This window comes from Halictus rubicundus, unplaced genomic scaffold (genome assembly GCF_050948215.1).
Source record: "Halictus rubicundus isolate RS-2024b unplaced genomic scaffold, iyHalRubi1_principal scaffold0055, whole genome shotgun sequence".
NCBI lineage: Eukaryota > Metazoa > Arthropoda > Insecta > Hymenoptera > Halictidae > Halictus > Halictus rubicundus.
In genome coordinates this window covers 1,048,148-1,120,072 of record NW_027488596.1, presented here as the reverse complement: position 1 = coordinate 1,120,072, position 71,925 = coordinate 1,048,148, and the positions used below count along the sequence as shown (strand labels likewise).

At 43.8% G+C, this 71,925-nt stretch overlaps 5 protein-coding genes and 2 long non-coding RNA genes across 9 annotated transcripts; 3 read left to right on the top strand and 4 right to left on the bottom strand.

The window, feature by feature from the left end:
* Window positions 1-2,623: 2,623 nt before the first annotated feature.
* LOC143363528 (uncharacterized) lies at window positions 2,624-4,033 on the bottom strand. Of its 3 annotated transcripts, XR_013083842.1 has the most exons (4): window positions 3,824-4,033; window positions 3,603-3,660; window positions 3,139-3,201; window positions 2,846-2,953 (listed from the first exon to the last, which is right to left on the bottom strand). It is a non-coding gene; the product is annotated as an uncharacterized LOC143363528 (long non-coding RNA). The 3 variants fall into 3 exon arrangements; XR_013083841.1 differs by lacking the exons at window positions 2,846-2,953; window positions 3,824-4,033 and adding an exon at window positions 2,624-2,658 and having other exon boundaries at window positions 3,603-3,760; XR_013083840.1 differs by lacking the exon at window positions 3,824-4,033 and having other exon boundaries at window positions 3,603-3,760.
* Window positions 4,034-6,280: 2,247 nt separating this feature from the next.
* Window positions 6,281-9,482, top strand: LOC143363537 (uncharacterized). The gene is made up of 5 exons (XM_076804104.1): window positions 6,281-6,305; window positions 6,382-7,657; window positions 7,736-8,870; window positions 8,917-9,215; window positions 9,320-9,482. Exons 1-5 carry the CDS (start codon window positions 6,281-6,283, stop codon window positions 9,480-9,482), a joined length of 2,898 nt encoding a protein of 965 aa, XP_076660219.1.
* A 1,427-nt stretch (window positions 9,483-10,909) lies between these two features.
* LOC143363536 (uncharacterized) lies at window positions 10,910-11,860 on the bottom strand. The gene has a single exon (XM_076804103.1). The coding sequence runs from the start codon at window positions 11,858-11,860 to the stop codon at window positions 10,910-10,912; it is 951 nt and encodes a 316-aa protein (XP_076660218.1).
* A 22-nt stretch (window positions 11,861-11,882) lies between these two features.
* Window positions 11,883-14,702, bottom strand: LOC143363535 (uncharacterized). Its single transcript, XM_076804102.1, has one exon. It carries the CDS (start codon window positions 14,700-14,702, stop codon window positions 11,883-11,885), a length of 2,820 nt encoding a protein of 939 aa, XP_076660217.1.
* A 15,967-nt stretch (window positions 14,703-30,669) lies between these two features.
* On the top strand, window positions 30,670-32,295 carry LOC143363534 (uncharacterized). The gene is made up of 5 exons (XM_076804100.1): window positions 30,670-31,186; window positions 31,263-31,584; window positions 31,693-31,837; window positions 31,971-32,041; window positions 32,213-32,295. Exons 1-5 carry the CDS (start codon window positions 30,896-30,898, stop codon window positions 32,293-32,295), a joined length of 912 nt encoding a protein of 303 aa, XP_076660215.1. The 5' UTR covers window positions 30,670-30,895.
* Window positions 32,296-32,603: 308 nt separating this feature from the next.
* LOC143363530 (uncharacterized) lies at window positions 32,604-33,761 on the top strand. Its single transcript, XR_013083843.1, has 4 exons — window positions 32,604-32,720; window positions 33,103-33,171; window positions 33,599-33,652; window positions 33,724-33,761. It is a non-coding gene; the product is annotated as an uncharacterized LOC143363530 (long non-coding RNA).
* A 12,629-nt stretch (window positions 33,762-46,390) lies between these two features.
* Window positions 46,391-47,262, bottom strand: LOC143363526 (uncharacterized). Its single transcript, XM_076804096.1, has 4 exons — window positions 47,135-47,262; window positions 46,868-47,012; window positions 46,584-46,794; window positions 46,391-46,474 (listed from the first exon to the last, which is right to left on the bottom strand). The coding sequence occupies exons 2-3, from the start codon at window positions 46,990-46,992 to the stop codon at window positions 46,590-46,592; spliced, it is 330 nt and encodes a 109-aa protein (XP_076660211.1). The 5' UTR covers window positions 46,993-47,012; window positions 47,135-47,262; the 3' UTR covers window positions 46,391-46,474; window positions 46,584-46,589.
* Between the last annotated feature and the right edge of the window lie 24,663 nt (window positions 47,263-71,925).

The following is a 71,925-nucleotide window of genomic DNA, read 5'->3' as shown; positions in this document are numbered from 1 at the left end:
ATCAAATTTATGTCCATCTCAATAAAATTTTGAATAAAAAAATGTTTGAAAACATACTTTCTACAAACATCGTCGAATATTTGCTTTAATGGAAACGACGTTTCTCGACAAAGCTGAAGCATTTCGTGCTTCATTTTCTCTTGATCAATTGTATGCATTCGTTCCAAATGATTGTGATCGTGTAACAATTTAATACAACCATCACCGACGTCCATTATTGCCCCGCGACACCCCGTAGTACGGCGTGTATTACAGCGAAAAATATTTTTTGTGCGATTGTCTTTATTATACGTATAATTATTATATACGTAAATAAAGCTACCGACGGATTTTCCGGGAAGTTTTTCCATTTTTAAAACAGCACGTAACAGTGAAAGTAGCACAATATAAATGATACAAACCACTATAAGAGAATTGAATAGCAAATGAACATGTATGAAGTTACGAACAGAAGTATCTGAAACAAACGAAAGTTAACGACAAAACAAATGACTGCAGAGACCGTGTGTAAAGCTAGGATTGGTTCATTTATTTATTTATTACTTACTTCACTCATATATATTTTTTTATTCCGAAGTCTTTCACATGCACGAAAATAGAACATTTTCATCTAAATAATATACACCTAATTCTGTTTTTACACGATAGATATGTTCCCGAAGAATACGTATAAAAAAATGTACACGAATTTTCTTCGGGAACGTATCTATCGTGTAAAAACAGAATTAGGTATATACAATTTTGCACTAATAAAGAGTAAATGATAGTAAAGATCTATTACACGACAATTGGGCATTTACGTTCTATATTCCAAACATAAGTGAGCATATAATAACAGAAAAACGAATAAGACTTGTACATTCTGTATGTATCTTTCATGTTTTCACAGATGCAGCATACTATCAGATTTGAATACAATTAAAATCCACAATATATAAATACATATAACAAATACACATATAAATACATATAAAAAGTTTTATAGAAAAATTAGTCAGTAATCAGATCAGAATAAAATATAAATTGAAAAAACTAGTGAAAAATTTTCTATCTAGTAGAAAATTGAGATCGCTATATATGAATATATGTATTTTTTTTTAAATACTGGAGTTGTTAAGTTCAATAAGTATTAGCTCAGAAGCTATGAATTTTGTTTGAAATGCCTATATACTCAAAATAGTGTGCCGTGTAGTGAAACTATAACATAAAGGTGTCACAAAAGCTAGGATAAGTTGCATTTAACAACACACTTTAAAATGACATGCAACATACAGTATTCTAGAACGAGGATATATTATAGATACATTGATGGAAAATATAATGATGAAAATTTTTTTCTCAATACACAGAGGCAGAGAATTTTATTTTCAGTATCTCAATAACAGGTTCTCAAATCCTTGGTAGTCCTCAGAGAATTTTATTTGACACAGATTGCACCTGTAAAATATAATTAAAGAAATCACAAAGTATCATGTTCATTGCATTTGAACTAACTATTTACAGATAGAATTTACTTATCTCAAATATTTTAGTCAGATTTTAGCATCCAATTGGTATATATTCGGACTCCACCATAAATGTACAGAGTATACCGCTTGAAATTAGATTGATATTCTTAAATGCCTCCAAAATTACGCATATATATATATTCATTACACCATGAAGCATTCTGTACGAATGTCGAATCTTTTCAAAAGCGGCTCTTAGACCAAATATTATTACCATTTTGTACTTAAACAATGCAAGTTAAAAGTTCAAGAAACCATAGCTTTAGAAAATAAAATTATGTAACGACGTGTGATACTATTACACTGTGACAGGAGATGTTATGCCATATTACTTATTAACTGATAGATCCGTATAGGTAAGTATAAATAATAAACTTACGAGAGCAAAAATGATAAGTATTGATAAAAATGTATTCACAAAATGCTTAACAGCAATACAGAGTACGCTAATAAATGAAATAGCGTTAGAGATAGATATGTCGTAGATTTAAGCGTTTATTAGGTTAAGCATTTGCCGTTAGAAGTTGCCGGAGTCGGTTGCCGAGTGCTCGCGCGTGTATTTACATTGTAGCGCGGCCGAGACGTATGATCGGCCGCGACAGTTGGGATCGGTTTCCATTACGCGCGGCCGAAACGTTTGAGCGGCCGCGACAAACAAAATCGGCTTCCTTGTAATGCCTACACGTGGACGGAGTCACTCTGCGGAGTGGGGAAAAATGGGAGGCAAAGCCCTCGATGGCCCGAGATGGGGCGGCATATTTTGTTTAGCTCTCGAGGAATCAAGAGTGTCTCCGCAGAGTGAACCTGTCAGAGTAGCTCGACAACTCGAACTCGACAAAATGAAGCGCGCGAACGCGAGGACGCGACACAATGCTCATGAAACGACAGATATATAAAATAGATATACGGATTGGCGAATCAGGAGGATGTGTAATCACTAATAAATTAAAAATTAATATCACCATGTTTTATTCTTGATTTTCGTCTCGTACTGTCTTGAAGAATCGCCCATTAAATTGTCTCCAACATGTTGCCGATATATATGTATGTCTTGGACTAGATCGGACCACCGCTTTTCTCGTAAACAGTAAGTATTCCACAAAAGTGGCAGAAGAAATACTGCAGCATATCTTAGTGGCAACATAATGACCTAAAACAATTTTTCAAGAATTAATACATGTAACTATTATTTTATGTACATAAGTAAAGTTCAATATAAAAATATAATTATTGTAACATATATAACAAATACACTGGACTAGCTCTGAAAAAAAGATAAGTAAAATGTAAAGAAATACCTGAAACATGAAAGCATCTTTTACTATTAATGTTGTAAATAACATTAAATGACTTAAGGATTTCTGAAATAAATTAGGTAATACACCTTGTACTTACAAGTTTATTAATATCAATGGTTCTATCGTGATAGGTAGCGTCAAGAATCACTGTGTTTAAATCAAGAACACATAAAATATATTACAATTTAAAAATTCAATATTTTTTTGCTTATGCTTTTTCAAAGAGTTGTCGTTACATTTTAAATAAAAGACATAATTAAGGATCATTTGTCATATAAAAAAATTATTATTATTTCACTAACGTATATACACATTTGGTCAAATTATTACACCTTGTTAGAATGCTTAATCCCTTGCGGTCCACACAGTTCCATCTCATATAGTTTTAGAACTTGCTATAATATCATACAATTTAGCTTTAATCCAGATAAAATAAGTATATTAGCAATATATTTAGAACAGTGAAAACTAGAATTGCTTTCATATAATATTTAATTATGGGATTTATGTAATATGTAATTACGGTATTTATATAATATGTAATTATGGTATTATTCATGAATGGAATATGAATATGTAAAATACGCGAGCAGTTGTGCAAAAATAACATTTCTAGACTAAGTCGACGTAAATAGGACCGCAACAGGTCAATATACGCATTTTTAAGAGCAACTTAATATTCGTGTACGTAATCTTGTTTGCCAATCACTATATCATCAGTAAAAAGAAAATAAAATAAGCCACATAGTATCTGGTTTATTCTATCCGTACCTTTTTGATAGATAGAAATACTTACCTTACTTAATCTGATCAAATTCTAGCTCCCAAATTATGTATTCTCAATCCTTTTGAATCTGCTGCAACATAAATATTTTTTCAACTATTTACAGCTTCTTCATGTTCTTCACTATTTACATGCGTATATTACGATCATTTAACAAATATAGTACTTAACATAACACTTGTGACACAGATTGTACACAAAATAAATTACTTAAAACCGTAGCATTTTCTCACATTTTTATCAACTATTCATAATTTAAGCACATCTTACACAGTCACCTATAAAATTAAAATCACTGACAAATTTTGATACTTTAGACACATTCTGCATAGAAGGTATATAATCATAGACTATGTAATCACACAGCACAACACAAGATGATAAACAACAGTTTGAATTCATTCTGTGCGCAATCTATCGTGAGTACAATTTTACATGTGCGTAACTCAGCGTGTGCGTCTTAACCATGTGGGCAATCCTTGCGTGTGCGAAAACCCACTGTGTCCAATGTTACTGTGTCCAAAAAAACCGTGTGTCCAATAATACCGTGTCCAAAAGAACCGTGTGCCATGCCGTCGTGCGCAATCGTCTGTGCGCAAAAGAGCCATCCCCGACGGGGTATCGGGCCGCAACCAATCCATTCTCGAATGTGTGTGCGTCAGGCCCGCCGCAAGCTCGGTTAGTTTTACCCGAAGGTACGGACCTGGTGCCGGCTTCGGGCCTAACCAGCTGTTAGCAGGCGGTGTCCTCGGACTGGCCAAGCTTCGAATTACCGGTCAGCGACGCTACTGCTTTGGGTACTCTCAGGACCCGTCTTGAAACACGGACCAAGGAGTCTAACATGTGCGCGAGTCATTGGGACATGTAAACCTAAAGGCGCAATGAAAGTGAAGGTCGTACCTTTGCGTCGACCAAGGGAGGTTGGGCCGCGTTACGATGCGGCCTCGCACTCCCGGGGTGTCTCGTTCTCATTGCGAGGAGAGGCGCACCCAGAGCGTACACGTTGGGACCCGAAAGATGGTGAACTATGCCTGGTCAGGACGAAGTCAGGGGAAACCCTGATGGAGGTCCGTAGCGATTCTGACGTGCAAATCGATCGTCGGAACTGGGTATAGGGGCGAAAGACTAATCGAACCATCTAGTAGCTGGTTCCCTCCGAAGTTTCCCTCAGGATAGCTGGCACTCGCTCGTTCTCTTTGGTGAACGTGTGCGAGTCTCATCTGGTAAAGCGAATGATTAGAGGCCTTGGGGCCGAAACGACCTCAACCTATTCTCAAACCTTAAATGGGTGAGATCTCTGGCTTGCTTGGATCAATGAAGCCACGAGATATTATTTGGATCAGAGTGCCAAGTGGGCCAATTTTGGTAAGCAGAACTGGCGCTGTGGGATGAACCAAACGCAGAGTTAAGGCGCCTAAGTCGACGCTTATGGGATACCATGAAAGGCGTTGGTTGCTTAAGACAGCAGGACGGTGGCCATGGAAGTCGGAATCCGCTAAGGAGTGTGTAACAACTCACCTGCCGAAGCAACTAGCCCTGAAAATGGATGGCGCTGAAGCGTCGCGCCTATACTCCGCCGTCAGCGGCAAGTGGGGTTGGACGTTTGCGCTGTTGCGTAAACGTCCTCCATGAAGCTCTGACGAGTAGGAGGGTCGCGGCGGTGTGCGCAGAAGGGTCTGGGCGTGAGCCTGCCTGGAGCCGCCGTCGGTGCAGATCTTGGTGGTAGTAGCAAATACTCCAGCGAGGCCCTGGAGGACTGACGTGGAGAAGGGTTTCGTGTGAACAGCCGTTGCACACGAGTCAGTCGATCCTAAGCCCTAAGAGAAATCCTATGTAGATGAGGTGTCCTAAGAGCAAATGTACAAACATAAAACACACACCCATCGGCCGAAAGGGAATCCGGTTTCTATTCCGGAACCCGGCAGCGGAACCGCATACCATTCGGGCCCTCGTAAGAGTGTTCGTCGGGGTAACCCAAAATGACCTGGAGACGCCGTCGGGAGATCCGGGGAGAGTTTTCTTTTCTGTATAAGCGTTCGAGTTCCCTGGAAACCTCTAGCAGGGAGATAGGGTTTGGAACGCGAAGAGCACCGCAGTTGCGGCGGTGTCCGGATCTTCCCCTCGGACCTTGAAAATCCAGGAGAGGGCCACGTGGAGGTGTCGCGCCGGTTCGTACCCATATCCGCAGCAGGTCTCCAAGGTAAAGAGCCTCTAGTCGATAGATTAATGTAGGTAAGGGAAGTCGGCAAATTCGATCCGTAACTTCGGAATAAGGATTGGCTCTGAGGAGCGGGGCGTGTCGGGCTTGGTCGGGAAGCGGGTCTGGCTGACGTGCCGGGCCTGGGCGAGGTGAACACATTGATGGGAATCCGAGCTCGGTCCCGTGCCTTGGCCTCCCGCGGATCTTCCTTGCTGCGAGGCTTCCGTCTTGAACGGTCGTCCTCTTCGGCCGCCATTCAACGCTCAGCTCAGAACTGGCACGGACTAGGGGAATCCGACTGTCTAATTAAAACAAAGCATTGCGATGGCCCCCACGGGTGTTGACGCAATGTGATTTCTGCCCAGTGCTCTGAATGTCAACGTGAAGAAATTCAAAAAAGCGCGGGTAAACGGCGGGAGTAACTATGACTCTCTTAACTATGACTCTCTATGGCTCTCGCTTTTGAGAGCCATAGTTGCATGGGACGGTGATGCGCAAAATAGACCTCCTAGTAGGTCCATTAGCCTCTCCCGTTCAAGCCTTCCCCACCTCCTCGTGGTGCCCGCTGGTATTTAAGCTAACGGGGTTCAGGCGATTCAGGCACCTGGGCTGACCACCCGGGTGCTGAGGTGATACCGGCCAGCAATGACAGTGGAGAAACCTCGGATGGGGGAACCGCATCTGGCTCCGCGCGTTCCCTCAGGCCAAGACGGCCTCGACAGGGAGCCACTGGTGACAACCTGACTACATCCCCGGTTATGATTTTGGTTTTGACCCCCTTCCAAGCACGTTCCTGCAAAGTGTGCGCCCAAGGTGGAAGGGGAAATATATACTTCCTACGGCTAGCCGATGAGCTCCGTCACTATGAAGAGGCGCACCAGCGGAGCTCTCTAACATTCCGCTGTCGAGATTGCAACGAGGAATTTGACAGGCGACACGCCGCGGATTGCCATCGGCCCAGATGCCCAGGTGTTCCGCCTGCTGAAGAGGGTCAGCAGTGCGCGCACTGCAAACTAAGATTCTCCACACGAATAGGAATGAGTCAACACTTAAGGCATCGCCATCCAGCCGCGAGTAACGAAGCGCGAAGGCTCGCAGCTGAAGTCCCGACAAGCTCGTATAATGCTCGGTCAAATAAAATCGGGACGGCCGAAGAAGAGCACATGCTGGCTGAACTGGAGGAAAAATTCAAGCACAAAAGATTCATAGCCAAGGCCATATCGGAAGTTTTAACATCTAAAACTACAAAACAAATCCGGGACAAAAGGACCGACATTCGCCGCAAGATGGAAAGACAGCGGATCCGTCTTGCGACCCAGCACACTAGTCCAATACCAGCCGAAGACGTAGATGCTCAAGATGGCAGCGAATCAGACAATGAAGAGTGGGCTGACCCTGCTGACCGTCCCCCTACTCCATCACCCGCTAATGAGGCCTTGGCGGGCGAGCGGGACGACTCCCCTGCTACAGCGGAAGAAAATGGCGATTTTGATAGATGGACACAAAGTGTCATTGACGAGGCCTTAGCGGGTGAAATTGACGAGGGCTGCTCACAGGAAGATAGTGAATTCCGGACCCAGATAGACGATCTCCTGCGTGCTGCAAGGACAACACTTGCGAATATAACACAAGTCGATATCGATAAAACTTACGACCTTATGATCTCGTCCCTACCGGCAGGTAACCGGAAACGAGGACGTGCGAAGCGGCGAGGAAAAGGGAAGAGGGCTTACCGGCGATACCTCTTCGCTAAAACCCAGGATCTATACCATAAGAATCCAGGCCTTCTCGCAAAATTTGTGCGTAATGGTACTGACCACTGGGTTCAAGGGGAACTCCCCCTACAAGTCGAAGACATCAAACAGATGTACGAGAACTTTTGGAATACGAAGCCGGTCGTAGAGATGCCTGACCTGGGCTAGGCGGAAAGAAATCTATCCCTTAGTGACCTCATTGCGCCGATCTCGAACCGGGACGTGAGAGGCCGGATCGCCAAGACCAAGAAGGGCACTGCCCCTGGACTAGACGGGATTAAGAAAGATCAGCTGCTTTCCAGAAGGACAGTTGTATCTCTCCGGAAGCTCTTTAACCTATTATTGATAACGGGATTACAGCCTTCTTCCTGGAAGAAGAACCGTACCATATTGATCCCTAAGGAGGGCAAAGATAGCAGCCTTTGCGAGAACTATCGTCCCCTTACCATTAGCTCGCTACTAAGTCGAATATATTGGGGGATAATTGACACTAGACTTAGGACACAAATACGATGCACCCCTCGTCAGAAGGGATTTACATCAGAGATGGGATGCTACAACAATGTGCACATCTTGTCCGAATTACTTGCGCACAGCAAGGTGCAGGGAGGCCTGGTGGCAGTGCAATTGGATGTTGCGAAAGCGTTTGATACAATACCCCATGACATCCTGGGACCTGCACTACATCGGAAAGGGGCCACCCGAGCATGTGGTACGGCTCGTTTGCCAAGCCTATCAGGATGTGCACACCAGCATACACTACGGTGGGTCGACTATCCCAATTTGTCTCCAGCGGGGGGTCAAACAGGGAGACCCTTGTCCCCTCTGCTCTTTAATCTAGCCCTCGAGCCACTCCTCCTCACGCTGGAGAAACAGGCCGGATATATGATTAACGAGGAACAAAATATATCCTGTCTGGCCTTTGCTGACGACCTAATTTTAGTTGCTAGTGACGTGCCACAGGCCAGGAACCTTTTATCCTTAACGGAATCCTACTTAGCTGCCTTGGGAATGAGAATTTCGGCACCCAAATGTACAGCATTTCAAATCGTGCCGATGAAGGGTTCGTTCTATTTAAAAGACCCGGAGTTGCGTTTTCAAGGAGGAGAATGCATCCCATTTGCAAATGCGGAAACGCGAATAAGATACTTGGGCATATCTTTCACTCCGTGGTCGGGAATAGTCCTCGATGATCTCCGCGACGAGGTAAAGAAAGCCGTCAATAGGGTTAAGAGATTGGCCCTGAAACCACACCAGAAAATTAACCTGCTCTCCACTTATCTGGTCCCCCATTATCTTTACCGATTAATAACTGGAGTGGCACCGGTAAAGACACTAAGACTACGGAGGAGACCTTCGGGGGGCTGTTAAGAACATCTTGCATTTGCCCACATGTACGACCAACGGTCTGATATATGCGAGGAAATGCAATGGGGTACTAGGCTTCCCAAAGCTGGAAATTACATGCGTTAGCTCCAGTTTAAAGGCCGGGTTGCTATTTCTGAACAACCCCGACCCAGCTATCCAATGTCTCGCAAGGGCAACCGGTCTAGAAAATAAACTAAAAAACCAGGCCAAAGCATCGCGAATTAACTGGCCGATTGCCTCGCCCCAACTGGTCGACAAATGGAAAGCAGAAGCGAAAGAGCGAGAATTAAACCATTGGGGGGAGTGAACCGCTCAAGGGAAGGCTCTGCACAATTTTAAAGACGATGGAATTGGGAATGCCTGGCTCAATAATCCAACCCTACTAAAACCATCACGATATCTAACAGCTCTGCAGCTCCGAACAGACACCGCAGGGAACAGGGTTGTGATGAATCGGGCCACCCCTCTTATGGATACGAGCTGTCGGAAATGCCGAGCTGTCCCCGAGACGCTCGCGCACATCCTGGGCCACTGCACCATAACAAAGGCAGACCGTATCCGCCGCCATGATGAGATAATCGACCTTGTCATGTCTGAAATTCCCAAAAGGACCAGGATGCAGTGGTGCTAAAGGAGCCAAAAATTAAGCTAAACGGGGTAAATCTTAAACCGGATCTGGTAGTAAAGAGCCAGAGAAGGGTTTTTGGAAAGTTGGGCTGTTCGTTTTTTCAAAGAAATTATGCGCGCGTTTGTGTCGAATAGAGTTTATTTTAAACTTAACAAATGCCCTGTCACCGGCCGAACTAACTTTGGGTGACTAGTTACTTTGGATACAATGAATTGTAGCAGTGGTACGGTATGGCGCGATTACTGACTCGAATGGTAGTGGTCTGAGTCTGAAGTTGACTTTTTCGGATGCCGACTTTGCTGATTCTGCCGCTCTGCTCCGAGGCCCGCTTACTCGTCACCTCGGTGGTGACGCGATTTTTTGGCCATGGGCCCGTTTTCGGGGGAAGAAGCATCCCCATTCGTTGATTTGACTTGAGGGCGGAGGTTCTTCTGAAACAGCCCTCACCGGTGGAGGAGGAAGTCCCCACCTCAAGTCAATAAGGGAGAGTTCCCAAAATGCGCGATTTATGGGACCCCGGAGCAGCGCGACGAAGGCCTAAGTGGCCCATGTACGCCGTGCTAGCCAAGTGGCTAGCAGCTAATTTATTGCCCCTTGGCCGAGGTCCGGTGACGAAGACCAAGGGCTGGAAAAAATGTGCGTTTACTGTCTCTGGTTTTCGTCCGTTTGACGAAACCCAGAGACACGGTTATTGGGGTTGTAGCGCAACCCGAGCGTGCCTCGCGTCGTGCGGAAGAGGATTTACGACCCCTTGTCCGCCGCGTGTAGTGGGCCATAAGGCCCGCTGTGTCCGAATCCGGAACCCTCAAGTACCTCGCGGACGGTACACGGTATGAGGGTCGCACGGATTGACTTATGGCCACTTTTCCAATGCCATCAGCTCGAATCCTCAAGCGCCTCGCGTGCGGCAACTCAAGGATTAGCATTCTTCGTGATTAGTCGAAGGACGGACAAAAATCGGAAAAGGGCTTTGGTCACGCATGTGTATTTTTTGGGCGAAAGAGCATGCTCCGTGCAGCTGTAACATCCTCGCTTGCGTTACGGCCGGAAATGCGAGGATTCACGGTACTTTTGTCTGCGAGGGATCGAACATGCTCCCCCCGTTGAATGGCACTGTCATTCAATAGCGAAAGTATGCGCGATTTGAAATTATAATGGCAGGAACGGAATTGCCCGGTAAAATAAGCGCGAAGTAATCGAAACATAATATACTAGGACTATATATAGATATATACATATAAAAGAAAGAACACACACAAAAAAATAAACATAATGAAGTCAACGCGAATATGACTATATCGATAGTAACAAAAAATATACCTTACGCAAATTAACTATATAAAGAATAGAACGCGATAAGGTGACAGAATTAGGTCTCGATGGGAAGAGGCGCGAGTTTCTTAACATTACGTTTGCACAAGCCGTTTACTGTCTTAACGGTAACTGCGCGAATGATGTCATCTTGGCCCGGATGAACTTCCACGATGCGTCCGAGACTCCAATGGGATGGTGGAAGGTGATCGTCCTTCAAGATGACGATGGTTCCCTTGTTCATCTCGTGGGATCCTTTGGTCCATTTTGCGCGTACATTCAGGTGGTTTATGTATTCTTTGGACCACCTGATCCAGAAGTCGTGTTTCACCTTCTGGATGTGTTGCCATTTGGACAACCGATTGCTGGAGGTCTCGTTGAAATTGACCTCGGGTAAGCTTGTCATTGCGGAACCAATCAAAAAATGGCCGGGAGTGAGAGCTTGTGGATCGTTGGGATCGGACGAGAGTGGAGTCAACGGGCGGGAATTAAGGATTGCCTCGATTTCCGTTACAAATGTTGCGAATTGCTCGTAGGTGAAAAGTTCATCGCCGACTACGCGTTTCAGATGATGTTTGAATGACTTGACCGCAGCCTCCCAGAGCCCGCCGAAATGTGGCGACAAAGCTGGCATGAAGTGCCACGAGATCTCTTTGTCCTCAAGAAATCGACGAACTCTTTTATCCTCGCGCAGGACTCTGGAGAGCTCGGTCAAGTCATTATTGGCACCGACGAAATTGGTACCATTGTCGGAATATATGTTTTTGCATATTCCGCGGCGCGCGATAAAACGTTTCAATGCAGCGACGAAGGCTTCGGTGGTCATATCGCTAACCACCTCGAGGTGTATGGCCTTAGTGGAGAAACATATAAAAACGGCCACATAGACCTTTATTTTAGCGCGATTACGGAATTTGCGTTCCTTAATAAAAAATGGGCCGCAGTAATCCACCCCGATGTTGGTGAATGGTCGAGTTTCGGTGACTCTGTCTGCTGGTAAATTACCCATTGTGTATCTTGTCGTAGGTGGATTAACGCGGAAACACTTCACGCAATTTCGCAATATTTTGCGTGTTGTTTTTTCCATCGATCGGCCAATATTGTTGTCTGACATTGTACAATGTGGATGTCAGACCCGAATGATGATGTTCGATGTGTGCGTTATGAATGATGAGATTAGTGACGCTATTGTTTTTCGGCAAGAGTATCGGATGTTTCGTTTGGTATGAGAATTTGGAATTTTGGAGACGACCTCCGACGCGTAATATGCCTTTCTCATCGAGAAAGGGACTCAAACAAAGCAATTTGCTTTTGGATGGTAATTCGCTTCCAGTTTTCAGTGCGTGTATTTCCTCCGAAAATGAATGTTGTTGAATTAACGTGAGAATTCTTTCATTTGCGAGGTGTATTTCCTCTACCGAAAGTGGTCCGATACAGCGATTTCTATTTGTAAACCGTAGACAATAGGCGATTACCCTACGCAGACGCTTGATACAGGAAAATCTCTGTAAGATTTCATTGGCGTTTATGACGGACGAAGCAAAACAAGTGACTTTGCGTAATTCGGGAATTTCCTTGGGAGATTCAAAGCGCGATTCTGGCCAAACTGATTCGTCGAGTCCGAGCCAATCCGGACCGAATTGCCAAAAACTATTGTCGATTAATTCCTTGGCCGTGATACCGCGTGACAATAAATCCGCGGGATTATCGGAAGTGCGAACATGTCGCCAATTCTTTATGCGCGTTTTGCCTTGTATTTCCGCGACGCGATTCGCCACGAAAGTTTTCAAGGTGCTAGGTGATTTGGCTAACCAATGCAGAACGATAGTCGAATCGGTCCAGAACGTTGTTTTGGATATGGTGTGCGTGAGTGATTCCCGCACTGAGCAATATAATGTCGCGAGTAGGTTCGCTCCGCAGAGCTCAAGACGAGCTAGACTGATGGTTTTTAACGGCGCGACTCTAGATTTTGCGCAAAGCAGCTGCGTTTTGATTTTTCCGGACTGGTTGATGGTGCGAATGTAAATACTAGCTCCGTAAGCGCGTTCACTAGCATCGCAAAATCCATGTAATTCGATGCTTTTTACGGAGCGTTGCGTTATATGTCTGTTGAATTTGACCTTTTCCAATAATTTGAGATTGTTGCGATAGTTTTGCCACTCGTTTTGTACATTCATGGGCAGCGATTCGTCCCAGTCAATCTTTAATTGCCACAGGCGTTGCATGATAATTTTTGCTGTGACGGTTACTGGACCGAGAAGACCCAAGGGGTCAAATATTTTTGCGATAGTCGACAGAATTGCTCGTTTCGTAGGTGAGTTTGGCGAATTTATGTTGACTGAGTAGTGAATAGTGTCGTTGCGCGGATCCCAGGCTACTCCCAAAGTTTTGACGGTCGCGTCCCCGAAGAATTTTGGGTGTATCTGGTCGTCTGTAAGACCGGATAACAATTGTGGATCATTCGAGACCCACTGACGGATGTTTAGTTCCCCTTTGTTTAACAAAGTGATGATTTGATCGCGTAATTTGATGGCGTCGCGGTATGTGGCGGCACCGGTCAAGAGATCATCCACATAGATGTCCCTTTTAATGACTTCGGATGCCGCTTTATAATTTTGCGATTCATCGTCTGCGAGTTGCTGCAGACATCGTGTGGCTAGATAAGGCGCGGAAGACAGACCAAATGTGACTGTGTTTAGTTGAAAGGTTGAAATTTCGTTTTGCGCGTTTCGCCAAAGAATTCTTTGGTACGGTCTGTCTTCTTCTCGGACGAGAAATTGCCGGTACATTTTCTCGATATCGCTGGTAAGCACAAACGGATGCATTCGGAAGCGTAATAACAGACCGAAGATATCGTCCTGTATTGTAGGACCGGTCAAAAGCGCGTCATTAAGTGACACTCCCGAACTTGATTTTGCCGATCCATCGAATACAACTCGAACCTTTGTGGTTGAGCTGGAGGGTTTGATGACGGCGTGATGCGGTAGGTAGAATCCCTCTGAATTTGCAGGTGATTCTGTTTGAGTTAGATGTCCTAACTCTAGGTATTCGTTTAATACCTTCGCGTATTCCGCCTGCAATTCCGGATTGGTAACGAATCGCCTTTCGAGGGAATGAAATCGTTTCAATGCGCGCGTATAAGTTTCGCCTAGAATTGCCTTTTTCTCGTTAAAAGGGAGAGCGACGACATATCTCCCTGTTGCGGTACGTGAAACAGTGCGTTTAAAATGGGATTCACAGGCTTCCTCCTCCGGTGTGAGGTGAGAATGCTGTGGCCCTTCCTCGACTTCCCAAAATTTCTTTAGATCGAACTCGGCGTTGTTAAACAAGGTTGTGCGCGAATTTTTTCGGGAAGTGGTTGGTGCACTCCCCCCGATGATCCAACCAAACTGTGATTTTTGTAAAACTAGGTCAGAATCATTCCGAGTAGATAAATTAATTTGACCGATGCTGAAGCACGAGAGTGTCGGTCCCGTACCGATCAGCATGTCGACTGGTGCCGGTTTGTGGAAGTGAAGATCTGCCAATTTTATATTGTGTGGTATTTGTACCCTTGTGCGATCGATTTGACAATCGGGCAATTGGCCCGCGATTCGTGGTATCACAAAGAATTCCAATGTGCGGTTGAAGTTATTTTGTCTCGAAGCTATCTTCGCCTTGACAAGCCGATTCGTTACCGTGTTTAACTCATTTAGCGCCTCGATCGTTACACTTTGTTCGCGCGTTGGTAATCTTAATTTTTTGACCAAACTTTCGGTGATAAAATTCGCGTTTGAACGGGTATCTAGCAAAGTTCTGCACTCGACAGGGTTTTTGTCTAGATCCATTGCGTTTACTATGGCTGTAGCCATTAAACCGTGAGTTGATCCGTCTGTAATTAGTGAGGTGATCTGATTATTTAATTGGTGTGTAACGTCGAAGCGCGTAGTAAGTCAGGATTCGTTGGTCTGTGTGGTTTCTGCGTTTGTTTCGGGATTTGACCGTTCGTGTTTACGCTCCCGATGCAGTCGCGTATTGTGCGGCGCGTTGCATTTTTTGCACCTGCCCCCGTAGCAGGTATCATGCGAATGACCCGGTTTCAGGCAATTTAGGCATAGCTTAGCCTTGCGTGCTAGTTCGATGCGTTTTTCAACCGATCCGTCTAAAAATGTTTTGCATTGGAAAGCCGCGTGATTTCCCGTCTTGCAGATATCACATGATGGTGATCGCTGCTCGGTTACGAAAACTTGCCGACGATTCGACATTGGCGACGACGGTGGAGACGGACGTTTATTGTGCCAGCGGTTATTGGCCTTGGCGCGATTATTATATTGCGGTTTAATGGGTGAGGAATATTGCGTCGGATTTATGTTCGATACTGATTCATAATCCTTACACTGATGCGATGACATGTGTAAAAATTTGAAAATGTCGTTAATTTTGGGCATTTGGGTATCGGCTAACGTGCGTTCCCACGTTTTCCTGGTATCCTTGCCCATGCGCGAAATGACGATGCTCGTAAGGAGATCGTTTGCAATATCCACCCAACTTCGACCTAAGGCTTGTAGCGATCTTATGTGTAATTGCATGTAATTCACTAGATCTCGGATCGCCTCGGATGACTCGTTTGGCATCGCTGGTGTATCGCGTAAAAGTGCCGCGTGTCGAAGAACCAAAGCGCGTTTGTTGTCATATATTTCATTAAGATGTTCCCAAGCGGCTGCGTAGTTATCGTCACTAATCGTGAAGGCGCCTATCGCGGTTTCGGCCCTTCCGGATAAAGAAAGCTTCAAGTAATTCAACTTCTGTATGTTGCTGAGACCTTCGTGCGCGTGAATCATGGTCTGGAACGCATCTTTAAAGGTGATCCAGTTTTCAATGCGACCATCGAATTTTGGTAAATTTATTTTGGGTAGGTTTACTGGAAGCGAATTCGGTTTACTGAACGAGGATTCTGTTGGAATTGTATTTTGCGCGATACTGAGTCTTTCGAGTAGTTCAAGCGCGGAGGCGATCACATCGTCGTAGTGATCCGTGATTTCTTCGCGTTGTAATTCCAAATTTTCATGCTCGTCGGAAAGCATCATGAGGTCGTGTTGTTGCTCGTTGAATTTATTGAATAAGCCTTTCAGACGCTCGATTCTTTCGCGAAGCTTAATTCGTTCTTTCGCGGAGTCTTTGTAAAATTCTAGATAGTTAGATAATGTCGTAATCTGGCCTTTGAAATATCTACTTCTATGTTTCAATGCGCGAATTTCGTCAACTTGCACTTGAGCCATTTCGTGAAATCGAGACAGGAAGGAAGACGGAAAAAAAGGGAGTTGATTGATGCGCGATGTGACAAGCCTACCTTGTTGATGGCTTCTTTCGGTCCCTTTGTTCTGGCTTCCTTTCCTGGAGAATCAGCAGGCAGGATACTCGGCTCCTCAGATCGGTCGTTGATCCTCGTGGTTGGTCGTCCTTTCCCAAAAGGTGGCTTCACTGCGTAGGTGACCCCAATTTGGTTGTACGACTGCGCTGTGGCTTCCACGAAGATGTTGAACACCGTCAAATGTGACAGATCTCGTTCAATTTAATTGTTTGTCTCACCGCACTCCACTAGATCACTGATCCGGCTCGAAGGACCATGGAAAGTTGGGCTGTTCGTTTTTTCAAAGAAATTATGCGCGCGTTTGTGTCGAATAGAGTTTATTTTAAACTTAACAAATGCCCCGTCACCGGCCGAACTAACTTTGGGTGACTAGTTACTTTGGATACAATGAATTGTAGCGGTGGTACGGTATGGCGCGATTACTGACTCGAATGGTCGTGGTCTGAGTCTGAAGTTGACTTTTTCGGATGCCGACTTTGCTGATTCTGCCGCTCTGCTCCGAGGCCCGCTTACTCGTCACCTCGGTGGTGACGCGATTTTTTGGCCATGGGCCCGTTTTCGGGGGAAGAAGCATCCCCATTCGTTGATTTGACTTGAGGGCGGAGGTTCTTCTGAAACAGCCCTCACCGGTGGAGGAGGAAGTCCCCACCTCAAGTCAATAAGGGAGAGTTCCCAAAATGCGCGATTTATGGGACCCCGGAGCAGCGCGACGAAGGCCTAAGTGGCCCATGTACGCCGTGCTAGCCAAGTGGCTAGCAGCTAATTTATTGCCCCTTGGCCGAGGTCCGGTGACGAAGACCAAGGGCTGGAAAAAATGTGCGTTTACTGTCTCTGGTTTTCGTCCGTTTGACGAAACCCAGAGACACGGTTATTGGGGTTGTAGCGCAACCCGAGCGTGCCTCGCGTCGTGCGGAAGAGGATTTACGACCCCTTGTCCGCCGCGTGTAGTGGGCCATAAGGCCCGCTGTGTCCGAATCCGGAACCCTCAAGTACCTCGCGGACGGTACACGGTATGAGGGTCGCACGGATTGACTTATGGCCACTTTTCCAATGCCATCAGCTCGAATCCTCAAGCGCCTCGCGTGCGGCAACTCAAGGATTAGCATTCTTCGTGATTAGTCGAAGGACGGACAAAAATCGGAAAAGGGCTTTGGTCACGCATGTGTATTTTTTGGGCGAAAGAGCATGCTCCGTGCAGCTGTAACATCCTCGCTTGCGTTACGGCCGGAAATGCGAGGATTCACGGTACTTTTGTCTGCGAGGGATCGAACAGTTTTCGTGGTCGATGTTACTGTCCGCCACGAGGACGGGGATTACCTTGAAAAGGGCAGACAAGAGAAAATTACGAAATATTCACCATTGCTGCCAACCCTGCAGGGTAGACTAGGTGCGCTGACCGGAGATGTACTCCCCATAGTCGTAGGTACAAGAGGTGCTATGCCGCCGAGAACAATCGTAGCGCTGCAGCAGTTGAATATAAGTAAGAGGAAAACCCTTCTAACAATGTCGCTGCTGGCCCTCCGGGCTTCGATTGAGATATACCACAAATTTATTGACTATGACGCACCTAGGCGGTCTCGCAGGATCCGCGAACCGCCATAGAAAGAACATAAATAGTGATTCAGGTGGCCGACACAGAAGCAATCATGCATAACTATAATTGCACATATATTTATCCTAAACGCTCTGCGGAATACTATCCTTATTTACTCACTATCTACCTATTTTACTATTATTATTACTATTACTGTTACTATTATTAATTGACTAATTGTATATATTTAACTATTTATTGACTTAATTGTACTAATTTATTCATCCGACTCAATTGCATTTATTTATTTGTCTGACTTAATTGTATATATTTATTTACCCGACTCAATTGTACATATATATTTATTTATCTATCGAATGGACGATGTATATTGACTCATTCGCTTTTAACAGAATTGTACATAGGTGAATTTAGTGACTCCATTGGTCGACCATGTTGCTATTTTATTTAGTGGCAATCTGACTCAACCATTTTTATACTTAAACTCGATTTTATACTTTATTTTATACTTTATTTTATATTTGAAACTCAAGTCGTAAATAGGATATATATTTCTTTAGATTATAAATATAATTTAATTTAACTGTCAGCGTTGATTGCTACCACCTGTGAACACGAATTACTCTATGGAAGAGCTGGACTTTTACATCCACTCTCCATATTTTAAACTGGGAACTCGAAATATTAGTACATACAAATTTGAAGCTATGTACATTAAGGTATAAGTGTAGCATTTAATTAATTAATTAGTTATTTGTTTAGAGGACGTGTGCAAAATACAGCCCAACGGTTAAGCTCAATAACATGAGTAGATGACGCTTTGCGACTCGCCCGTCCTCGGTTGTTAATGGTTGCCACCTTGCCATAAAGAGGTGTAAGTGTGCCATCGGCATTAAATAGCCAAATGCCTCGTCATCTAATTAGTGACGCGCATGAATGGATTAACGAGATTCCCTCTGTCCCTATCTACTGGGTCTTATAAGCGTCAGGGACTTATATCATGGTAAAACCCTGTCGCACCAACCCCTCCTCCACGTGGTAGGACCTGGACGCCATCCGGGTGACTAACGGGGCTCTGGTAAAGAGAGCTCATGCGTGAGTCTTCGCCCCGCGACAACCGCGGCTCTCGTAAAGAGAGTTCCTGCGGAGTTGTCGCACCGCGAAGACCGCAGCTCTCAGGGAGCTCTGCGTGAGTTGTCGCTCTGCGACAACCGCGGCTCTCTCATAAAGAGAGTTCTTGCGGAGTCATCGCTTTGCGATGACCGCGGCTCTCAGGGAGCCCATGCGTGTGTTATCGTTCGCGATAACCGCGGCTCTCACCCGGAAGACTCCCCTCTGCCGCGACGACCCACCGGATACATCCGGTGGTATGTTTCAGAACGGGAGAAACGGGGGGCTTACCTTAGCCGGTCGGCCCAACGGGGAGGCGAACCCCTTGAACAAACCCTTAACCTCTAAGCTGAGAACGCGGCGAGAGAGGTCCCGTGTTTTACACGGGCGGTCGGTGGGTCCATCGGCCATTAGCGCAAACCTCAGGACACCTGGCGAAATCTTGAGCGGAAAAAGCCTTCTCCCCGGAAAGGGCGTAACCCGGGGAGCGACCGTTCTTCGTCCCTACTCGTGGGAACAATCATGAAAAAACTACAAATAACTAAAAACAAAACGAAGAAGGAAGAAGGAAAGAAGGGAAGAAAAGGAGGAGGGAAGGAGATGGCAGAAAAGGAAAAGACCCAGTCACACAGGGATGATGCTAGTGCCTGGGAGGACATTACAGAATCAGGTGATTCTCACTCGGAACTAAGTTTCGATGAGATCGACCTGAAAACACTTCTGATGAAAATGAAGGGAAGGAAGAGGATTAAGGACCTGGCAACCTCGAGCGACTCGTGTGACGAGTTGCACAAGAAAAAGCAAGCAAAAGAAATCAAAGTAGAGGAAGAATTGGACAGTGACGATGAGATAGCACCTGTCCCGGCTCTGCCTCAGTTCGAGTTCGAAGGGGAAGAGATCGTAACCCCGTACGAAAAAATGAGAAGGTTCCTCAGATCCTTGGGATTAACCAAGGGTCAGTTGAGGAGCGGAGAAGAGATCCTCGACAGCATACTCGAGGCAGTGCAAAATGATGAAATGGAAGGAGTGAGATACCGTATAGAACTGGACAAGCAGAATAGAGAGCTCCAGGAAAAACTTAAGGCCCAAGAGGTACAGCTGACTTTGCAAAGCAAAGTCAACGAGATGTCAGCCAAGCTAGACACTCTCATGTCCGAGAGAAGTCGCGGCCAGGAGGTTCTATCCTCCAAACCGCTACTCTACTCGGACATAATCAAAACGAACAAAACGACAAGGCAAGTGGCAAAAAAGACCACCGTAAAGGAATCCAAGCCAGTGGCAGCCATCTACCCTGCAAAAGGTAGCAAGATTAAGAGCAGTGAAGAGACGAAGAAACTCCTGTCGGATTGCATGAATCCGACAGAGCAGAAGATAAGGATCCGGAATCTGAGGAAACTCGGAAACTCCGGAATCCTTATTGAGACAGACACGCCTGGGGACCTTGAGCTAGTCCTCAGAAACAAGGAACTACTTAATAAAGTAGACATTGGCCCTCTCCGCAAGAGGAAGCCAAAAATAATAATATTTGGAGTCCCCTCTGAGACATCAGAGGCGGATATCCAAAAAGCAATGAGAAACCAAAACCTCGAACTTAACCCAGAGGCAGAACTAGAAGAGGAGTTCAAACTCCTCTTCAAAACAGGGAGGAAAGACAGAGAAGCCACCAACTGGGTGGCCGAGGTCTCCCCAAGAACCCGGAAAATCCTGCTGAACAGGAACGGGGTGTTTATAGGGTTCCACGCCTACGGGCTCAAGGACTACATAACTGCAACACGTTGCTTCAAATGCCAGTCATTTGGGCACGTGGCTAAGCACTACGCCGCTGGTACTTTGAAAAATGCGTACGAACTTCAAAGCACTACGCCGCTGGTACTTTGAAGTATACTGTTCCTTTTATTTTTTTTTTCATTTTTTTTCAAAGCTCTACGCCGCTGGTACTTTGAAATATACTGAGTCTATTATTAATTTTTTTTTATTTTTTTTCAAAACACTACGCCGCTGGTACCCGTGAACCTGGTAGAACAGAATGTAGTACGGCCGGGTGTCACTCGGATCGCTAATAACTCGGTAAACACGCTTCCTAGTCGTTTGTCATCGCGATACATGCTATCGTAGAGAAAAAAAAGATAGGGACATTTAATGTAAATCCGGCCACCTCGAGGGTGACGTCGGATATGCGACCTCGCCGTAAAGGCATACGCAACAGTAAAGTTTATCTACTTCTTTCACTCCTCCACTGCCAAGAAGAAGGGGCGATGGAAAAATTAAGCTGTGCCACCGAGACGTATGCGGTGGACGACCCTTGAAATATGCAGCTGAAAGTGTAATTTTCTTATTAGTTGGGGGACCTATTGGGGTCCGACACGACAGTTACCAGCGAAGTGTTGTTGGGCTGTCGTGCCATGCCCGAGCGCTACGATACAGCTCGGGTGGACACTCCGAGAAGACTTAATCTTATTCTAAGGCACTCGCATGCCTTTCTGTCTGCTTTTTTAGCCTATATATCCCTTTAGCCAAAGGGCTTCGCGACAGTAGTCGGCGAGTACGGAGAATGCCTCTGGAGACGACACGAAGCGACGTGCCACCTCCGGCCATCTCCACTCGCCGGCAGGAATAATGTCCCGCAGAGCCTCTCTCTGCGGGTCGAACAGTGAGCACTCGAGAAGGAAATGGCTCACTGTGTCCTCCTCGTCTCCGCAGACGCAGTCGCTGCTGTCGGCGACTCTGTACGCGAAAAGACGTGCCCTAAAGTCGCCGTGACCAGTAAGCACCTGCGTCACGTGGTGATTCGGTCTCATCCACCTTGCAGCCATTCGCTCTTCGATGCTGCTAATGAAGGCGTATGTTTTGCGGCCCAGGCGGGAAGACTTCCACCTGGCTTGCCACACATTGATTGCCTCGCTATCTAGCTGTGTTCTCGCGTCGTCGTCTCCCGCGCGAGCGACTATGTTCCCGAACCTGGCGTCCTCTCCTCTTCGCACGTCGAAGAGGGCCCTACGCTGTCTCAGCAGGATGTCGATAGGGACTGCACCAGCTACTACACACACGCTATCCCACGATGCCCATCTATAGGCACCGGTCACTGCAACGAGTGCTCTGCGCTGTGTGTACCTGAGTCTCCTCAGGTCCTGCTCCGTACACCGGTCAGCCCATCCAGCGGCGGCGTAAGTCACCACCGGCAGGAAGACACCACGGTAGATCGCGAAGAGGGTGCCGAATCTCAATCCCCATCGCTTTCCCGCGAGTCTCCCGAACTTCTTGAAAAGCGACCCGACCTTGTCGCGTAAGTATTTGCAATGGGTTCGGACACCCATCTTCCTGTCGAAGTGGACGCCTAGGTACCGCACGACGGACTTGAATTTAATTCCCTGTTCGTTTTCTCCTATCCGGATGGTCGGTGGCCTACTTGCCAAGTTCGCCTTATGAGGTCGAATTTCTTTTCGCTTCCTGTCTGGGCTCGTGCCTCCTCGCCTTCCTACTCTTTGCAGCCCGACGTAGCTGCTCTTAAGCACTATGGCTTCTGTTTTGCGAGCCGAAAGTTCGAGTTTCGCCGCCCTACACCAGCCTAGGATCTGGTCAACGATACGCTGACCTTCGATCTCTAGGTCTCTCCTACTGTCGCCGGTTACGAGTACGACTAAGTCGTCTGCGTACGCGATAAACTAATTCTCAACTGAGGTTTCGAGCAACCTCAGGAGACCGTCGAACATGAGGTTCCAGCACGCTGGTCCGAGGACAGAGCCCTGCGGGCATCCTCTAGTGGCGCGCTTGGAGATCCTCTCTGTTCCTATCGTGAGGCTTACTCTGCGGTCGTCGAAGTAACTTGCTATTACTTCGAAAACGTTCCGCGGGCAGCCTCGCTCTTTAAGACTATCTAATACTAGGGGCCACCAGACGTTGTCAAAGGCGCCAGAGATATCGAAGAGCAGCGCTACTGCGTAGCGATGCTCTGTTGCCTCTACCATGCAACGCAGCTCCACGATTGCGAGCTCCGTCGACTTCCCCTTCATAAACCCGTATTGCCTGTCTGAAATCCGCCCTGGCGCCATTGCGGTCTGGTCTAGTCTCCTTTTTAGGAGTTTTTCGAGTAGTTTTCCTACGACTGAGAGGACGCAGATGGGTCGGTATGACTTCGGGTCCTTCTCGTCTTTTCCTTCTCTCTTCAGCAGGACTCTAAGCGAGCCCTCCTTCCAAGCTGAAGGGAAGACGCCCCACTGAAGGCACCCGTTGAAGAGCCGTACCAGCTAATCGGGAATTGTAGTCACTGTGGCTTTGAGGGCACAGACTTCAATTAGGTCCGGCCCTGGTGCTTTCTTATTCTGGAAAGTGGCTGCTGCTTTCCTAACTTCCTCCTCGATGAATGGGGAGGAGAGTGCTGTGTTAGGTGTCAGTCTTGCACTATTTCTAATCTCACGCTGCTCGGGCGTGTCTTCGTCTTCCCGATCTTCGGGGACGTGTGCTTCCAGCAGTAGGCTGGCAGTCTCTGCTGCGCTTGTTGTGCACTTATTGCCTTGCCGGAGTGTGCTAAGCACGCTCTCAACTCGGAGTTTCTTCGCCTGGAGCTTATAGACGATGCCCCAGGGCTCCGAGTTCCCGTGCGACGTTACGAACTTTTGCCAGCTCTCGATCTTTGCCTTTTTCACCTCCTTGCTGTACTTACGCAAAGAGGAGCGGTAAGCCAGCATTTTGTGGAGCCGAGCTGGCTCGTATCTTTCCCGCTGGAAGGCACGTCTCTGCCGGTATACGGCCTTCTTGAGCTTTGTGAGCTCTCTTGTCCACCACGGGTTGGACCTTCTAAACTTTCGCTTGCGAGGCATCGACGCGGTGCAGGCATCAATGATGGTGCCTGTGAGCGTCTCTGCCATTCTCTCTACGTCTTCAGCGGACTCCAGTCTAAGATTGTCCAGCCTCGATCGAGAGAGATCGGCCAGGCTTTCGGCGAACCGTTCCCAATCGGCCCGACGAACATCGAATCGGTTGTTCGCGGCACTCCGTTCCGCCGCTAAGGCTTTTGGCAGTCTCAGCCTGATGTCCACAGCATTGTGGTCACTAGTTGTCCAGTCGCACCTGACATTCCATCCCCGGATGAATCGGGACATGGAAGGCGACGCCAGAGTAACGTCGATGAATGACGAACCTCGTGGCGTCCAGAAAGTTGGTGGTTGGGCAACGTCGTTCACCACTTCCATGCCAAACGCTGCGACGAGGGATTCGAGTTGGGCTCCTCTATCGTCGGTACTCTGCGGGCCCCAGAGTGACGACCGCGCGTTGGCGTCTAACGATACTAACAGTCTCTGCCCTCTCAGGGAGCGGAACACCATCTCGAGGTGCCTGAGATGTTTCTCAATCTCTTCGCAGTGTTGAAAGTAACACGATGCTACATAGAATGAGGAACCGGGAGCCAGTATTTCCGCACATGCACAGTGGGAGTTACTAAGCTGTGAGACGAAGACTATGTCGAGGTGTGGATTGCATACGGCTACTGCAGCCCACGGCGTTTCCGTGTGTACTGCCGCTATCCTCACCCCGGTTCCTAAGCCACAGACGGTGCTGCTCGTCTCTTGCTTCTTTACGTATGCTTCCTGCAATAGCAGGACGTCAAGTCGCTTTTCGACAATGAGCTGACGCACCTCGCCAGTTACCGCAGCTGAACGACGCATATTCAGCTGCATTACTCTAAGCCCCGTGGTCGCTGTCGTGGGCGCGGGCTCCGAGAGCCTTTCTCCTTGTTGCGGTGTTCCTATGTGGGTAGGGACACTTCCGGGTGACAGAGGGAATCTCGTCAATCCAACGCTGCGGTACGCATAGACCTTCAGGGATACACTACCTAACAATACGGAGCATCATTTACAACCGCCGTTTACCTTAGAAAAATTAACCTTAGACTTAGAAAAATTTCCAGAGTTTTGTCGACGGAGTAGTACATCCGTCCATTATTTGCTAATAACTCGGTAAATAATAATTGTAGCGAGTTTGGTGTTATGATATATATTGTTAGAAACCGTCTATATTACAGTGATATCACGTCGAAAATCGTCTAGGACCGATACGGAAAAAGTTTCCTTGTCACGTGCTAAGCCTTCCCTGTAGGAGAGCTTGTAACGAGGCCTGAGTAAGGGCGGATTTGTTCGTAATTTCGTCTGAGGAGGAACCAAAACGGAGCAACGAAGGTGAGGTTGATACTGAGGCTTCTTGACAACAACTGGTATTAACAATGTTTATTTGCGTGTAAATAACAATAGCTGACTCTTAAAAACTAACTTAAGATTAAAATCCTTAAACTATTATATACATTTAATTAACTATTTTAGAAGGGGGAACGGGGAACAACTTTCGCGCATAGAATTTAACGCGGGGATCCAATTTGACGGCTTTGCTAAAGTCTGGAACGCTCGCTACTGGGAGAAAAATGGAGTGGCTCGATGGGTGGCGTTGATTGTTCTTCTTCTTCGGTGATGACGTCTTCTTCTGCTCCTTCTCCGGGAGTGGTTTGGAAGAATCAGCTTTTTAAGCTGATTTAACTGGTATCGGCGTCCTCCGCGCCTCGTCTTCTTCTTCTTTATTTCGCGAGAGATTATACGCCGGTCATTACAATATTATATTAACGTACTTTAGAATGGGGGCAGCGTCTCAGTCTGCGGATAGAGGATAGGATAGGATAGAGGATTGGATAGTATAGAGGATAGGATAGGATAGAGGATAGGATAGGATTGAGGATAGGATAGAGGATATGATGGGATAGCGGATAGGATAGAGGATAGGATAGAGGATTGGATAGGATAGAGGATATTATGGAGTATAGGATAGGAATGAGGATAGGATAGGGTTGAGGATAGGATAGTATAGAGGATAGGATAGGATAGAGGATAGGTTAGGATAGAGGATAGGATAGGATAGAGGATAGGATAGGATAGAGGATAGGATAGGATAGAGGATGGGTTAGGATAGAGGATAGGATAGGATAGAGGATAGGATAGGATAGAGTATAGAATAGGAAAGAGCATAGGATAGGATAGGATTGAGGATAGGATAGGATAGAGGATAGGATAGGATAGAGGATAGGATAGGGAGAGGCCTTCAGTTGCGCACAATACGATTGCGCACGTACACATTGTGCACATATCTTTTGGACACAGTATGATTGGACACAAGAAGAATTGGTCACGTTTCAATTGCGCACACGAAAAATCGGACACATCTCAATTGCGCACAAATAGAATTGGAAACATATTTATTGCGCACAGATAAAACTGGACACAAGCGAATCGCGAACAAATAGAAATGCGCACACTAATTTTAGACAGTGATGGAAATGCGGCCAAGTCGTGATTAATTTCGGGTTATGTGCGCTTGATGTTAAGTGTCAAATCCATGTTTAGGATTTCCTGTGATGAATCTGTAAAATTAACCGAAACTAATTAATATTTGAAGTGTTAAAATGAATGGTTTTTAGAGTCTGTAGTAAATGTTAGGATATAATGATTTTACTCGAAATATGATATCGATGAAGTCTATATTAAAATATAAAGTTTATGAAAGAAGAGTACAATAATTAAATGTGAATATAATATATCCCACGGAATGCATGAATTATTCAATTTTTGAAATTAATCTGATTGTGAATTAAAATAGTGACAACGAAGAGCGAAGAACTGCAAAATTATACAAATGTGTAGAATTGCTTTCAAGGCTCCTGAATAATTCTGTGTAAAAAAGATAATTTAGATAAGTATATTCTGCCTATAAAACATAATCATTTTTGTAAGGAATGAATACGATACTTTGTGATTTTTCAAATTTATCTTTTACATGTGGTGTACGAAGCAGAACTATTAGCGGAATTATTTTCATTTCAACTTGGACAGATCATGATTATTGCGGAAAAATGTTTTAACAGTGAGTAACATGTAACTTGTGATCTTGAAAAGTATTATATTCTCAAATAAAAAGCATTAATAACTTAATTATATGTTACGTACATGATCGTGCTTTTTACAATTTGTTTTAAAACTGTTAATCACCATGTAATGTCACGGCAGCTTTTAGAATGATAAATGTAAATGGAGATTGAATTTCCCCAATCAGATGTACGTGTTTTTTTATAGACAGATAATCACTTTTCTTATTCATTTTAACTATATAATATACAGTGAAAAGTGAACCTTGCGTTTGAGCTTTAATTCATGTATTTTAAATTGCCATGACTGCTACAGAATTTGTCCGCTTCAATGTATAAAGTAAGTAAAGAAAAGATTAAGTAAGCAGTGCTGCGTAGAATTCAAATATACTTGAAATATTATAATATGTAAATAGTTTAAGATTCTATAACAATAAAAAGTGGGAACTTAGTAAACTCGACTCTAAACAGTTCTGTATTTATTTCATTTTATGTTTTGTAAAGGCTTTTTTATTGATAAGTACTTGTTTAGAAAGTATACAATAATTTTCTAGTCACAGAGGCTACATTTTTAACCATTTATTAGATAAACTCAAAGTGTTTTATGAAATACACTAATTTTACTGTGCACTAGTTTCTATTATGTGACATACGTAGTATGTCACAATAAAAAAATGGTTCAGGTAAATGTTATTCAGTTTGATGAGAGTTATCACAATAATGTAAATTGATACCGCTTTCCATTTAAAAAACTTTAAGAGTCAAAATAATTTGTTGTGTATTAAGAGATTAGCCTCTGTGGACTAATTAATTTAATAGAAAGATGCAACGAATACCACCATTAGATTCTCAGTAAACAACTTGTAACTCTTTATGTGGCAAACTCTGCATATTTAATTAATATTGGGTTATTCGGAAAGTAATTTCGTTTTTTGGGTAAATATTTGAGAAAACCCTATTTCGCAAACAAATAGTTATTGAGATACAAGCTGAAAAAGTTTTTGCAGAATTTGACTTTGTGGTGTTATACGTATAGACAAAAATAATCAAGATAAAATGTTCCACATTCTTTTTCAGCGTATATCTCAATAACTACTTGTTTGCGACATATAATTCCTTTCAAACTTTTTCTCTTCTCGATGAGTAGGATATGTTGATGTAAACAAACTTTTAACAACAATGTTCTTTGTTATAACTAATTTTACGGCAAGTTTCTATATCATCGATAATATCATAAAGAAAAGAATAAACGAAACCAAACCAAAACCGAGTATCATTCATTCATGTTCATGTTCTTTCATTTTTATGTTCTTCACAAGCATTTGTTTAGTCAGCGACCATCATTTGTTATTTTACATGGACGCAATTTTACGCACGCAACGCGTAGCTAACAAATATCACAATATACTGTTTGAATCAATTATTCAAGGTAATTATCGTATTTCTATATTCAATTCTATAAAATGTGTAATCTTAACTTTACCATGTCGTTAATGTTTTACCACTTTTTTTTACATTTGTTTAATTGTGGCTGTTCAAAATTCATTGTATAGACGATAATATTTTGTTTTCTGAAACTACGTATATTGTTAATAGATGGAAAAAATCGCAGGGAAAGCGAAAGGGACTTTTATTTATGTACACAACGATTATTCTTACAATAAAGATAATCGCAGTGAAAACATTTATCGGTGCAACACTCGACGAACTACACGATGTTGTGGGGCTGCAATGACTCTTAGCGATGGTTGTGTTACTTTATTAAAACCCCACAACCATTCTAAATTGTTTCATACAATCCAGCGGGAGAAAATGAAGAGTGATATGCTTCAACTATGTCGGGAGACATTAATCCCATTAAAAAAGATATTCGATGACATCTGTAGAGAGTAATTATTGTCCCATATTTTTGAAAGAAACTTTGAACAATATGAAATAGATTAAAAATATATTAACAAACTAAAAAAATTTTTTTGTCTAGGTATTCTATTGCTGCAAGCACATTATCGTATAACAGTATAAAAGCTGTACTTTTCCGAGAAAGACAAAAAAGCTACCCACAAGTTGCACCTAATTTAATCGCGATAAGTGACTGCATTGAGATTCATTCTTTCATGGATAACATTACTAAAATAGTAATAAAGGATGAAGAGAGTAAAGCAGCAATTTTATTCACTACTGGCACACTTTTGAAGGTTCTTGATACCTCCCACTGTATCTATGCTGATGGTACTTTTTCCGTAAGTAGTATGCAAGTTACAAAGTAAAGTAAAATATATAGGGTGTAACAGAACATATGAGAATGAACTCAGGAACTGTGATTATACTATACCTAAAAACAGTGAAAAATATTCATATAAATGAATGTTCTTTCTGTCTTTAGTTGTGAGATAAAACGAATTTTCTGTTTTAATTTTGTGATGCAAAAAATGTCTCTTTGAGAATGATCCACATAAGGATCGAAACATCGAGAAACATGTTTAATTAATTACACATTTGCTGTTTTTCTATAAATGATCGAACCTTGTGCCGAAATCATAAAATTTATTATATACTTATGAGATATATCGGTTTACTGCAGTGTACGGACAGAGTTTGCTCTTTTTACAAAATTCGTTACATCTCTTAAACAAAGATAGATCAAGCATATGTTTATATGAATTTTTTCATTGTTTAAGATGTACAATCAGCTTCTGAAGTGGATTGCACATATTCTGTTACACCTTGTACAATTTATGTGTGTATAGACACATAAGACAATACACACAACATTATATCAGCGTGTAAAGTGTGTATACATATTATTATTAATATATAAGGTATTTCTATGATTTTGTCCACTTTAATATCGTTGTTGTTTTTGCAAATTCAAAAAGTTTATTAGACTGAAGTAGCTTGGAAAAAGATTTGCAAAATTTGCAAAATTTGCAAAAGTTTGAAAATTCATGATAATTTAAAGGAGGCTATCAAGAAATACTTCATATGACTTCTATCACTCTCAAGACGAAGAAAATATTTCTATAGAGGTTTACTTTATTAATTATGTTCTAAGTCAAGAATTTTTCGAGCGACTGCTGACTATAGATGTAGTGTCCTCACTTCCAGCACGGTATTTCATTACCGTGAACTGTTGCCACTTGGACAGGCAAGGACCGTTTCTTGTAAAATAACAAAGACATTGGTAAGACAAGAAAATATTAAATTTATTAGTTTCGTTCAAATTATTATGAATTGTTTGGTCATTTCAAGATCAACATACGTGTTTAAAATCCATTTTTATTAGCTACAATAGTAAAAATGTGTCGCTGTTATAAAAAAATTGTCGATGAACTTTGAAACATGAAAAAAATTTTCTTGACAGAAAAACATGAAAATGAAAACAACTATTTTTTTCTACATTTTTTAATCTGTAAAAGTAATGAAGACATTAAAATGGATAAGATAAACGAAATACCTGGTATTCATTGTAATATGTAGTACAGACATAATACTGAATGTATACATTATGTATGAACGGATTATATAATAAGTGGACTGTTTTTAATTTCTCAGAAGGAACATAAAATGTTAAAAAAAATGTTCTTCCGAAAGGTGTTTGATATGAAGGGGGACATAATGTGATACATGTGATGTGTGTGTGTATTCTTTTACGTACATATATTATATCTCTTATATATATTATATTTTATTTCTATTCAATTTTATACAATTTGTATTTTATTTCCATTCAAGATTTTACCTTCTAAACCACCAATTGCACAACTTTATATTATTCACATTGTATACATGGATACTGTAAGTATAATATGCATTATTAAAGTATGTTATTTTAGTTTTTATACTATAATTGTATAATGTGTATAGGCAATATTAGGAAAATTGTATTTTGACTATAAAGGGTAACGAAAGAATTTATTCCTGAATCACGAGTAACGATATTATTTGAAGAAAAATTATTTATTAGTAACGAATAAATCTGTATCGTAATAAATAAATTCTATCTTTTGTCATTCGAAATTTTTACGTTTGTTTTAAATATCCCATTGTAACATTATTTATTTTGTTATTTTACTACAAGCATAAAAGTGAATACAATTTTTATTCGTTCCCTTTAATACATGTTAACTGCCCTATGATCAGGGTAAAAATGCACATCGTATTGATAGTAATACCAAATTTTAGAGCTTGTATTATACTTATTAAAGTTTTGCTTTCGAAGGGAGTGGGTACAATATTTATATTGTGCGAAACATTAACAAAAGCTATGTATATAGCAATATGGAGGAAGATAAAAGAATTAGCTCCAATGCTTCATAAGAATTTGAAGTTTACGATGACTGACTATGAAACTGCAGCAATGATTGCATTGGAGCAGCAGTTTCCATCGAGCAGTGTAAAAGGCTGCTGGTTCCACTATAATCAGGTTTATATAATTTTATAGGGAATAAAGTTTCTGTCCATAAAAAGATATAATTTTAAACTAATTGTACGTTTTATAGGCTTTATTACGAAAATGGCGCCATTTAGGTCTCACAGATGCACCAACTAAAGTATTGTCAATGGCAATGACTTTAGCTTTAGCTCCTGCAGACCTCTTTGAAAAAGGTTTCACTGAAATTGAAAGAGAAGCAGCTTTTTTTACCGCTGAGCATGCTGCAATTAAAATTTTTATCGAATACATACGATCCACGTGGTTGCCAAAAGCAGAAAAAGTTTCAGTATATGATTGTCCTATGAGAACAAACAATACCACCGAGTCTTACAATAATGTTGTTTCATTGAAGCTAGGAAGAGGAAAAAAAAACATATGGATATTTTTGGGTAATTCTTTCATTAATTTTATTTCGTTTATGCATTTTTATTTGTGTATAAAACAAAATTTTATAAAACGATTTCTCATCCAAGCTAAATTAACTGTAAACTTTACAGAAACTCTAAAGCAACTAATAATAGATGAAGAAATTAAAATAAGAAGACTCAATGAAGGACAATGTGTACGTCGTAAAAGCAACAAGAAAAGTGTAATAAGAGATAATAAGATTGGAACACTACAAAAACATCTTGCTAGTGGAAGGTTTGATTTTGTCCTAAATGTTATGCTTAGGTTCCTTAAACTATGTCTAATTGTTTTCTTTATAATGCTTTATAAAATACATAGATTAAAAAATACAATTACACATAAAAGATATTTACTTATTGTTTTTTAGATTAACTTTGAAAGAGTTTTTATTATCGTTTCATAAGGGTCATAAGATATTAATGTATGGAGATTATGAAGGTAAAGTATGAAAATTGGTGTAGAAAAAAATAGGGATTGTTCTAATCGCGCATTGTTTTCATCGCACATTAGTTTTTCCCAAAACCGCAATGACCTCAGTCAAAATAAGCTTCCATCCACCTTTACTTTGAACTGTTAACACATTGGGTTCCATGGAAATCACCGACACAGATTTTTCCGACACGGTTTTCACCGACAACATTTCACCGACTCCAGATTTGGCCGACAACGTCTTTAACCGACAACGATTTTGACCGACATCGAATTTGACCGACAACAACTTGAGACGACCACAGTACACGACCCTAACCCTAACCCTAACCCTTTTTTTTAGTGGGTAGTCTCCGAGGGTTCCGCCCTCGGGGAGAATCCCACATAACCCCGGCTTCCCCCAGGGAGTCGGGGTATGTATAAAACATTTCCTCACGATAAAAAAAAAAGGGTTAGGGTTAGGGTTAGGGTCGTGTACTGTGGTCGTCTCAAGTTGTTGTCGGTCAAATACGTTGTCGGCCAAATTCGATGTCGGTCAAAATCATTGTCGGTTAAAGACGTTGTCGGCCAAAGCTATTGTCGGTCAAATCTGGAGTCGGTGAAATGTTGTCGGTGAAAACCATGTCGGAAAAATCTGTGTCGATGATTTCCATGGGACCCTAACACATTCACGACTGGCGGTTATCGAGTGAGACTTTTAGCTGTGTACCGCCTATAGCTGAATACCGTAAGGTCGGCTGAACGTAGGTCTACGACTACGCTATCGGTATTTAGCTACAGAATTTGAAATGTCGTAGGACTACGTTACCTGTCTCGAATGTGTTAATAATTTAAGCACGCGGGACTGGTTAAAACGATGTGTAATGAGGATTCTCATAAAAAAATCATTTAATCTCTTTAAGAGATGTTTAAATCTCTGATGTTGATGTTTTAATCTCTTTTATTGATTTACTGAGGTTGCAAAATTTCAACATTTTACTTATACCTAGACATCATCTAATTAATAATGCATTAATATTAAATTAATAATCACTTTAATAAAATATATAAAATATTTTCCTTATTTATAGCGGATCATGTTTGCACTACTCCAGAACCGATTTCTGTTATAGAAAATGAAATTACTGATCAAAATCAAAGTAAGTTAATACTTAAGGCGGTAGACTCGTTTCCAGAATTGCAAGGGTGCAGGATGCGCGTTCTCATTTCTCGATAATACAAAGATGGGATTTTTCAGCAGTGAAAAGTGCTAGATAAAAGATTAATCAAGGCCGCGATCGCCCTCGATAGTCCTATTTTTACGTTTATGAGGCGTAATTTGCATTATTCGGCAAGCATGTACCTATGAAAATAGCTATATGCGCAGTTGTATGCTTCTGAATAATGCAAATTGTCTACTGAAAACAAATTTTTTGTATTGCAATCCTGGAAAAACGACTTTACTTGATTAGAGACATATTTAAGACGTCTCAGTGCTGTCTGGGTACAGTAGAGAGACAACATTTAACCAAACTATAATAACAACCGGTAAATCTACAATCTTAATAATTATTTAAATAATTCCAGGCGCATATAAAAAATGTACGAAGAAAAGAATCAACGAAGAATTGGAGGACAAAAGTAAAATTTATATGGACTACATTTAGTATTGCTAGAGAAGAACTCATTTCTTACTAAATTGTTTTTTACAGATAATCTGAACGTACGTGGACATACACAATTGCTGGGCAAAAAATTGATTGGCCTTTTTGGGTGTACGGTACGGCTATCACTAGACAGCGGATGCGATAATTATTTACTAAGAGATCTTCAATATTTACAACGAGATTCTAATTGACTTTCACAGATGGGTCATACCACGCGAAAACGGACACATTTTGGAGTTTATAGATATTTGTACAGAAATTATATCTATAATACGGTTCCATTAACTGTTGTATATGTATCTCGTTACATTGTATCTCGCGGTGTCTTTAGGTATCGAATCAAAGACAGAGCCGCGCTTCTTTTTGGTCCGCCGACGTGTCCCATTCAGATGTTTTATTTTTCTCCAACGTATCCACGAGCTGCCGAAGTCGTTCAGTAAAAGCCTAGCCTTAGTAGAGGAAACATCGATCAAATATCGTTCATGATCATATCTGTGTTTTTTTTTTATTCTTTCTAAATAAGTAAATACCTTGCTTCCCAAAACCAACAGGTTATGGGCCCAGGCACATAGTTAAAGTAATTTTAAAGTTACTTTAAACTAATTTGAACTAATTTTAAAGTTATTTTAAGTTTTAAAGTGAACGGGAAAGAGACTTGTGATACTGTGAAAACAAGTGCAAAAGTATTGCATATAGAAACAAAAAGGGATAATGAGAGGATAAAGAGAGATAAAAAATTTAAGACAAGTTTTAAAAGAAATGAAAATAATCATCAACGTCGTTTTTTTAAAAATAAAGGATTTAACAAAAACTATTATAAAAAATGTGATTATTGTGGCAGAAGAAACCACGAAAAGAAAGACTGCTACTATTACAAAAGGAATTCTACGGCTGAAGAGCGGCCGCGAACAATTCAAACCGTTCAAGTGCAAGGAGAGCGTGAAAGCTTCGCGTTTATGACAGGAGTTCAAATAAAAAATAATAAAAGATCAAATGATTCTGCTGAAATAGATTTTATATTGGACTCAGGTGCTACAGATCACTTGGTTAATGAAATGGATTTTTTCGTGACTTTATCAACATTGAAGAAGCCCATTCATGTGTCAATTGCAAAGAAAGGAGAAGTTATCACGGCAACGAAGATTGGTTCGATTAAAATAACGACAAATCTAGGAGTTACCGGAGTTCTGGAGAATGTATTATACGTACCCGATGTCCCAAACAACCTACTTTCCGTTCGCCGAATCCAGGAAGCCGGAATGAGAGTCATTTTTAGCGAAACTGGCAAAGTTACAGTAACGAAAGGTGGTAAGACCATACTCACTGGTAAGTCAGCACAAAATTTAATATGTGTAACATTTACTATTGATAAAACTATGTGTGATAAAACATATGCAAATAATATCGTAGTACCAAACACATACAAATTGTGGCATGAACGTTTGGGTCATATTGAGAGTTCTAAATTCGTTAAAATGAAACAGAATGATTTAATCGTTGGTAAGAAATTAATAGACAGAATTAATCCTACACAGGATTTATGTGAAGCTTGTGTGTACGGAAAACAAGCGCGTCTGCCTTTCTCAAAAGGAAGGGACAGGAGTCACATAACTAGACCTCTGTTTACTGTCCACTCTGATGTATGTGGACCAATTAAACCAAAAACAATCGACGAAAAAAGTTATTTTGTTACATTCATTGACGAATTTACACATTACACGGTCGTTTATCTCATCGCGTTTAAATCTGAAGTGTTCAAAGTTTTTCAAGACTTTGTAGCCAAATCTGAATCACACTTCAGTTTACAAATCGCAAATTTGAATTGCGATAATGGGACAGAATACTTATCAAATGAATTCAAAGCTTTTTGTGTGCAAAAGGGTATTCAATATCAATTGACAGTTCCGTATACGCCTCAGCAAAATCCCATAGCAGAACGAATGAACAGAACTCTATTAGAAAAAGCTCGCGCCATGATTCATGGTGCTGTTTTATACAAAGAGCTATGGGGAGAGGCAATATTAACAGCAGCCCACTTAATTAATATTTCTCCAAGTAAAGCCATCGCGGAGAATAAAACTCCTTTTGAACTATGGCATAATAGGAAACCAAAATTAAATCGTTTAAGAATTTTTGGTAGCACCGTCTACGTGCACGACAAAAATAGAGAAAGTAAATTTGATAAGAAATCGTTTAAAGGGATATTTATAGGCTATGAGAAAAACGGGTATAAAATATTAAACGCGAATACAGGAAAATTCATGATAGCCCATGATGTCATTTTTGATGAGATTAATTTTAAAAATTCAAGACCTTTTGTACACACAAATAACTTTGAAGAAGAAAGTATCGTAGCAATAAAATCACAAGAAGCTGATGAAGAAAAAGAAATCAGCAAAAGTCAAAGGAGCGAAACAATAGTGTCTGATAAAAGGAATATCGAAAACACTAATGCTCAAATTGACTCTAATGAAAGTGGTTCGCGAAGAAGTGCAAGAATTAAAGTCAAACCTCATATAAATTATAATGAGGAGCATGATTATCATGCTTATGCACTCGCAACAAATTGTGAAGTTCCCAAAGCGTATAGTGAGATAAAAGACCGTGATGATAAGATTCAGTGGGAGAAAGCGATAAAAGATGAAATCGACTCCCTAATATATAACAATACGTGGAACCTAGTTCCCCGTCCAAATAATAAAAATATAGTTGATTGCAAATGGGTTTTTAGCATTAAAATGGATGAAAACGGAAATCCATGCAAATTTAAAGCGAGATTGGTTGCAAGAGGTTTTAGTCAACAATATTTATTAGACTATAATGAGACCTTTGCGCCTGTAGCTCGCATTGCAACTTTTCGAATGCTTTTGGCCTTTGCAAATCAGTATAATTTATTAATTCACCAAATGGACGTTAAGACAGCCTTTTTGAATGGTCTACTGAAAGAGGAGATTTATATGCGTGTACCAGAAGGTATTCAAGCGCAAGAAAATCAAGTATGCAGGTTGAATAAAGCATTATATGGCTTAAAACAATCGGCCAGATGCTGGTTTCAACTTTTTGAAGTCACTCTCAAAAACCATGGCTTTCAAAACTCTTCTGTAGATCGCTGTTTATATTTCCTCGATAGGAATCATATTTGTAAAAATATATATGTCATTTTGTACGTTGACGATCTCTTAATAGTTACATACGATAGAAGCACATTAAAAAACTTTAAAGATTATTTAAAAAGAAAGTTTTCAATGACAGATATGAACGAAATGAGATTATTCCTAGGAATAAACGTTGAAAGAAAAGACGATATAATCACTCTAGATCAAAGCGTCTATTTACAGAATGTTTTGCAAAAGTACAAAATGAGTGGGTGTAATAGTGAACCTTATTGGCTGCTTAATGTATGCTATGCTATGCACGCGACCTGATTTATGTTTCGCTGTGAACTTGCTCAGCAGATATCAAAATAAAAATAATAAGGAACTCTGGCAGAATCTAAAAAGGGTCTTAAGATATGTGAAAGGATCGTTAAGATACCGTTTAATTTATAAAAGAAATGATTTCAAAACTATATTGACTGGTTATGTAGACTCTGATTGGGCAGGTGAACAACTAGGGGATATTTTCACAAAACCAATACCAACAGTGAAGTTCAATTATATGCGCAAGCAGATCGGACTGGAGGAGCCCGAGTGATAAGAAATTGTTAAACGATAATAATGGTTTGATTGAGTTTTTTTTGGGTTTTCCTCAATCCATTGCAACGAATGTTGAACCATTTGTATATTGCCCAAGAATAATAATAATAAAAGGGAAATGAACGATGTTCTCTCTATAAGTATTTAAAGATTAATTTCTGAGTGGGAGTATAGATATTTGTACAGAAATTATATCTATAATACGGTTCCATTAACTGTTGTATATGTATCTCGTTACATTGTATCTCGCGGTGTCTTTAGGTATCGAATCAAAGACAGAGCCGCGCTTCTTTTTGGTCCGCCGACGTGTCCCATTCAGATGTTTTATTTTTCTCCAACGTATCGACGAGCTGCCGAAGTCGTTCAGTAAAAGCCTAGCCTTAGTAGAGGAAACATCGATCAAATATCGTTCATGATCATATCTGTGTTTTTTTTTTATTCTTTCTAAATAAGTAAATACCTTGCTTCCCAAAACCAACAGAGTTAAATTTCGGATTTTGTTCAAATTTAAATATGGTGACTTTTTGATATATTAAAAATTGTTGATTATAGAGACATATAAGAAAACGTGTTACCCTTTTCTCATTGAATCATAAGTCTAGAATTATCATAGCGATGAAAATGAGTCTAAACATGACATCATTTGGACTATCTTCAATAAGCTTATAATTTTTATCGTAACATTACGTATCAATAAAAATTGTTCGATTACACTCGAGTTTGAACTCATTTTCATCAGGAAAAGTACCTCAATTCACTCGTAATAATTTTATGAAGGTATATTGAAAAATCTAAAAGTTTAAACTTTCAATCGTGCGTGATTCTCCATCTGCTTACATTGTATGTATGCCGTTTTTTCAGTCGCTGGCTCTTCGACTTTCAGAGCTCGACGCTCGGTAACGCGTTTATTGGAGTTAGCAAAAGTTCTGTGGTTGTCAGGAAAAACGTAGCATGTCAAAATTTCTAAAAATTTGGGTTTATGCTGAGCTTTAGAGTATAGGATTTACGTATTTATCAGAAAAAGGGTCATGAAAACAAATTCGAAAGGAATTAGTGATCAAAATTTTAATCGGCAATATCTCGAAAGTGAAAGTATGTGTAACTATGTGAAAGTATATTACACTATTCTTTTAGTCTCTTATCACAGACGAGGTATCTCGACGGCACGGCGCACAGTGGTGCCAAATGGCCAAAAAGCGGCAAAAAATCTGTAAAAACGAAACTATCCAACGAATTTGTTTGAAAATTTGTGGAGAGATTGTCACAGGTACAACGCTTATTTGGCAAAAAAATTTTTGTAAAAAGTTGTTAACATTAAGTAATATGGGCTTATCGAAAATCTCTGTTTTCTGCCCATTTTTTATTTATGGAAACATACAACAAATCCTTTAATAGATTTTGGTCTGAAATTAATTGTTTTGGCAAAGTGCAATATTGATCTAATTTTGTGCAAAAAATCATGAGATCCTTCGAGACTCTTTCGCCACAATTTAAGTTTAAATATCAACTTTCAGAATTTCCAAGAGTGAATCGTGCGGAAGTTACGATTGTTTGATGTTCCAGGTGAAATTTTTTAGGAATATTTCTAATTAATAAAGAAAAATGTGAAGTGCATATGATTTGTTAATTTTTTATGTATAAAAAAATATTTAATGTAGGATCTCGGGAAAAACGAGGGCACCGCCGCCGGGAATCGAACCCGCGACCTCACTGGTGGTAGCCGATCGACTAACGCGCTCACCCACGGAACCCTCCCGTTCTTCCCGATCTCCTACATACTTTTTGGTCTGGGGGTCCTGATCCCACACTCGGCCATCCTGCAACGACATTCGCCCTCGAATGTCCGTCACAGCGTCGTCTCATCGTCTTTTTTGTGCTGTGGCCATACACAGAGCCACCAAACACAACTCGTCGTAACAACTTAGAAACTCACAGCGCCACCTCGTGCGGCGATCGGTGTTCCAATTATGTAGGAATAAAGCCGGCTGACTGGTTATGCAGATATTTATTGGCAATATATTTCACAATCACGACTTAAATTCTAAAACTTTACCGATTCGACTATTATTTTTTCGACACAAAAGAAACCCGACTATACGATTTTCACCATCTATTTTCAATCGTTAACTAACTCCGATACCCGTCTGTCCCGTTTTTATATAGCGTTCGTCTTATTTATTTTATTTGTTTACTTCCCGGGGCAACGGCCGCTTGTCCTAGCGTTTTTCGAGCGAACGTCAAAACATCGCATCCCTTGCGCTGTTTTTCCGTTCGCTCAGGTGATTCGCGCCGCGAAGGTTGCGGGGCAACGCCTGATACCTTTAAACATTTGGCGGCTCTCGCGTCCCCGCCGCTCACCCTTCATTCATCCACACACACACATCCATTCATTCATCTCACATTAATAACAATTTTTTTTATCTTACATAAATTATTTTTATAGCGTTCATTGTAGCACTACCAAAAAACTTTGTTTATTTAACATAAAAAATTGTTATTAAATATTTTTTTATATGTATGAATGCCACATTTTTATTATTATCTGATATGTATCCCTTAAAAATTTCACCCGAAACATCAAATAGTCGTCCGTGCGATTCATTCTTGGAAATTCCGAAAGTAGATATTTAAACTTAAATTGCGGCGAAAGTATCTCGAAGTATCTCGTGATTTTTTGCACAAAATTAGATCAATATTGCACTTTGCCAAAACAATTAATTTCAGACCGAAATCTACTAAAGAATTTGTTGTATGCTTTCATAAATAAAAAATGGCCAGAAAATAGAGATTTTCGATTACCCCATATTACTTAATGTTAACAACTTTTTACAAAAATTTTTTTGCCAAATAACCGTTGTATCTGTGGCAATCACTCCACAAATTTTCAAACAAATTCGTTGGATAGTTTCGATTTTTTGCCGCTTTTTGGCCATTTGGCACCACTGTGCAGCGCGGTGCTCTTGTGAACCATATTTTTCAAGCTTCGCGCTATTTCCTTTAGTACATTTGTCCCGCGACACTCAGTTTACTTATTTTTGAGCTTATTTTTCGAATTTTACTTTGTGCATTAATTATAATATTCTTTTAAGTTTGTTTAGGATAGTGAGGTGCAGAGCAGTGCAGCAGCAAGTGTAACAAAACGTACAAAATAAGTGGATAAAGATATTATCATTATGTATTAGTTATATGTATGTATTATGTATTAGTTATAATTATCTGTTACATGTATAATTATGTATTATTATGTTTTTAAATAAAATATTGTTAAAATAATGTACTGTTGCAAAACATATTATATCCTTTTAGTATAAGTGTAATTCTAAATTTAAAGTAATCGTACTGAACAGTAGGTATCTGTGTATGCGTATGTGAGTAGAATCGTATAGCTATATATATAGGTTTTAGTTGAGGGAACGAGGGAACCAATCTAGATGACACTGCTAAAGTGCACATGTAGGTTTACGGTCTGGGGGATTTCCCGACTGCGGCCTACTACCGCCGGGAAACCGGAAACTGGATGGAAGGCACTGTTGCGTGTTGTAGTACAGAGAACTTTATTATGTCTTATCTCGACGAAGGTTATTACAAGAGAGAGATTGTGTAATCTCGGCGGCGGCAAATCGACTCGCTCTTGCCGCTTGCACGCGGCTGATGCCGGCGATGCTAGCGCTGCGGCAAGGTACGGCGGCATACGTAGCCCCTACACACTCCCCCCCAAGGAAAAGCGGCAGCGAACAACAGATAAGAACTTTCGCTCTAAGGCTACATAGAATTACAAACGACTCTTATAAACTACGACTTACATGCTACGCGTATATTTACAAAACCTTAACCTAATGTACGGAGTCCGCAAAAGTGACTCTTTTACGCGAGTAGTTGCGCACAGGCACGCTCGGCAGCGACAGGGCACCGATCGATACTGGGACTGCAAGTCCCTCGTAAACGCTATGCGCGGGTTTCAACAGCTCTACGGAGACGTTGCGCGGTAAACCGTTGACCTCGATTGAATACACTTGTTCGGAAATACGCTGAAGCACCCGATGGGGTCCCGTGTAAGGCCGTTCCAACGGTCTACGCACGGATTTAACAAGCATAAATACATGCGAACATGATCCGAGATCTTTGTATACAAAGGTTTTAACGCTACGCTTGTGCGCTACGGGCACAGGCTTGACGGCACGCATATACTGTCGGAATTCCTCGAGGAATGGCTGCGGATCAGGGCTAAAATTATCTAATAGGAAAAATTCGCCCGGCAGACGCAACGAGGTTCCGTAAACGTAATCGGCAGGAGAAGCGTTAGTATCGAGACGGATATGGGTACGCAACCCTAACAGTACAATAGGTAAGACGCGCGACCATTGCTGATTGGCGTGACACATAATTGCTGCCTTCAAGACGCGGTGCCAGCGCTCAACCATGCCGTTAGACGCGGGGTGATACGCGGTGGTTCTCTTTCTCCGGCAGCCAACGAGCGCCAGGAGGGCTGAGAAAAGCTGTGACTCGAATTGCGGACCTTGATCACTCGTCAAAAATGCAGGAGCGCCGAAACGTGACACCCAATGCTCAAAAAAGGCGCGGCCGACCGTCTGAGCGGACGTCTCCTTCAGGGGAACGGCCTCAGCCCAGCGAGAGAATCTGTCGATCATGGTAAGGCAGTATTGAAAGCCTTCGCTGACCGGCAGCGGACCGACAAGGTCGATGTGTACGTGAGTAAAACGTCCGTCGGGCGCGACGAACTGGGACGGAGTCAGCTTGACGTGTCGAGAAATTTTGGATTGCTGGCAATCAACACACGCCTTACACTGGCGAGCTATGTCGCGGTGCATGTCGGGCCAGACATATCGCTGTCGTATGAGTCGGTCAGTGACTTTCGCGCTCGGATGTGCGGGAGAATGAAAGAGCTTGAACAACCGCTCGCGCATGGAGGCGGGGATATACGGACGGATGCACTCCTCGGATACGCTGCAATACACAGGAGAGTGATCTGTGCCCCACGTGAGCCTCTTAAGGGCGAGAGAGTGGTCTGGCGATGCAAGAATTTCCCTGAGCTCGGGGTCGTTTTCCTGCTCGCGAGAGAGCTCATTCAAATCGAATTGCGTCGGCAGACGGATTGCCTCGGTACGCGAGAGCGAATCGGCAACGACGTTTTCATTTCCGGGCAAGAAGAGAATCTTCGACGTAAATTGCGCTATATAGCACAACTGCCGAGTCTGCCGAGGAGACGCACGCTCAGAGTTCTGCGCAAAGGCGTAGATGAGCGGTTTGTGGTCGGTGTAGATAATGAATTCGCGACCTTCTAGGAAGTGGCGAAAGTGGCGCACAGCTTCGTAAGCTGCGGTAAGCTCACGGTCGTATGTGCTGTATTTGCACTGAGCCGGGGAAAACTTTCGCGAGAAAAAGGCGAGCGGTCTCCAACTATCGCCACACAGCTGCTCGAGAACTGCACCCATGGCCACGTCGGAAGCGTCTGAGACAAGGCGCACGGTGGCCGATTCGCAGGGGTGCGTTATAAGGGCAGCGTTCGCAAGATCATCCTTGCATTTAACGAAAGCCGCTTCGGCTTCGGGCGTCCATACGATGGGTCGCTTATCACGTTTACGCGCGTCCTGCATGTACGCGTTCAACGGAGCTTGAGTGGCGGCAGCGTGAGGAATACAGCGCCGGTAAAAATTTACCATTCCTAGAAAACGACGCAGGTCGTCGATCGTGCGCGGTTTGGGGAAACGACTAATAGCCTCGACCTTCTCTGGAGTGGGTTTAAACCCCTCAGAGTTAACTAGGTGTCCCAAAAAAACTAACTCGGATACGCCGAAACGGCATTTATCCAGGTTCACGCGCAGATGAAAGTCACGTAAACGCTCTAGGACGATCGCCAGATGGGTCTCATGCTCTTCCGGAGAGGAAGAGGCGATGAGGATGTCATTGAGAAACGTGAAAACGAAATCGAGATCGCCGAGAGCACGGTTTATATATCTCTGAAAAGTTTGCCCCGCGTTGCGGAGGCCAAAGGTCATTGCACAGTATTCAAAAAGGCCGAAAGGAGTGATGACGGCAGTTTTTTGAATATCTTCGGCAGCTACGGGTATCTGATGATACGCTTTGTACAGGTCTAGCGCCGTGAAAATGGTCTTGCCGTGAAGGTTAGCCGGGAAGTCGTGCAGGTGAGGCACGGGGTAACGATCGGGTATCGTCACGCTATTCAAACGGCGGTAATCTCCGCATACCCGCCATTCACCGGACTTCTTTTTGACTAAGTGGATCGGACTAGCCCAAGGGCTGCTAGAAGGCCTGCAAATTCCTGCCTCGATCAGGTGTTTAAACTCGGCCTTCGCGGCCTTGAGTTTTTCAGGCGATAGACGCCGAGCACGCTCCGCGACGGGGGGACCGGTGGTGGAAATGTGATGATACACACCGCGCGACTCGAGAGGAGTCGGTTGCTCGAGTCCGATGACTTGCGGGAAACGAGCTAATATACTAGAGTACTTGAACGACGGTCCAAGGACGTTCACGCATGAAGAGGGAGAGCTCGCGATACCGGCCAAAACAAACAAACCGGTAGCAGAATCTATCAGGCGACGCCTCTTCAAATCTACCGTGAGACCATGATGCGTAAGCAGGTCGGCTCCTATGATGGGATACGGGACTGCTGCTACGCAAAAATTCCACTCGATCGGGCGGCGCAATCCGAAATCGAGGGCAACGCGAATATCGCCATACGTATCGATACGGGTGTCGTTCGCGGCAAACAATTTAAACGCGCTGGGACGCGCACGCGACGCAGCTGAAACCGGCAGCAAAGACAAATCCGAACCTGTGTCTACGAGAAAGGTACGGCCTGACTTACGGTCGCGTATGTGGAGACGTTTCGAGGACGCATAACACTCTCCAACAGTCTCCGAGGAGGAGGGTGGCCTCAGTTTTCCGACGCTCTAGGAGGACTGGGCCACGCGCACGGCTTAATGCAACGAAACGCGCGTTCGCCAAATTTCGCATGCAGACGGCAGAGACCGGAAGGGTCACGACTCTGGGACCTATTCCGCGTTCTCGAAGCGGCATTTCTCCCGGGGCTACGCTGGCGTGTCCGCGAGACACGCTCGATCGCGGTATTCAATCTAGCTACCTCACGGAAGAGTTTGTCCAACTGCTCCTGCATGGAGCCCGGCCGTGATACGTCGGCAGCTGCTGCGAGGACAGAAGCGCTCGCTGGCTGTATCGTCTCGACGATCTTGTCGGCCAGAAGGGCCATCTCCTGCAGGTCGTCATGCTTGGACGCGACTAGGATTGCGCGGCACTGCTCGGGCAGCAGGTCGAAAAAAATCGATTTTAGCACATTATCTGCGCAAGCACCATTGTTTAAATTACGCATAAGTGACAAGATATGCGAATGTTTGCCATGTGACGCTACCTGCCCCTTGAGGAGCTGCCGGAGTTTCGTTTCGGCCGAAGTGGAGAGAGTGGAAATAATGCGCTCTTTGATTCGATTATACGGCGCGACGGGATCCGGCGACAATATGAGATCGGATATAACCGACGCGGTATCCGCATCCAGGCCGGCAATTACGGTGTCGGCCATTGTAGTCTGGCTCGTAATTCGTGCGTTTCGAAACGACGCCTCGACCTGTCCGAACCATAGCGCAGGGTCGTTCTTGAAAAATGCGGGGAGTTTCGGCGCACGATAACTATCTACGCGGTTCGCGAACGCGTCGGCATCCGATGCAGAACGGGCGTTTAAAAGTTCGCGCGCGGCCTCGAGCTCCGCCTCTAACCGTGCGATTCTATCTTCCGGCGTGGGTTGCGACATTTTTCACACGCGAGACTAGAATTAAAACGGAACCAAAACGACTTAAAAAAATACGCTCACTTCACCACGACGGCAGCTTTTCACGGCTTCGGCAGCGGCGTCAGCAACGGTACCCACGTGGCGGCAGCAACGGCAGCGATAATGGTACCCTCGTAGCGGCAGCAATGGCAGCGACGGTGGTACCCACGTGGCGGCAGCAACGGCAGCGATAATGGTACCCTCGTAGCGGCAGCAATGGCGGCGACGGTGGTACCCACGTGGCGTCGATGGCTTCACGCTCGGCGGCTGCAACGTGCAGCGAGCGGCCTGCTCGCCGCCTGGAAACAGGAACGGCGGATTGCTCGCCGCCAGGAAACCTCTTCTTCGTCGGATCTCCGAACAACGTGCACGGTTTCCGAGCACGTGCAGCCAGGCTTTTCGGTACGAAAAGCACGTCGGCGGATGTACAACGGCAGCAACAGGCAATGTCCGTTCCACGAGGCGTCCGATGCCTCGTCACAGTTTCGAAAATTTTCCGAAAACACGACTATCACGTCGGCAGCGATCACGTCGGGGTCACCAGATGTAGGTTTACGGTCTGGGGAATTTCCAGACTGCGGCCTACTACCGCCGGGAAACCGGAAACTGGATGGAAGGCACTGTTGCGTGTTGTAGTACAGAGAACTTTATTATGTCTTATCTCGACGAAGGTTATTACAAGAGAGAGATTGTGTAATCTCGGCGGCGGCAAATCCGCCTTGGGTCGTCGGACACGTAGAGTCGAGAGCGGCGACTCTCTCTTGCCGCTTGCACGCGGCTGATGCCGGCGATGCTATCGCTGCGGCAAGGTACGGCAGCATACGTAGCCCCTACACACACATTATACATGGGAGATTGCCCTCCCTGGTTTAGAGCCACTTTCGCTCCCACGCAGCCTTGTTAAGTATTTCAATAATATAATCATCTAAAAAAAAATATGTCCAATTAATTATCCGTACTGCTTGATTATATGAAAAATTTGATTTTATTGTATTAACCCATTAGCGCCCATTGTACTCGCTTGAGTACAGCATAACAAGATTATATTTGTTTGCTTCTAGCGCAATCTGAGATTGACTAGATGTTTTGTCCATCGTTTACTAAAATTTAAAAAAAAATTCTTGGGCGTTAATGGGTTAATAATTACGAATCAGAAAAATCGAGATTAAATATGTGGAATGAAGATAACCTGACACTGCCCCATGCTGTATTGTCGAGGAATTCAATGATGCCGGAGTCGCACCTGGTAACGTTTTTGCATCCATCCATCCTAGTGTACCTTTAACAACAAATATATATATATATATATATATATATATATATATATATATATATATATGTACACAATCGATAATACGTACTACATAATATAAAATTTATTTATTTACCGCTTTCTATAGGATTATCAGTTGTTTCGGCAAAACAGTTAGCATCAGCAATTTCCTCATTAATATCTTCATCTGTAGAAAAAATATTTTAATTCTATGCGGTAGCTTTAGAATTCTAAATACATATTTACCTGCCAATGCACTGATTGTATTGATTTTAAAAATTGTGTCTTTATGATGGAATATACTTAAAAGCTCTTTTAGAGATAATCTACAAAATCATATAAATTTAAAAACATATATACATTAAAAATAATTATAAATAGAAAGAGTGATACACTAACCTTCCAGTATCAAATTCAGCTTGAGCTTTAGCAATATTTTTCCTTCGACTAATATTTTCACGAGTACGTGGTTTTCGAGATGCTACACCATTTTGTAGACGATTCAAATCTAATTCTTGATCCATAAGCAAATCTCTTATTTTTTCTAAAATTTAATAACATTTAACTACACACTGCCGCATATTTAGAGTATCATGCCAAACGATGTAAATATATAGTTATTAAATTGTAAATAGATTTATTGAAAAAAATTAAATAATACTATACCCAGAAATGCCCAAACGTTTATGTTCTGTTTTCCTAATTTTAGACCAGCAACATTATGGAAAGACTCTGCAATATTGTTAGTGCGTACTGGGCAATTGTACACGCTTACTTGCGATGCCTTTTTAACCAATTAGTTCGCATGTAAGTCATAAATAAAAGAACATTGGGAAAATTACTTGCTATATTGTCTGCCTCTTCTTGTATAATTAATATGGCTTCTTGAAACTTTGTTTCAGGTACTAAAGCCAGAGACATTGCCATACGCACAACCGTATTAGGTACATTAGTCAAACCAAGCTTGCGCCACTTTCGAAGAATAGCCTGCAATATATGTATGACAAAAAATGTAGTTTTCTATAATAGACAAAATTGTAATATGTATGATAACATATAACTTCAAACAGTATCACAAACTTGACAATAATGAAACCAGCAACCATGTATATGTGCATTAGGGAACAACTCATGTAGAGTTATAACAGCGGCTGCTTCATAATCACTCATTATGAATCTTATATTATTTGCCAATTCAGGTATTAAATTAAATATCTTTTTCCATATAGCAGCATATAGTGTAGCCGTCCGTCTTTCACATAGAACAAGTATAGTTGCAATACCCTGAAAAAAAGCAATTCTTTATGTTCGTGAAGGAGCATTGCATACAATTTAAGAAGTAAATCTAATATAAATTATGTTTTACATTATCCATGCAGCGTATATGGATGGTGTAGAGCTGCCCCATGTGAGGTTCCTTGGGTAAAATCTAAAATTACAGACGACTACTATTATTTGCTATTATTATTATTATCTATTAAGTATATACACATTAAAAGTTTACTTTGAAAAGTTTGATATACTTGATATAAACATCTGAGTTAAATAGCTTCTGTAATCATTAAAGTAAATCATTAAAGAAAAACATTATAAAATTTCTAAGAGTTTTATGCTACTTACTGCAAATGTTCCATCAACGAATATTTCTTTTGATTTCTTCAATCCTTCCAGCAACCCATCAGTTGTAATTATTACAGCGGTTTCGTCTTTTAATGACTTCACAAGACATACATTTAGATTTTCCAATGGTTGATAAATTTTCATCTGGCCATACAAAATTTCTAAGGATTGTGGAATTGCGGGTTTGAAATTAGCTCTCTGTCTGTGCAACGTTGGCCTTAATTTTGTAAATGAACAATGAGCTGCAGCATCTGGATGTCTTTAAATAAACATTTGTATAATATTTCAATGAATTTATCGATATGTGACACTGGCAACAATTAATTTTTGTGATTTTTTAATGTGTTTTAAATACCCCCCCCCCACCAACGTTTTAAAAATCTAACACAAACTAACTCCTTATGGTTGTTCTTTCCTGTGTGCACCTGCTATCCCTAATCATTTCTGCAACATATTCAAAAATCTTTGAAATCGGTGAGAGTGTCACATATCGATAGGTAGATCAATATTTCTCCAAAAAAAGTTAATAAAAGAAACACATAAGAACAGTAAGCATAAACATACTTTCTACAAACATCATCAAATATTTGTTTAAATGGGATCAATGTCTCCCGACACAGCATCGTCATTTCTTGAATCATCAAATACCGTGTAGCAAGATATTCTTGACCAGGGTGATTATGGGGTTTTATTAACGAAACAGAACCATCGCTAAGAGTCATTGCAGCCCCACAACATCGTGTAGTTCGTCGAGTGTTGCACCGATAAATGTTTTCACTGCGACTATCTTTATTGTAAGCATAATCGTTGTGTACATAAATAAAAGTCCCTTTCGCTTTCCCTGCGATTTTTTCCATCTATTAACAATATACGTAGTTTCAGAAAACAAAATATTATCGTCTATACAATGAATTTTGAACAGCCACAATTAAACAAATGTAAAAAAAAGTGGTAAAACATTAACGACATGGTAAAGTTAAGATTACACATTTTATAGAAATGAATATAGAAATACGATAATTACCTTGAATAATTGATTCAAACAATATATTGTGATATTTGTTAGCTACGCGTTGCGTGCGTAAAATTGCGTCCATGTAAAATAACAAATGATGGTCGCTGACTAAACAAATGCTTGTGACGAACATAAAAATGAAGATATACTCGGTTTTGGTTTGGTTTCGTTTATTCTTTTCTTTATGATATTATCGATGATATAGAAACTTGCCGTAAAATTAGTTATAACAAAGAACATTGTTGTTAAAAGTTTGTTTACATCAACATATCCTACTCATCGAGAAGAGAAAAAGTTTGAAAGGAATTATATGTCGCAAACAAGTAGTTATTGAGATATACGCTGAAAAAAATGTGGAACATTTTATCTTGATTATTTTTGTCTATACGTATAACACCACAAAGTCAAATTCTGCAAAAACTTTTTCAGCTTGTATCTCAATAACTATTTGTTTGCGAAATAGGGTTTTCTCAAATATTTACCCAAAAAACGAAATTACTTTCCGAATAACCCAATATTAATTAAATATGCAGAGTTTGCCACATAAAGAGTTACAAGTTGTTTACTGAGAATCTAATGGTGGTATTCGTTGCATCTTTCTATTAAATTAATTAGTCCACAGAGGCTAATCTCTTAATACACAACAAATTATTTTGACTCTTAAAGTTTTTTAAATGGAAAGCGGTATCAATTTACATTATTGTGATAACTCTCATCAAACTGAATAACATTTACCTGAACCATTTTTTTATTGTGACATACTACGTATGTCACATAATAGAAACTAGTGCACAGTAAAATTAGTGTATTTCATAAAACACTTTGAGTTTATCTAATAAATGGTTAAAAATGTAGCCTCTGTGACTAGAAAATTATTGTATACTTTCTAAACAAGTACTTATCAATAAAAAAGCCTTTACAAAACATAAAATGAAATAAATACAGAACTGTTTAGAGTCGAGTTTACTAAGTTCCCACTTTTTATTGTTATAGAATCTTAAACTATTTACATATTATAATTTTTCAAGTATATTTGAATTCTACGCAGCACTGCTTACTTAATCTTTTCTTTACTTACTTCATACATTGAAGCGGACAAATTCCATAGCAGTCATGACAATTTAAAATACATGAATTAAAGTTCAAACGCAAGGTTCACTTTTCACTGTATATTATGTAGTTAAAATGAATAAGAAAAGTGATTATGTGTCTATAAAAAAGCACGTACATCTGATTGTGGAAATTCAATCTCCGTTTACATTTATCATTCTAAAAGCTGCCGTGACATTACATGGTGATTAACAGTTTTAAAACAAATTGTAAAAAGCACGATCATGTACGTAACATATAATTAAGTTATTAATGCTTTTTATTTGAGAATATAATACTTTTCAAGATCACAAGTTACATGTTACTCACTGTTAAAACATTTTCCCGCAATAATCATGATCTGTCCAAGTTGAAATGAAAATAATTCCGCTAATAGTTCTGCTTCGTACACCACATGTAAAAGATAAATTTGAAAAATCACAAAGTATCGTATTCATTCCTTACAAAAATGATTATGTTTTATAGGCAGAATATACTTATCTAAATTATCTTTTTTACACAGAATTATTCAGGAGCCTTGAAAGCAATTCTACACATTTGTATAATTTTGCAGTTCTTCGCTCTTCGTTGTCACTATTTTAATTCAGAATCAGATTAATTTCAAAAATTGAATAATTCATGCATTCCGTGGGATATATTATATTCACATTTAATTATTGTACTCTTCTTTCATAAACTTTATGTTTTAATATAGACTTCATCGATATCATATTTCGAGTAAAATCATTATATCCTAACATTTACTGTTGTTATGATTGTTGCGGAAATAAAGCGTCAAGGAATAATTGTATAAACAGTTTTAATAATAAAGAAGAGAGAAAGGTTTTACAAAACGTGCGTTGAGCATGAACAAAAAGAATAGACAATAGAAAGCACACCCAAGCCGGTGTTGTTCAGTAGGCATGCCAACCCAAAGGAAAGACCAGTAACATGAGGTTGGCACCTCTCAATGCCGGGTTTCGTATGCCCAGTGAACCCCGTGATAATACTTCAACATTTACTACAGACTCTAAAAACCATTCATTTTAACACTTCAAATATTAATTAGTTTCGGTTAATTTTACAGATTCATCACAGGAAATCCTAAACATGGATTTGACACTTAACATCAAGTGCACATAACCCGAAATTAATCACGACTTGGCCGCATTTCCATCACTGTCTAAAATTAGTGGGCGCATTTCTATATGTTCGCGATTCGCTTGTGTCCAGTTTTATATGTGCGCAATAAATATGTTTCCAATTCTATTTGTGCGCAATTGAGATGTGTCCGATTTTTCGTGTGCGCAATTGAAACGTTTCCGATTCTTCTTGTGTCCAATCATACTGTGTCCAAAAGATATGTGCGCAATGTGTACGTGCGCAATCGTATTGTGCGCAACTGAGCGCCTCCCGGATAGGATAGGATAGAGGACAGGATAGGATAGAGGATAGGATAGAGGATAGGATAGATGATTGGATAGGATAGAGGATAGGATAGGATTGAGGATAGGATAGGATAGAGGATAGGATAGGATAGAGGATAGGATAGGATAGAGGATAGGATAGGATAGAGGATAGGATAGGATAGAGGATAGGATAGGATAGAGGATAGGATAGGGGATTGGATAGGATAGAGGACAGGAGACGATAGAAGATAAGATAGGGGATTGGATGTGATAGAGGACAGGAGACGATAGAGATTGGATAGGATAGATGATATTATAGGAAAGAGGATAGGTTATGATAGAGGATACGATATTATAGAGGATAGGATAGGATTGAGGATAGGATATTCTAGAGGATAGGATCAGATAGAGGATATGATAGGATAGAGGATAGGATAGGATAGAGGATAGGATAGGATAGAGGATAGGATAGGATAGAGGATAGGATGGGATAGAGGATAGGATAGGATGGAGGATAGGATAGGATAGAGGACAGGATAGGATAGAGGATAGGATAGGATAGAGGATAGGATAGGATAGAGGATAGGATAGGATAGATGATATTATAGGAAAGAGGATAGGATATGATAGAGGATACGATATTATAGAGGATAGGATAGGATAGAGTATCGGATAGGATAGGACAGAGGATAGGATAGGGGATTGGATAGGATAGGGGACAGGAGACGATAGAGGATAGGATAGGGGATTTGATAGAATAGAGGGCAGGATAGGATAGAGTATAGGATAGGATAGATGATATTATAGGTTTGAGGATAGAATATGATAGAGGTTACGAAATTATAGAGGATACGATAGGATAGAGGATTGGATAGGGGATTGGATAGGATAGAGGATAGGAGACGATAGAGGATAGGATAGGATAGAGGATAGGATAGGATAGAGAATAGGATAGGATAGATGATATTATAGGCAAGAGGATAGGATATGATAGAGGATACGATATTATAGAGGATAGGATAGGATAGAGTATAGGATAGGATAGAGTATCGGATAGGATAGGACAGAGGATAGGATAGGGGATTGGATAGGATAGAGGACAGGAGACGATAGAGGATAGGATAGGGGATTTGATAGAATAGAGGGCAGGAGACGATAGAGAATAGTATAGGATAGAGGATAGGATAGGATAGAGTATAGGATAGGATAGATGATATTATAGGTTTGAGGATAGAATATGATAGAGGTTACGATATTATAGAGGATACGATAGGATAGAGGATTGGATAGGGGATTGGATAGGATAGAGGATAGGAGAGGATAGAGGATAGGAGATGATAGAGGATAGGATAGGATAGAGGATAGGATAGGATAGAGAATAGGATAGGATAGATGATATTATAGGCAAGAGGATAGGATATGATAGAGGATACGATATTATAGAGGATAGGATAGGATAGAGTATAGGATAGGATAGAGTATCGGATAGGATAGGACAGAGGATAGGATAGGGGATTGGATAGGATAGAGGACAGGAGACGATAGAGGATAAGATAGGGGATTTGATAGAATAGAGGGCAGGAGACGATAGAGAATAGGATAGGATAGAGGATAGGATAGGATAGAGTATAGGATAGGATAGATGATATTATAGGTTTGAGGATAGAATATGATAGAGGTTACGATATTATAGAGGATACGATAGGATAGAGGATAGGATAGGGGATTGGATAGGATAGAGGACAGGACACGATAGAGGATAAGATAGGGGATGTGATAGAATAGAGGACAGGAGACGATAGAGAATAGGATAGGATAGAGGATAGGATAGGATAGAGGATAGGATAGGATAGATGATATTATAGGATAGAGGATAGAATATGATAGAGGATACGATATTATAGAGGATACGATAGGATAGAGGATTGGATAGGGGATTGGATAGGATAGAGGATAGGAGACGATAGAGGATAGGATAGGATAGAGGATAGGATAGGATAGAGAATAGGATAGGATACAGGATAGGATAGGATAGAGGATAGGATAGGATAGAGGATAGGATAGGATAGATGATATTATAGGAAAGAGGATAGGATATGATAGAGGATACGATATTATAGAGGATAGGATAGGATAGAGTATCGGATAGGATAGGACAGAGGATAGGATAGGGGATTGGATAGGATAGAGGACATGAGACGATAGAGGATAGGATAGGGGATTTGATAGAATAGAGGGCAGGAGACGATAGAGAATAGGATAGGATAGAGGATAGGATAGGATAGAGTATAGGATAGGATAGATGATATTATAGGTTTGAGGATAGAATATGATAGAGGTTACGATATTATAGAGGATACGATAGGATAGAGGATTGGATAGGGGATTGGATAGGATAGAGGATAGGATAGGCTAGAGGATAGGATAGGCTAGAGGATAGGATAGGATAGAGGATGGGGACCGAGGGGATATGGGCTTAGTAGTGGTGACTCGGATCCACTACTAGGTATGCCACAGTGGTGGCGGTCATATCCCTAAAATCCTCTACGCTCCACCTCGTCGTGGTGGTCCCTGGGAACACACATAGTTGTGTGTTGCTAACGGAGCGAGGGGTATTCCGCGGGAAGTAGTCCTAATGATGTGTGAGGCGATGCCGGCGGGATCTTCGGATCCTGGCAGGGCCTCCCTTGCCGGTAAGGCTCACACGGAGGGATGAAAAACCGCGGAATGGGTCCTGCGATAACGACCGGGGAGGTCGCCGCAGGGCCCTTGCCGTAAACCGGTGGTCATGTTTTACCGGAACGGTGGTCTTGCCTTAACCGGCTGGGCCGCGAGGATGATAACCTCTATAAAAAATCCCCAACCCTAAGCTTGGTGCGCGGTGAGAGGGTACGCCCTTGTTACAGGGCGTGGCTGGTGGGGTACATCAGCCACTAGCGCACCAACGTCTGGATACCTGGCGAACTCCAGCGGAAATTAGCCTTACCCGGGCAAGGAGGCTCTGCCCGGGCGGACGTGTTTTTTCCTGCCAATCTCGTGGGACCAGAAATGGAAACAAATAACGAAAAAAATCTCGATGTTGTGTGGGAGGCTGCCGATACGGCAGCAGCGACGGTGGGGGAAGAGACGGCAGCGGTCACTGCCGGGGAGGGGATGGCAGCGGTTACTGCCGGGGAGGACGCGGTCGTGGTCATCGCGGACGAGGACTCGGATGGGGATGAAACAATCATCTCCATCTCGAGCTCCGTCGGCTCGATCGTGACGCGCGGGGGCGCGGAGAAGCGGGGCGCGACATCTGGGGTCTCTGACCCCAAGCGTGCCCGGTTAGAGGGGGGGGGGGGCAGCACACCCGCGGCGGGTCGGTGTCGCGGACGGACCCCGAGGAGGGCTCGTCGGGGACGCCCATCATGGATCTGGCCCTCGGCGGCCGCGCCGAGAGGAGTCAGAAGAGGAGGGTCGGTGACCTCATCGAGCTGGGTGGGAGGATGCCGACAGCGCAGCTAGTAGGGGAGGTGGAGGAGGCGATGTTGAGGGTGGAGAGAGTCTCCACCGTCTCAAAGGGCCTCAAGGGGGACCTGGCTAAAGACTTGCGGGATTGTTCTGCAGTCGCCAGGGCCCACTGCACCACCTTGATGCAGCGGTGCTTTACCGGGATGGCGTGGCAGGGGAGCCAGGAGGTGGCCCGTCTCCGCGAGCAGAACGCGGCCCTCGCGAAGGAGGCGGGTGACCTCCGGTCGAGGCTCCGGTCAATGGAGGCCGGGCGGCGGGCGAACACCGACAGCGGTCGCCGGGCGGGACATGCGCCAATAGGGGAAGCGCCCCCCGCCTCCTCGACAGCGGGGGTCCGTACGCGGGGGACGGAGGCGATGGGGTCGTCGGGGGAGGGAGTGGGAGTTTTGGACTCCGAAGCCCTGCTTCTCCGGGTCGGCGCGCTGATAACGGCCAGGAACCGGGAGCTAGAGGCCCGGATGGAGAAGCGGTTCCGGACGATTCTGGCCGGGTTGGCCCCGGCCCTCCGGGCGGAGGGTAAATCGGCGCGCGAGGCGACGCCGGTGGCTTCTCTGCCGGCGACGTCTGTCACCAAGGGGACTGGACCGGTGGTCGTGTCCAACGTGAGGGTGGTGCCCCCCGTTGTCATTCCGCCACCGGTCGTCCCGGCCTCGTGGATGGAGGTGACGAGCAAGGCGGCGAAGAGGGCCAAGAAGAAGATGGCCGCGGAGGAGGCTGCGGCGAGAGCAGTCGCGGCCGAGGCAGCTGCCGCCGCTTCACGGCTGCAGGCTGCGAGGGAGCCGAGGGCGGCGGGCGGCGCACGAGTGCAGGGCGGCGCGAGCGCGGCGAAGCCCGCCGCCGGGAGGGACGGTGGCCTGGGACGCACCCCCAGAACCGGAGCAGTGGCCATCACCATCCCCGAGAGCTGCAAGCTCACTTATTCGGAGGTGATGGCCAGGGCAAAAGAGAGGGTGGACCTCAAGGCTATCGGGATCGAGTCGGGGGTGCTTCCCAGGCGGTCGAAAACCGGCGGGATCCTCCTGGAGGTCAGGGGCACGGGGTGCCAGGAGAAGGCACGGGCCCTCTCCGGGAGGATCGCCGAGGCGCTTGGGGGGACCGGGGTTAAGGTCTCCCAGGCGGTCAAGCGCGGCGAGGTGCGCGTGGCGGGCCTGGACGACTCGGTGTCGTCCGGGGACGTAGCGGTGGCGCTGGCGGCGGCGGGGGGGTGTTCCGCGGCGGAGTTCCGGGTCGGCGAGATCCGCAGACCCGCCTCGGAGCAGGCGCTGGGCTCCTGTTGGGCCCAGGGCCCCCTCGCGGCCGTCAAGAAAGTGGTGGCGGGAGGCCGGCTGCTGGTCGGCTGGTCCTCGGCCCGCGTCGAGGCGCTGAGGGAGCGGCCCCTCCAATGCTTCCGTTGCTTGGAGACGGGGCACACGCGGGCGACATGCAAGAGCGCGGTCGACAGAGGCGCGTTGTGCTACCGCTGCGGGGCGGCGGAGCACCGGGCTTCGGCCTGCAAGGCCGCCCCCAGGTGTCCGCTCTGCGCGGACCTGGGGAGACCATCGGGCCATAGATTCGGGGCCAAAGCGTGTGCCCCGGCTCCCAAGAGGGGCCGCGCGGCGACGAAAGAGAAGGGCGCGTCTGGGGCTGCATCCGCGCAGCGGCCGCAGACGGCGCCGGGGGCCCGGCCCTCCCAGGGAGTGGACTCTGCAGAGCCCATGTTAGAGTAGGTACTTTTAATCCTACTCCGGTTCTGCAGGCGAACCTCAACCACTCGCGCGCGGCACAGGACCTGTTTGGCCAAGCCGTGCGCGAGTGGGGGGCTGGGCTGGCAGTTGCGGCGGAGCCGTACGCCGTCCCCGAACACCCCTTCTGGGTGGGGGACGAGATCGGCTCCGTAGTAATAGTGGCGGGAAGCCGCCCCGGGTCCCCGTCGGTCTCCCTTCTGGAGCGGGGCGAGGGATTCGTGGCGGTGCAATGGGGGGACATCGCGGTTGTCGGGATCTACATCTCGCCGAGCTGTGGCCTCGATCAATTTCGGGGGTTCCTGGGTGGGCTGAACAGCTGCATCGCGCGGTGCAGCGCCCGCCCGGTTCTCGTTTTGGGAGACTTCAATGCCCACGCGGTATCGTGGGGGAGTCCCAGGACGACCACTAGGGGTAGCGAGGTGTTAACCTGGGCGGCCGGCCTGGATCTCCGGTTGATTAACCGGGGATCCACGCCGACGTGCGTGCGTCCGCAGGGGGTCTCGATTGTCGACCTGACATGGGGGACTCCCTCGGCCGTGCGCCGGGTGTCGGGATGGAGGGTGGCCGAGGAGATAGAGATTGCGTCAGACCATACGCCCATCGTCATGGACGTGTGGCCCACCCTCCACGCGCGGGATTCCCGGCCGGGCCGGGGGGACCGACGGCCGCGATGGGCCTTGAAGCGGCTGGACGCGGACGCGTTCGGGGCCGCGGTAGCCGCGGCGACATGGACGGGGCCGGCCCTGTCCGAGCTGGCGCCTGCGCAAGGGGCGAGGCGGCTGCGGGAGGTAATGACGGCGGTGTGCGACACCGCCATGCCCCGCAGCCGGTTCGCCCCCAGGAGGGCGGCGTACTGGTGGTCCGCCGGCATTGCGGAGCTCCGGCGTGCCTGCAATGCCGCGCAGCGTCGGTACGGCCGAGCGCGTAGGAGGCGCGACGACGAGGAGGCGACGGCGAGGCTCGGCGGGGAGTACCGAGCCGCGCTCGGGGTTCTCCGCACTGCTATCGCGCGGGCCAAGGCCGACGCGTGGTCGGAGCTCGTCGGCATGGTGGACTCCGATCCATGGGGGCGCCCGTACAAGCTTGTCATGAACAAGCTGTGCGCGTGGGCGCCTCCGGTGACGGAGTCGATGGACCCCCACCTGCTCGAGGGAGTGGTGGCGTCCCTCTTCCCGCGAGAGGGGGGACAACTGCACCGCTCCCATTGGGAACAGGAGCCTCTCTCCTGGTCCGCAGAGTGGGAGGTGTCGGCCGGCGAACTGGGCGGGGCGATGGCCAGGGCGCGGCGGGTGGGCCGCAAGGCCCCGGGCCCGGACGGGGTGCCGGGCCGCGCGTTGGTCTTGGCCCTGGAGGGGGGACTCGCCGCCGAACTCCGGCAGCTGTACAACGGCTGTCTGAGGGAGGGGGTGTTCCCCACGGAGTGGAAGCTGGGCAGGTTGGTCCTCCTTCCGAAGGGGGGCAAGTCCCGGGACTCGCCCTCAGGGTACCGGCCAATTTGTCTGCTGTACGAGGCGGGGAAGTTGTTCGAGCGCGTACTCGTTGGACGCCTCGTCCGGCACCTGTCGGCGGGTGGGGTCCCCGATCTGAGCGGGGTTCAATTCGGCTTCCGGGAGGGTCTCTCCACCGTCGACGCTATTCGGCGGGTGAGGGCTCTCTCGGAGGCCTGTACGAGGGGGGGCGGTGATGCGTTGGCGATATCCTTGGATATCGCTAACGCGTTCAACACCGTCCCCTGGGATCGGATAATGGAGGCCCTGGTCTTCCACCGGGTGCCTCTGTATCTCAGAAGGGTGATCGGGAGCTATCTCTCCGACAGGGATATAGAGTATCCCGGCCGGTACGGGATGGTGCGCAGGGGCGTCGTGCGCGGGGTTCCGCAGGGCTCGGTGTTGGGCCCGTTGCTGTGGAATCTTGCGTACGATCGCGTCCTGCGGGAGGAGATGCCTCCCGGGGTCAGCCTGACGTGTTACGCCGACGACACGCTGGTATTGGCCACCGGGAGGTATGCGAAGGAGGCCATCTGCCTGGCGGAGCGCGGCGCGTGGCGCGCGGTGCGCGCGATCCGGTCGCTGGGCCTAGAGGTGTCCGTCGAGAAAACCAGGGCCATGTGGTTTCTCCGCTCGGCCCGGTTGGCGGCGCCTCCCCAGTGCTGGATCTGCGTGGGGGAGGGGATGGTCAAGGTCGGGTCCCAGATGCGGTACCTGGGACTCGAGCTTGACGGCCGGTGGCGTTTTGACCGCCACCTTGAGTCGCTGGCGCCCCGGGCGGAGAGGGCGACCGCTGCGCTCGGTCGCCTTCTCCCGAATCTCGGGGGACCCTGTGGACGGGTGCGTCGTCTGTTCGCGGTGGTGGTGCGAGTTTTGGTCCTGTACGGAGCCCCTGTGTGGGCGCGCGATGTCTTGGCTAGGGGGCGCAGTGGCGGCACACGGTCGCTGCTGCGTCGCATCGAGCGCAGGCTGGCCATAGGCATCGTGCGGGGGTACCGCACCATTTCATACGCGACGGCGATGGTGATGTCGGGGCTGATCCCCCTCGAGCTGGAGGCCCGCGTGTTGGCGGATGTGCATACGCACTCCAGGGAACTCCGGCTCCGGGGGGTGGCCCCGGATCAGGCGCGGCTCATGGTGGATGAGCTCAGGCGACATGCTCGGCGGCACGCAGCCCGGGAGTGGCGCGATAGCCTTCCCGGGACGAGGGAGGGCGAGAGGCGGGCCGTTCGGGCCATCCTCCCGGTGTTCGATCAATGGAACAGGGGATGGATGGGGCATAGGGTCTCCTACCGTGTGACGCAGGTGATGAGCGGGCACGGGTGCTTCGGCGACTACCTGTGTCGCATCGGGAGGGAGACCGAGGAGGCGTGTCACCACTGCGGCGAGCCGCGGGACACGGCGCAACACACTCTGGAGGAGTGTCCGGCATGGGGGGGAGAGCGCCGTGCCCTGCGGCGCGCGGTGGGCCACGACCTCTCGCTCCCGGCTGTCGTCGCTGCGGCAGCCGGTGGCGAGGAGGCGTGGAGGGGGTTCGCTTCCTTCTGCGAGCGGGTTATGCTGCGGAAGGAGGCTGCGGAACGGGATCGGGAGCGTAATCACGATCCCGGCCGAAGGGGGGTGAGGCGGCGCAGGGTACGCCCCGGGGGCGTACCCCCGTTGCGACGCCTCTGACGCGAGCGGGGACGCCCTTGATGATCTCGAGGCGGGGGATCGGATATCCCCTTACACTCGGTCACCAACGGCGTCCCCGGAGGCCGCCGGGCATCTCGAGCGGGGGCTCGGATGCTCATCGGGCGGCCTAACAGGGGGGAAGGCGCCACGTCGTCCGTTGCGTGGTGCCTTCGGATAGAGTAGGTACGGGAGGGGGCCGCGTCCCCCCCTGGGTGGTATGCTAAGGCGGAGGCACACCGGATTGACATGCGCGCGCAGAGCACGGGTGCCCCCAGGAGTCTAGGGACGGACGGGGAGGAGTTAGTGGGTATACTCGGCGTTGCACCAACCAGCCGAGGAGTCCCACATAACCCGGACCACCCCCCCCCGGGGGGGTTCGGGTATCCGTAACGAGATTACCTCCTCGGAAAAAAAAAAAAAAAAAAAAAAAAATAGGATAGAGGATAGGATAGGATGGAGGATAGGATAGGATAGAGGATAGGTTAGGATAGAGGATAGGATAGGATAGAGGATAGGATAGGGGATTGGATAGGATAGAGGATAGGAGACGATGGAGGATAGGATAGGATGTAGGATTGGATAGGATAGAATATAGGATAGGATAGAGGATAGGGTAGGGGATTGGATAGGATAGAGGATAGGAGACGATGGAGGATAGGATAGGATAGAGGATAGGATAGGATAGAGGATAGGATAGAGGATTGGTTAGTATAAAGGATAGGAGAGGATAGAGGATAGGATAGGATTGAGGATAGGATAGGATAGAGGATAGGATAGGATAGAGGATAGGATAGGATAGAGGATAGGATAGGATAGAGGATAGGATAGGATAGAGGATAGGATAGGATAGAGGATGGGATAGGATAGAGTATAGAATAGGATAGAGCATAGGATAGGATAGGATTGAGGGTAGGATAGGATAGAGGATAGGATAGGATAGAGGATAGGATAGAGGATAGGATAGGCTAGAGGATAGTGTCAGATAGAGGATAGGATAGGATAGAGGATAGGATAGGATAGATGATAGGATAGGATAGAGGATAGGATAGGATAGAGGATAGGATAGGATAGAGGAAAGGATAGGATAGAGGATAGGATAGGATAGAGGATAGGATAGGGGATTGGATAGGATAGAGGATAGGAGACGATGGGGGATAGGATAGGATGTAGGATTGGATAGGATAGAGGATATGATAGGATAGAGGATAGGATAGGATAGAGAATAGGATAGGATAGATGATATTATAGGCAAGAGGATAGGATATGATAGAGGATACGATATTATAGAGGATAGGATAGGATAGAGGATAGGATAGGCTAGAGGATAGGATCAGATAGAGGATAGGATAGGATAGAGGATAGGATAGGATAGAGGATAGGATGGGATAGAGGATAGGATAGGATAGAGGATAGGATAGGATAGAGGATAGGATAGGATAGAGGATAGGATAGGATAGAGGATAGGATAGGATAGAGGATAGGGTAGGGGATTGGATAGGATAGAGGATAGGTGACGATGGAGGATAGGATAGGAGAGAGGATAGGATAGGATAGAGGATAGGATAGCAAAGCGGATAGGATAGGATGTAGGATTGGATAGGATAGAGGATAGGATAGGATAGAGGATAGGATAGAGGATAGGATAGGATAGAGGATAGGAGACGATGGGGGATAGGATAGGATGTAGGATTGGATAGGATAGAGGATATGATAGGATAGAGGATAGGGTAGGGGATTGGATAGGATAGAGGATAGGTGACGATGGAGGATAGGATAGGATAGAGGATAGGATAGCAAAGCGGATAGGATAGGATGTAGGATTGGATAGGATAGAGGATAGGATAGGATAGAGGATAGGATAGGATAGATGATATTATAGGATAGAGGATAGAATATGATAGAGGATACGATATTATACAGGATACGATAGGATAGAGGATTGGATAGGGGATTGGATAGGATAGAGGATAGGAGACGATAGAGGATAGGATAGGATAGAGGATAGGATAGGATAGAGAATAGGATAGGATAGATGATATTATAGGCAAGAGGATAGGATATGATAGAGGATACGATATTATAGAGGATAGGATAGGATAGAGGATAGGATAGGCTAGAGGATAGGATCAGATAGAGGATAGGATAGGATAGAGGATAAGATAGGATAGATGATATTATAGGATAGAGGATAGAATATGATAGAGGATACGATATTATACAGGATACGATAGGATAGAGGATTGGATAGGGGATTGGATAGGATAGAGGATAGGAGACGATAGAGGATTGGATAGGATAGAGGATAGGATAGGATAGAGAATAGGATAGGTTAGAGTATCGGATAGGATAGGACAGAGGATAGGATAGGGGATTGGATAGGATAGAGGACAGGAGACGATAGAGGATAGTATAGGATAGAGGATAGGATAGGATAGAGAATAGGATAGGATAGATGATATTACAGGCAAGAGGATAGAATATGATATAGGATACGATATTATAGAGGATAGGATAGGATAGAGGATAGGATAGGATAGAGGATAGGATAGGATAGAGGATAGGATAGGATAGAGGATAGGATAGGATAGAGGATAGGATAGGATAGAGGATAGGATAGGATAGAGGATAGGATAGGATAGAGGATAGGATAGGATAGAGGATAGGATAGGATAGAGGATAGGATAGGATAGAGGATAGGATAGGATAGAGGATAGTATTGGGGATTGGATAGGATAGAGGATCGGAGACGATGGAGGATACGATAGGATAGAGGATAGGATAGGATAGAGGATAGGATAGGATAGAGGATAGGATAGGATAGAGGATAGGATAGAGGATTGGTTAGTATAAAGGATAGGATAGGATAGAGGATAGGATAGGATAGAGGATAGGATAGAGGATAGAGGATAGGATAGAGGATAGGATAGGATAGAGGATAGGATAGAGGATTGGATAGGATAGAGGATATTATAGGATAGAGGATATGATAGGATAGCGGATAGGATATAATGGAGTATAGGATAGGAATGAGGATAGGATAGCGTTGAGGATAGGATAGGATACAGGATAGGATAGGATAGAGGATAGGTTAGGATAGAGGATAGGATAGGATAGAGGATAGGATAGGATAGAGGATAGGATAGGATAGAGGATAGGTTAGGATAGAGGATAGGATAGGATAGAGGATAGGATAGGGGATTGGATGGGATAGAGGATAGGAGACGATGGAGGATAGGATAGGATGTAGGATTGGATAGGATAGAATATAGGATAGGATAGAGGATAGGGTAGGGGATTGGATAGGATAGAGGATAGGAGACGATGGAGGATAGGATAGGATAGAGGATAGGATAGGATAGAGGATAGGATAGAGGATTGGTTAGTATAAAGGATAGGAGAGGATAGAGGATAGGATAGGATTGAGGATAGGATAGGATAGAGGATAGGATAGGATAGAGGATAGGATAGGATAGAGGATAGGATAGGATAGAGGATAGGATAGGATAGAGGATAGGATAGGATAGAGGATAGGATAGGATAGAGGATGGGATAGGATAGAGTATAGAATAGGATAGAGCATAGGATAGGATAGGATTGAGGGTAGGATAGGATAGAGGATAGGATAGGATAGAGGATAGGATAGAGGATAGGATAGGATAGAGGATAGGATAGCAAAGTGGATAGGATAGGATAGGATAGCAAAGCGGATAGGATAGGATGTAGGATTGGATAGGATAGAGGATAGGATAGGATAGATGATATTATAGGATAGAGGATAGAATATGATAGAGGATACGATATTATACAGGATACGATAGGATAGAGGATTGGATAGGGGATTGGATAGGATAGAGGATAGGAGACGATAGAGGATAGGATAGGATAGAGGATAGGATAGGATAGAGAATAGGATAGGATAGATGATATTATAGGCAAGAGGATAGGATATGATAGAGGATACGATATTATAGAGGATAGGATAGGATAGAGGATAGGATAGGCTAGAGGATAGGATCAGATAGAGGATAGGATAGGATAGAGGATAGGATAGGATAGAGGATAGGATGGGATAGAGGATTGGATAGGATAGAGGATAGGATAGGATAGAGGATAGGATAGGATAGAGGATAGGATAGGATAGAGGATAGGATAGGATAGAGGATAGGATAGGATAGAGGATAGGATAGGATAGGATAGAGGATAGGATAGGATAGATGATATTATAGGAAAGAGGATAGGATACGATAGAGGATACGATATTATAGAGAATAGGATAGGATAGAGTATCGGATAGGATAGGACAGAGGATAGGATAGGGGATTGGATAGGATAGAGGACAGGAGACGATAGAGGATAGTATAGGATAGAGGATAGGATAGGATAGAGAATAGGATAGGATAGATGATATGACAGGCAAGAGGATAGAATATGATATAGCATACGATATTATAGAGGATAGGATAGGATAGAGGATAGGATCGGATAGAGGATAGGATAGGATAGAGGATAGGATAGGATAGAGGATAGGATAGGGGATTCTATAGGATAGAGGACAGGAGACGATAGAAGATAGGATAGGGGATTGGATAGGATAGAGGAAAGGAGACGATAGAGATTGGATAGGATAGATGATATTATAGGAAAGAGGATAGGATATGATAGAGGATACGATATTATAGAGGATAGGACAGGATAGAGGATAGGATAGGATAGAGGATAGGATAGGATACAGGATAGGATAGGATAGAGGATAGGATAGGATAGAGGATAGCTTAGGATAGAGGATAGGATAGGATAGAGGATAGGATAGGATAGAGGATAGGATAGGATAGAGGATAGGATAGGATAGAGGATAGGATAGGATAGAGGATAGGATAGAGGATTGGTTAGTATAAAGGATAGGAGAGGATAGAGGATAGGATAGGATTGAGGATAGGATAGGATAGAGGATAGGATAGGATAGAGGATAGGATAGGATAGAGCATAGGATAGGATAGGATTGAGGGTAGGATAGGATAGAGGATAGGATAAGGGATTGGATAGGATAGATGACAGGAGACGATAGCAGATAGGATAGGGGATTGGATAGGATAGAGGAAAGGAGACGATAGAGATTGGATAGGATAGATGATATAATAGGAAAGAGGATAGGATATGATAGAGTATACGATATTATAGAGGATAGGACAGGATAGAGGATAGGATAGGATAGAGGATAGGATAGGATACAGGATAGGATAGGATAGAGGATAGGATAGGATAGAGGATAGGTTAGGATAGATGATAGGATAGGATAGAGGATAGGATAGGATAGAGGATAGGATAGGATAGAGGATGGGATAGGATAGAGTATAGAATAGGATAGAGCATAGGATAGGATAGGAATGAGGGTAGGATAGGATAGAGGATAGGATAGGATAGAGGATAGGATAGGGGATTGGATAGCATAGAGGACAGGAGACGATAGAAGATAAGATAGGGGATTGGATAGGATGGAGGAAAGGAGACGATAGAGATTGGATAAGATAGATGATATAATAGGAAAGAGGATAGGATATGATAGAGGATACGATATTATAGAGGATAGGACAGTATAGAGGATAGGATAGGATAGAGGATAGGATAGGATTGAGGATAGGATAGGATAGAGGATAGGATAGGATAGAGGATAGGATAGGATAGAGGATAGGATAGGATAGAGGATAGGATAGGGTTCAGAATAGGATAGGATAGAGGATAGGATAATACAGAGGATAGGTTAGGATAGAGGATAGGATAGGATAGGATAGAGGATAGGAGAGGATAGAGGATAGGATAGGATAGAGGAGAGGATAGGATAGAGGATAGGATAGGGTAGAGGATAGGATAGGATAGAGGATAGGATAGGATAGAGGATAGGATAGAGGATTGGTTAGTATAAAGGATAGGAGAGGATAGAGGATAGGATAGGATAGGATTGAGGATAGGATAGGATAGAGGATAGGATAGGATAGAGGATAGGATAGGATAGAGGATGCGATATTATAGAGGATAGGACAGGATAGAGGATAGGATAGGATAGAGGATAGGATAGGATAGAGGATAGGATAGGATACAGGATGGGATAGGATAGAGTATAGAATAGGATAGAGCATAGGATAGGATAGGATTGAGGGTAGGATAGGATAGAGGATAGGATAGGATAGAGGACAGGATAGGGGATTGGATAGGATATAGGACAGGAGACGATAGAAGATAAGATAGGGGATTGGATAGGATAGAGGAAAGGGGACGATAGAGATTGGATATTATAGATGATATAATAGGAAAGAGGATAGGATATGATAGAGGATACGACAATAAAGAGGATAGGACAGGATAGAGGATAGGATAGGATAGTGGATAGGATAGGATAGAGGATAGGATAGAGGATAGGATAGGATAGAGGATAGGATAGGATAGAGGATAGGATAGGATAGAGGATAGGATAGAGGATTGGTTAGTATAAAGGATAGGAGAGGATAGAGGATATAATAGGATTGAGGATAGGATAGCATAGATGATAGGATAGGATAGAGGATAGGATAGGATAGAGGATAGGATAGGATAGAGGATAGGATAGGGGATTCTATAGGATAGAGGACAGGAGACGATAGAAGATAGGATAGGGGATTGGATAGGATAGAGGAAAGGAGACGATAGAGATTGGATAGGATAGATGATATTATAGGAAAGAGGATAGGATATGATAGAGGATACGATATTATAGAGGATAGGACAGGATAGAGGATAGGATAGGATAGAGGATAGGATAGGATACAGGATAGGATAGGATAGAGGATAGGATAGGATAGAGGATAGCTTAGGATAGAGGATAGGATAGGATAGAGGATAGGATAGGATAGAGGATAGGATAGGATAGAGGATAGGATAGGATAGAGGATAGGATAGGATAGAGGATAGGATAGAGGATAGGATAGAGGATTGGATAGGATAGAGGATATTATAGGAAAGAGGATAGGATATGATAGAGGATACGATATTATAGAGGATAGGACAGGATAGAGGATAGGATAGGATAGAGGATAGGATAGGATACAGGATAGGATAGGATAGAGGATAGGATAGGATAGAGGATAGCTTAGGATAGAGGATAGGATAGGATAGAGGATAGGATAGGATAGAGGATAGGATAGGATAGAGGATAGGATAGGATAGAGGATAGGATAGGATAGAGGATAGGATAGAGGATAGGATAGGATAGAGGATAGGATAGAGGATTGGTTAGCATAAAGGATAGGAGAGGATAGAGGATAGGATAGGATTGAGGATAGGATAGGATAGAGGATAGGATAGGATAGAGGATAGGATAGGATAGAGGATAGGATAGAGGATTGGTTAGTATAAAGGATAGGAGAGGATAGAGGATAGGATAGGATAGGATTGAGGATAGGATAGGATAGAGGATAGGATAGGATAGAGAATAGGATAGGATGGAGGATACGATATTATAGAGGATAGGACAGGATAGAGGATAGGATAGGATAGAGGATAGGATAGGATAGAGGATAGGATAGGATACAGGATGGGATAGGATAGAGTATAGAATAGGATAGAGCATAGGATAGGTTAGGATTGAGGGTAGGATAGGATAGAGGATAGGATAGGATAGAGGACAGGATAGGGGATTGGATAGGATATAGGACAGGAGACGATAGAAGATAAGATAGGGGATTGGATAGGATAGAGGAAAGGAGACGATAGAGATTGGATATTATAGATGATATAATAGGAAAGAGGATAGGATATGATAGAGGATACGACAATAAAGAGGATAGGACAGGATAGAGGATAGGATAGGATAGTGGATAGGATAGGATAGAGGATAGGATAGAGGATAGGATAGGATAGAGGATAGGATAGCGTTGAGGATAGGATAGGATAGAGGATAGGTTAGGATAGAGAATAGGATATGATAGAGGATAGGATAGGAAAGAGGATAGGATAGGATAGAGGATAGGATAGGATAGAGGATAAGATACGATAGAGGATAGGATAGGATAGAGGATAGGATAGAGGATTGGTTAGTATAAAGGATAGGAGAGGATAGAGGATATAATAGGATTGAGGATAGGATAGGATAGATGATAGGATAGGATAGAGGATAGGATAGGATAGAGGATAGGATAGGATAGAGGATAGGATAGGGGATTCTATAGGATAGAGGACAGGAGACGATAGAAGATAGGATAGGGGATTGGATAGGATAGAGGAAAGGAGACGATAGAGATTGGATAGGATAGATGATATTATAGGAAAGAGGATAGGATATGATAGATGATACGATATTATAGAGGATAGGACAGGATAGAGGATAGGATAGGATAGAGGATAGGATAGGATACAGGATAGGATAGGATAGAGGATAGGATAGGATAGAGGATAGCTTAGGATAGAGGATAGGATAGGATAGAGGATAGGATAGGATAGAGGATAGGATAGGATAGAGGATAGGATAGGATAGAGGATAGGATAGAGGATAGGATAGAGGATTGGATAGGATAGAGGATATGATAGGATAGCGGATAGGATATAATGGACTATAGGGTAGAAATGAGGATAGGATAGGGTTGAGGATAGGATAGGATAGAGGATAGGATAGAGGATAGGATAGACGATTGGATAGGATAGAGGATGGGATAGGATAGAGGATAAGATAGGATAGAGGATAGGATAGGATAGAGGATAGGATACGATAGAGGATAGGATAGGATAGAGGATAGGATAGGATAGAGGATAGGATAGGATAGAGGATAGGATAGGATAGAGGATAGGATAGGATAGAGGATAGGATAGGTTATTGGATAGGATAGAGAACAGGAGACGATGGCAGATAGGATAGGGGATTGGATAGGATAGAGGAAAGGAGACGATAGAGATTGGATAGGATAGATGATATTATAGGAAAGAGGATAGGATATGATAGAGGATACGATATTATAGAGGATAGGACAGGATAGAGGATAGGATAGGATAGAGGATAGGGTAGGATTGAGGATAGGATAGGATAGAGGATAGGATAGGATAGAGGATAGGATAGGATAGAGGATGGGATAGGATAGAGTATAGAATAGGATAGAGCATAGGATAGGATAGGATTGAGGGTAGGATAGGATAGAGGATAGGATAGGATAGAGGATTGGATAAGATAGAGGATAGGTTAGGATAGAGGATAGGATAGGATAGAGGATAGGATAGGATAGAGGATAGGATAGAGGATAGGATAGGTTTCAGGATAGGATAGGATAGAGGATAGGATAAGACAGAGGATAGGTTAGGATAGAGGATAGGATAGGATAGGATAGAGGATAGGATAGGATAGAGGATAGGAGAGGATAGAGGATAGGATAGGATAAAGGATAGGATAGGATAGAGGATATGATAGGATAGCGGATAGGATATAATGGAGTATAGGTTAGGAATGAGGATAGGATAGGGTTCAGGAGAGGATAGGATAGAGAATAGGATAGGGTAGCGGATAGTATAGGATAGAGGATAGGATAGGATAGAGGATAGCATAGGATAGAGGATAGGATAGGATAGAGGATAGGAGAGGATAGAGGATTGGTTAGTATAAAGGATAGGAGAGGATAGAGGATATAATAGGATTGAGGATAGGATAGGATAGATGATAGGATAGGATAGAGGATAGGATAGGATAGAGGATAGGACAGGATAGAGGATAGGATAGGATAGAGGATAGGATAGGATACAGGATAGGATAGGATAGAGGATAGGATAGGATAGAGGATAGCTTAGGATAGAGGATAGGATAGGATAGAGGATAGGATAGGATAGAGGATAGGATAGGATAGAGGATAGGATAGGATAGAGGATAGGATAGAGGATAGGATAGAGGATTGGATAGGATAGAGGATATGATAGGATAGCGGATAGGATATAATGGACTATAGGATAGGAATGAGGATAGGATAGGGTTGAGGATAGGATAGGATAGAGGATAGGATAGAGGATAGGATAGACGATTGGATAGGATAGAGGATGGGATAGGATAGAGGATAAGATAGGATAGAGGATAGGATAGGATAGAGGATAGGATAGAGGATTGGTTAGTATAAAGGATAGGAGAGGATAGGATAGGATTGAGGATAGGATACGATAGAGGATAGGATAGGATAGAGGATAGGATAGGATAGAGGATAGGATAGGATAGAGGATAGGATAGGATAGAGGATAGGATAGGATAGAGGATAGGATAGGATAGAGGATAGGATAGGTTATTGGATAGGATAGAGGACAGGAGACGATGGCAGATAGGATAGGGGATTGGATAGGATAGAGGAAAGGAGACGATAGAGATTGGATAGGATAGATGATATTATAGGAAAGAGGATAGGATATGATAGAGTATACGATATTATAGAGGATAGGACAGGATAGAGGATAGGATAGGATAGAGGATAGGATAGGATACAGGATAGGATAGGATAGAGGATAGGATAGGATAGAGGATAGGTTAGGATAGAGGATATGATAGGATAGAGGATAGGATAGGATAGAGGATAGGATAGGATAGAGGATGGGATAGGATAGGGTATAGAATAGGATAGAGCTTAGGATAGGATAGGATTGAGGGTAGGATAGGATAGAGGATAGGATAGGATAGAGGATACGATAGGGGATTGGATAGGATAGAGGACAGGAGACGATAGAAGATAAGATAGGGGATTGGATAGGATGGAGGAAAGGATAAGATAGAGGATAGGTTAGGATAGAGGATAGGATAGGATAGGATAGAGGATAGGATAGGATAGAGGATAGGAGAGGATAGAGGATAGGAGAGGATAGAGGATAAGATAGGATAGAGGATAGGATAGGATAGAGGATAGGATAGAGGATTGGTTAGTATAAAGGATAGGAGAGGATAGAGGATAGGATAGGATTGAGGATAGGATAGGATAGAGGATAGGATAGGATAGAGGATAGGATAGGATGGAGGATAGGATAGGATAGAGGATAGGATAGGATAGAGTATAGGAAAGGATAGAGGATAGGATAGGATAGAGGATAGGAAAGGATAGAGGATAGGATAGGATAGAGGATAGGATAGGATAGAGGATAGGATAGGATAGAGTATAGAATAGGATAGAGCATAGGATAGGATAGGATTGAGGGAAGGATGGGATAGAGGATAGGATAAGATAGACGATAGGATAGAGGATTGGTTAGTATAAAGGATAGGAGAGGATAGAGGATAGGATAGGATTGAGGATAGGATAGGATAGAGGATAGAATAGGATAGAGGATAGGATAGGATAGAGGATAGGATAGGATAGAGGATAGGATAGGGGATTGGATAGGATAGAGGACAGAAGACGATAGAAGATAGGATAGGGGATTGGATAGGATAGAGGAAAGGAGACGATAGAGATTGGATAGGATAGATGATATAAAGGAAAGAGGATAGGATATGATAGAGGATACGATATTATAGAGGATAGGACAGGATAGAGGATAGGATAGGATAGAGGATAGGGTAGGATTGAGGATAGGATAGGATAGAGGATAGGATAGGATAGAGGATAGGATAGGATAGAGGATGGGATAGGATAGAGTATAGAATAGGATAGAGCATAGGATAGGATAGGATTGAGGGTAGGATAGGATAGAGGATAGGATAGGATAGAGGATAGGATAAGATAGAGGATAGGTTAGGATAGAGGATAGGATAGGATAGAGGATAGGATAGGATAGAGGATAGGATAGAGGATAGGATAGGTTTCAGGATAGGATAGGATAGAGGATAGGATAAGACAGAGGATAGGTTAGGATAGAGGATAGGATAGGATAGGATAGAGGATAGGATAGGATAGAGGATAGGAGAGGATAGAGGATAGGATAGGATAAAGGATAGGATAGGATAGAGGAT

Coding starts and splice junctions, on each gene's coding strand:
- LOC143363526 (XM_076804096.1), bottom strand. CDS start 46,992: ATGGATCAAGAATTAGATTTGAATCGTCTACAAAATGGTGTAGCATCT. Junction 46,795..46,867: donor GCTGAATTTGATACTGGAAG/GTTAGTGTATCA, acceptor ATGATTTTGTAG/ATTATCTCTAAAAGAGCTTT.
- LOC143363535 (XM_076804102.1), bottom strand. CDS start 14,702: ATGGCTACAGCCATAGTAAACGCAATGGATCTAGACAAAAACCCTGTC.
- LOC143363534 (XM_076804100.1), top strand. CDS start 30,896: ATGATCAGGGTAAAAATGCACATCGTATTGATAGTAATACCAAATTTT. Junction 31,838..31,970: donor AAACATCTTGCTAGTGGAAG/GTTTGATTTTGT, acceptor ATTGTTTTTTAG/ATTAACTTTGAAAGAGTTTT. Junction 32,042..32,212: donor AATGTATGGAGATTATGAAG/GTAAAGTATGAA, acceptor TCACCGACACAG/ATTTTTCCGACACGGTTTTC.
- LOC143363537 (XM_076804104.1), top strand. CDS start 6,281: ATGCGCAAAATAGACCTCCTAGTAG. Junction 7,658..7,735: donor GTCGAAGACATCAAACAGAT/GTACGAGAACTT, acceptor TCTATCCCTTAG/TGACCTCATTGCGCCGATCT. Junction 9,216..9,319: donor GAATTAAACCATTGGGGGGA/GTGAACCGCTCA, acceptor GATATCTAACAG/CTCTGCAGCTCCGAACAGAC.
- LOC143363536 (XM_076804103.1), bottom strand. CDS start 11,860: ATGGGTAATTTACCAGCAGACAGAGTCACCGAAACTCGACCATTCACC.